The sequence below is a fragment of the Leuresthes tenuis genome, unplaced genomic scaffold (genome assembly GCF_036924035.1).
Source record: "Leuresthes tenuis unplaced genomic scaffold, fLeuTen1.0.hap1 SCAF_2, whole genome shotgun sequence".
In the NCBI taxonomy this organism is placed as follows: Eukaryota; Metazoa; Chordata; class Actinopteri; order Atheriniformes; family Atherinopsidae; genus Leuresthes; species Leuresthes tenuis.
This window is the reverse complement of record NW_027325356.1, coordinates 34776069-34848157: the sequence shown is the minus strand read 5'-3', so window position 1 is coordinate 34848157 and position 72089 is coordinate 34776069.

Here is a 72089-nt window from a genome sequence, read left to right as displayed (position 1 = left end):
AATGACAAGCACAACTCTAAAAACAGTATACTGCTCTGATTCAGATCAGAGAGGCCATTGCTCAAAATAGTTCCTCTCCAGGGGCCTCGTGTATAAAGACTTTCCTACTGAAACATGGCGTACGCTCAAACTCAGAAACCCTCCTACACACAAAAATATCCAGATTTATGAATCTGTGCACATGTATGAATCCAAGCACATTTTCTTTGTACATCCCAATCAACGTGGAATTGAGCACACATGTTGGAGTACTCGACCCCTCCCTGTCCATACCCATACTTAAATATGCAAATCATATTTAAATGAGCCCTGCACGCAATTCCATTCTCTGCACGATCAGAAGGCATGCAAAAATGTGCTATTTGGCATGCTGTCCTCTGGCATAAGCAGCAAACGTAAGAGGAGTGGGTGGGAGAGGCTGTCAATGCTGTAGGGACTGAGAACCGAACACAAGCAGAGGTGAAGAAGAAGTGGTCCAACATTGAGCTGGATATGAAGCGGACACTGGCCGCCCACAGCCAAAGTGTGGCCAAAACAGGCGAGGGGACAGGGGGAGAGGGGCCCACCCTGTTTGAACAGAGAGTCGGCACAACTATGGGTGACAGTGCTCTTGCAGGGGTGGTGGGAGCACATGTGGGTGACTCTGATTACCCCCAAGGTAAATACCTATGATTTTGTGTAACAACAAATGTGTTCATACAGCAACCTAGTGCAGAAGTGCACCGGGGAAAAGGTGAGGCTGATTAAAACATTTCACACTTTACGCACAGGGTTATTAACATTTGCACACAGAGACAATCAGGGACTTGTTAGAAAGATTTTAAGCTGTAGTTTAACCAACAAAACTTTAACCTTAACCACCGACTAGTAATGATAATGTGAAGACAGGATATAAATTGAGGAGTGCATGCTCAATGCACGTCACAGGGAATAATATTAGGACAGTTACACAAATAAAGTTACTGGAGTCTTTTCAGAGAATATGTGGGACAGCCCAATAATGAAGAATTACAGTAGTACAGTCTTGAAGTAACAAATGCATGGACTAGTTTCTCTGCATCACCCTGAGGCAGGATGTTCCTGATTTGAGCAATATTATGAAGGTGAAAGAAGGCAGTCCTAGTTTTATATGTGCGTCAAATCAATTCTGGTCAAAAATAACTCCAAGCTTCCTCACTGTAGAACCAGAAGCCAAGGAAATACCATCTAGAGTAACTACATAACAAGACAATTTCTCTATGAAGCGCTCAGGTCCAAAGAGAACAACTTCAGTTTTGTCTGAATTTAGAAGAAGACAGTTCTGAGTCATCGAGGTCTTTATGTCTTTAAGACATGCTTGTAGTCTGACCAACCTATTGGTTTCATCTGGTTTCATAGTACAGCTGAGTATCATCAGCATAACAATGGAAATTTATGCCACGCTGTCTAATCATGTTACCTAAGCATGTATAAAGTAAAAAGAATTGGTCCAAGCACAGAACCCTGAGGAGCTCCATGACTTACTCTGATGTGTGTAGAAGATTCTTCATTTACAAGAACAAACTGGAATCTATCAGATAAATATGACTTAAACCAGCCTAATGCAGTTCATTTAACCCCAAGAACATGTTCAAGTCTCTGTAACAAAATGCTGTGATCGATCGTATCAAATGCAGCACTGAGATCCAATAGGACAAGCACAGACACAGAGGCTAAGAGGAGATCATTGGTAACTTTAACCTGTGCTGTGTCTGTGCTGTGATGCATTCTGAATCTTCAAACAGATTATTTCTATGTAAATGATCTCAAAGTTGAACTACAACTATTTTTTCAAGAACTTTAGACAAAAAAGGGAGATCGGATATAGGTTGATAATTAGCCAACACTTCTGAATCAAGAGTAGGTTTGTTAAGTAAAGGTTTTACAGCAATTACAGCAACCTTAAAAGTCTGATGTAGATATCCTGTCAAGAAAGACAGATTGATCAAATCCAATATGAAAGTGTCAATTAAGGGGAAAACCTCCTTGAACAGTCTGGTTGGGATTGGGTCTATAATACAAGTTGATGGTTTAGGAGAGACAATTGCTGTTGTTAGCTCAGAGAGATCAACTGAGCAGAAGCCATCTAAATACAAACCAGGTTCTAAAGATACTTCTAAAGCTGCTCGACTTGATGATACATCAGTGATAATTGTGGGAAGGATTCCATCAATCTTCTCTATGAAAGAAACAATTTTATTGATAAAGAATCTCATGAAATCATCACTGCTGAGAGTTAAAGGAATACATGGCTCAACAGAGCTCGGACTCTTTGTCAGCCTGGCAACAGTGCTGAAAAGAAACCTGGGATTGTTCTTATTCTCTTCTATCAATGATGAATAAAAAGCAGTTCCAGCTTTATGAAGGGCTTTCTTATATGTTATTAAACTATCTTTCCAGACTAATTGAGACTCTTCTAAATTAGAGGAACGCCACTGTCTCTCCAGCTGTCTTGCAGTCTGCTTTAAAGCACGCAGCTGTGAATTATACCAAGGAGCCAACCTCTTCTGACTGATTACCTTCCTTTTCAGAGGGGCAACGTTGTCCAGTGTTGTACAAATTGAAAATATAATGCTGTCAACAAGAGAGTCAAGTTCTACTGGAGTAAATTTTAAGTAGTCGTCCTCTGTCATATCTGCACATGTCAGTGAAGAAAAGGATGATGCAATCAAATCTTTATAACTGGTTACAGCATTTTCTGATGTAAAATTCTTCTCAGAAGCCGTATACTCAAGTAATGTAAATTCAAAAGTTATTAAAAAAATGCTCAGACAAGGCAGGGTTATGAGGGAACACTGTTAACTGTTCACTCTCAATGCCATAGGTCAGCACAAGGTCAAGGGTATGATTAAGACAGTGAGTAGGTCTGTGAACACTTTGAGAAAATCCAATAGAGTCTAATATAGAATTAAATTGAATATTTAGGCTGTTATTTTCAACATCTACATGAAAATTTAAGTCATCCACTACAATGACTTTATCTGTACTCAGCACTAAATGGGATAAAAACTCTGAGAATTCAGAAAGAAACGCAGAATAAGGGCAAGGTGGACAACACACAACAACAAACACAAGAAGTTTTTATGATTTCCACTTTGGGTGAGAAAAACTGAGAATCAGAGATTCAAAAGAGCTAAAACTAATCTTGGGTCTAGGACTAATTAGTAACCCTGATCTGAAGATAGCTGCCACTCCTCCTCCTCCTCTGCCTGTGGTTTGAGGAACGTGAACATTTAAATAGAGGGAGTTGATTAATTACTGTTAGGTACCTCGGACTCAGGACACAGATGCAGGGTCTTTTCGTATTCAAAGAGGTTTATTTTCAACAAAGCACAGCAGAGCAGGGCGAGGATCTTCAAGCAGAGCAAATGAAAGGCTGTAAAAATCATAAGCGCTCTCCTCAGTGTGTATGGCGGAGGACGAGTGCAGTTATGAAAGTTAACAAACATAAATCTCTCCACGCTGAGAGGAAAACAGAAATGCTATGAACAATTTAAATAAAAAAAGACACACTCTCCTAATGAGGCGAATTTAACAAAGGACGCACTCTTACAAAACAGAGGCTCTATGAAACTTTAACTATAAACTTAAAGCTCTCGTTTAACGGAGGCGACTATGAAAGGTTGCAACGAAAAATCTCTCCTTGAAAACGGAGGAACAAACAAGGCTATGAAACTTACCGTATTGAATAAATAAACTATGACTAAGAACAAGAATAAATTACAAAACAAGATAGCACTACAGAAGGCTCGTTTCACTGCAGGCTCGTGGACACTATGGCTCAAGGTAAGGCTGGTAATGAGGCTCATGGGGAGAGACAACATACTGGCACAAGACAAGGGAAATGCAGACTATTTGAAAACATGAGGGATCAAGGGGAACACGTGAAAACATGAGGGAATCAGGGAAGACAATGAGACGCCTGACACGGGAGGAAGAGCAAGATACCTGAAACGAGAGGGGAAAGTCAGTGATTTTTCAAAATAAAACAGGAAATGACGAGGCAAGACATGAAACAGAACGTAAATCGTGACAATTACTGCTAACATGAGCCTCCTGCTGCAGCCAGGTTTCTGTAAGACAAAATATATTAATATGATAAGTGACGGTTTGTGGTGACATTGAATGGGTGGGCTAATGTATTATAAAAGCCAAGTAGTTGTATTTCAACATAAAAGCTGTCCTGTTAGAATGTAAGTTTAAACTATCACAACAGCATGGGTCTTTTCAACAAACCACCAAAACACTATTTAGAAGAATGCACTGATGAAAAATATACCATCTATCTATCTCTCTGTAAATACACATACTTTCATACCATACAAGGTTTTAAAAAAAGGTCAACCCAGACTTGTGCTAAAAAATTGGTTTCAACTCTAGACTATTGCAATTTGCTTTGGAACACAATAATCCAAACATCAGCACAAAACTAAAATAGTAACTCCAGAAAAATTAACGTTAAGAGAGCCTTAAAAGAAATACTCCACAAAATGTGCCATCTGTGTGACATGAATGGGGGTGGTCTATCTTATTTGAAGAGAACCTCAGCACAATGATTTCTCTGGGATGCAAACAGGTTGATCACCATTTCGTTAAAGTCAGGGGATTTCTGAATTAAATAGAAAGCACAGCCAGTCTTTCCTGTCCCAGACTACTTTTCAGAAAAGACTTGATCCTCTTCAGGGTCAGAAAAGTGACTTTTTAGCTAGGCGAGCCGTTAGCCAGTCCTTTCTCTCAAACTAAGTTACACAAAAGCTACGATTTTGGCCCTTTTCTTTCTGTGTAATTTGGATATCCTTTGGATGATTTGCCCATACTTTTTTCACCTCAATTTTTTCTCCGAAGGATATTGTAGAAAACGGATTTGAAAGTAAATAATCCACTTCGTTAACGTTTATGCCTGCTATTGTCAAAGTTTCGCCCCACACACACACACACACACACATACGCATACACACACACACACAAGCACGTGTGCACAACTCCCATGAAGTAGAGTCGTCTGTGATTGGCCCAAATTTTCTGGCTTTGGGCTGTACAGATTTAGCCCAAACAACCCGCAAATAGAGGGGGCGGTACTTGCAACCTGAAACTCAAATGTTGAAGAAAAGTCAAGTGTAACTGAGTTGCTTCACTTGGGCTGTAGATCATTAGCCCGTGTTCACTGATTTCATGGGTTTCAGTTCAGATTTTGCTCCGCCTCTGATCAAAAATTTAAAAACAATTTGTTTAAAGTTTTTATTGAATTATTTTTATATTATATTCTCATTTTTATCAAATAATGTAGGGAGGGCTGAGCCCTGTTTGCCCAATTATACCAGCCGTTCCTGAATATGATGATCACAAATCAAATAATTCACTAACAGACTTTGAAAGGAGATATCTAATATTCAACAAACCACATTTAATAGTTTGATGTTTTTGTTCAGTTAAAGTTTTTGTTTTAATTTTTTTTTGCACAAGAGGATTTGCTCCTTTTGTTTTTTTTTATTGGGGGGGCAGCATCAGGTGGGAAGCCGCAGAGAAGTGTGTTAGACTATAACTCTGCATCTTGGTCTCAACCCTGGGTTGTCATGTTTTTGGATGACTAATAAATTCATCCATATTTCAAGAAATGAGAGCCGCTCCTTCTAAAGTGGGATGTATGCCGTCTCTCCTCAGACCAGGTTTTCTCCAGAAAGATTGCCAATTATCGATGTCGCCCAAGTTGTTAGCTGGACACCATCGAGACAACCAGCGATTGAATGAGGACATACGGCTAAACATGTCATCACTGGTCAGATTTGGCAGGGATCCAGAGAAAACTACGGAGTCCGACATTGTTTTGGCAAAATTACACACCGATGCAACATTAATTTTAGTGACCTCCGATTGGCGTAACCGGGTGTCATTACCGCCAACGTGAATAACTATTTTACTGTATTTACGCTTATCCTTAGCCAGCAGTTTTAAATATGGTTCTATGTCGCCCCCTCTGGCCCCTGGAATGCATTTGACTATGGTCGCTGGTGTCGCTAATGCCACGTTTCTGACTATAGAGCTGCCAATTACCAGGGTTTTGTTCTCAGCGGGTGTGTCGCTGAGTGGGGAAAATCTGTTTGAAACGTGGACAGGTTGATGGTGAACCACGGGCTTGGCTTTAGGACTATGACTCCTCTTCCTGACAGTCACCTAGCCACTCTTAAGTCGGCTGCTCTGGATCTGCTCAGGGATGATTAATGGAGCTTACTAGGCTAGTTGGCTCTGCACCAACTAAAGGGGCCTGGCTCGCTATCGGGTGGTTTTCAAAAGTGCAGAGCCAAGCTTCCAATTCAGATAACCTCGCCTCCAAAACTACAAAAAGACTACATTTGTTACATATACCATTACCACTAAAGGAGGCAGAGGAGTAACTAAACATCTGACACACGGAGCAGGTGAAAGCAGGAGATGGAAGAAGAGAAGTGGTAGCCATGCTAAGCTATAAAACCCGACACACTGCTAAAAAGTGAAAAATAAAGACTAAAGATCTGTAAGAGTGAGCATTAGAATATAACAAGTATGCGATAGAGTTAACTATGCAATATGTGTAAATTATAGGGAGAAATAATGTGATTATTAGTAGTTCAAGAGGAGCAAGAAATGTCACAGTGCACACACAAAGCAACAGGAAGTGATGCAATATGTCTTTCCTCAAAGACAAAGCAAAAAAGACTTCTTCATTTGTATGCGTGCACAATGAGAAATTTCTTGATAAAATAAAAGGTTTAGGTCAGAGATACTTTCTTTGTTAGTTGTATCGATAAACAAAGTACATGAAGCTGAAAATAACTGCCACCTTTATTCTGGATCACCCTAAAAAATTCTTAATTTTTGGTTGACAGCGACTTTGATAAACATTCATTTTCATAGTTTGACAATTCCTTTTGTCTCAATATTGTAATAAATCATAAAATACCATTTTAGCATTAGCACAGATATTTGTTAAAGACTTGTGGAAAGGGTACGCTGACAATGTTTCTGAATAATCTCAGCAGCATGGTAGTAATGTTTCTTCTAACTGGGTTGAATGTGTAATATTTTCCACAACAAGTTACACTTAACAGCCTGTCACATTTAACAGAAAAGAATTTCTCAGAATTAATTTTCAGGAATTGTATGGAGATCTTTCAAATTTGTCTTTGATTAAATTTTCCTTTATCATCACCACACAATGCATTGCCAAAATTTGAAGCATTTCCCCATGGTGGATCTATTTATATAAACAGCTTGTTCCAAGCTAATACTAATATCAGTTCCAACCACTGTCCAAGACTAAAGTAGCTGTCACATTTCTCAGTTAGTAATTACATTGTCTGATGTACGGATGCAATTAAGAATGTCATTGTGCGCACACCCTGATAATGTCGCAGAAAAACAACTCACCAGCACAGAAGAGTTTGTTGTCAGCTCAATAACTTCAAGGTTCCCCAGTGGTGGTCTGAAAAAGTGTACCTGACTCCTAATTCCAATGGGGCCAGTAAAGATGTAGTTAATTTTTTAAAAACTGCTTCTGTATTTTGGATTAATTGTAATTTTAGTGAATCACCAGGTAAAGCAGCTTTACAAGTTTATCATTATATTTTGATCATAAAGTGAAAAAAAAAAAAAGCCAGCCCTCATTTGTACAAAACTGTCATTTTAATGTTGTAATTCTTGACAGAAACAGAAATTCAGGTTATCAGGCCACTGATGTTGATGATCTGAAGCACGTTCAACCTACAACCCTTAACTTTTCTTTTTTTGTATATTTATTTATTTAAAAAAAACAGTAGGGTCAAAGCACAAACCTCTTCATTCAATTTCAAATCAGTTTCTTTTTATGGATGGAAGAAGAGGTATACATTTCCTAACCAAAAAACATCCACATACATGCACATGTACTGTGAGTCCCAAAGCAGAGCCGTATCTCGTAAAGCAAGTGGTGATGAGCTGATTGATCCCCAGCAAAAATGGGCGATATTCTACCAACATCGATATCAATAAAGCCTGTTTCTCCAGGTCTGCTTTTGTTTCTCTTCAGAAGAGAACAAAAACAAATCTATAGACAATTGATGGTGTCTGGGAGAAGGGCTTTATTGGAGTATATCAAATCAACAATTGGAAAAAAGAAAGTTTGGCCTGTGAATTAAACGGTTTCTGCTCCAAGTTCCAAAGCAGAATGAAAAAGACAAAAGGGTAGCCTTGGAAAGGTCCTATAGGTATTGATAGATGAAGGGGATTCAAGTGAAATCCATCATTGCCTTAGGGCTAATTGGTTTAATAATATTAGCTAAAACAAAAGTGAATATAGAACAGCTGCTGTATTTATTAGATCTTGGTGACACTAGAAATATCTTTCTATTGTATGTAACTTTAAGCCTTCAGGAACTCAGGTAATCTTTTTGCCAATTACCTATTCACTTAGCTATTGACATTTTAGTGCTGGCCAGAGTTGGCTATATTTTGAATTCTAATGTTAATCAGTTAAGATGTTTGCATGAAAGTTAAGAATTTGCAGGGCTGTACTAGATACTGCTGTCAAATTTCTCAGGGGGGGCAATAGTAGCGATAATGACTAAAGTGACCCGTTCAATGGGTACATAAATAGCAAGTCAGCTGTCACAATCTTTTCTGGTCAACTGACATTACCAGCACTGAATATAAGCACTAGATTGCAGGATAAAGATTTTCCCTTTAGCTGCATTTGCCACATACTAGTAGGTAATCCGTTTACCTTCAAATACCTTTGAACTTGGAGAAAGATATCTGCTTCTCCATTAAGACAGGGATTAGATACAAGTTGAAAACATTAGAAGTATTTATTTACAGTTCTTGACTTTATATTAGCATTAATTTCAGATTACAAATAGTAACAATTTCTGTTGTTAATCAAAGACACCACCAGACTATTTACATAAAAAAAGCAGAATTAAGAAATCACAGATTAATCATGAACACAGATGAACATATCGATTTATTGCCTGAAAAACGTTTGAATGGAAAAAAATATATAAAAAGTAATATCACCAGTAAAAATATTATGTGCATGTGAGTGGCTGAGTGTGGTTGTGTGTGTGTGTGTGTGAGAGAGAGAGAGAGAGAGTCACTATTTAAACTCTATTACTTGTACTGAAATTTTGCCCGTTTCTCTTAGAAAGATTAAGATTAAGAGATTAAGATCAGATTTATTGTCATGTACAGGGAAATACACAAAATTTGTCCTCCGCTTTTAACCCATCCAGGTTGGCACCTGTTGAACACACACGTGCACATGCACAGGGTCACACACATAGAGACAGATGCCATACAATGGAGTGGTGGGCAGCCAATCACAGCGCCCTGGGAGTATGGGGGTACTATGCCTTGCTCAAGGGCACCTTGGCCGTGGCAAGGAGGTGGACTGACATCCCTTCAGCTGTCAGTTTCACCATTCCTTGAGTGGCAAGAGTGGGAATCGAACCCGAACTCTAACAACCCACTCTAACCACTGAGCCACGGCCACCCTAAAGAAGGAAAGTGATCAATAACCCTTTCATTAAAATCAACCATTTTCCTGACTAGTTCCTTCTCCATGGATAGCATGGCCAGTGCATTCAGATGTTCCTGGCCCACTGCATTGCGCAGGAATGTCTTGATCCTCAACGAAGGTGGACGCACAGTCTTCATCCTGCAGCATCCTCAGGAAGCCAGACGCTTCTCTCACTGCAGTGCTGTCAGATGAACCCAATGTTCTGATGGTTTCAAAAACACTGCATGAGGTCATCTAGGTTCTCATACACAGTGTTGACGACCCCGCCATTGCAGTTCCACCTTGTGGATGAACCTCTTGGCAACCTTCGTCCATCCATCTGATCGAGTATGCTGGTGTGTTTAGGGGACCGGGTAAAAAAAAACTGGAAATACCACCCAAGTCAGAACACATCTCACTGCCGGAATATGAAAAGTTGCCTGCTGCATAATGAAATTAAGCTGGTGTGCATAGCAATACACATAATGGACATTTGTTAAATGCTCACACATCATTTGCTGCACACCAGCCCACTTTCCCCTCATCATACTGATTCCATCATAAGCTTTCACGATGAGTTTCTCTTTGTAATTGTCGAAAAAAGACTGTTCAGTCTGTCCAGAGGAACACTGGCAATTGACTCAGATGTTGTAGCCACAACAGGCAGAAACTCTCGCTTTCATCTTTGCCTTGCATAGCTAGCTCAAACATGCGGCAGAACTTGACACAGTCGATGGGGCGGGCTAGGATGTGACAGTTCTTGCTGACCTCAGTGTTATGACAACAAACCGCTAGCTCTCATCCAGCTGTGTTGCGATGTTCTCCCGCCCAAGCACTGAAAACTTGAGACAAGTTGGGTCTTAGATGACTCATGTTTCTTGACCTTTTCTGACCAAGATGGTGCATGTTGGTGACTCCCGTAGTTGTCCAAGCTGTGGCATCTGCCATGCTGCCATCAGGGTGAATCAGTGTGCAGGGGTAGCAGAATAAAGCATTGGCCTGCTAGTCAAGTTTTCAGATCATACCAGCTCCGTGAAAAAATGTTATATGATTTCCCTCCTTTAGTAGAAATTTGTTTGATATTTAAATTTGGTCTGGGATAAGGTGACCAGACGTCCCCGATTTCCGGGGACAATCCCCGTTTTGGGTGACCTGTCCCCAGTCAAAGCTGTCCCCGAAAATGCCCCCGATTTTGACACTGAATGGGTGAAAATGCGCGCAGACTCAAAGTAACACAGCTGAGTGAAGCTGACATCCCACCCACGTAAAAAATTCCAGCAAATAGATTGAATGGTTAGTGCTCCGTTTGTGCAGGTTTGTGCCGTTAAAATTATCGTTTGTGCTGCTTTGGTTTCTGAGATATTATGAATTATAATTTCGGCAGATGACGTCACTATCCCCCCGTGTTGCTCCAAAACAAACCAGAGTGGTCTACTTTTTTGGTGCTTCATTTGTGCAGGTTTGTGCCGTTAAAACCGTCATTGTGCTGCTTTTGTTTATGAGTAATATAATTTGCTTTCAGACCATCACTGACGAGCTAAATTGATGACATCAATGGTCTGCGCTGGACATCACAAAGCAAGAAGTTATTAATTTCGTATTTTTCTTTTATCATGCAAGTTAAATTCTGTTATCCGCTGTTGTAAAATGTGTGCCTTCTTATGTTGTTTTTCAATTAATTTCTTAATAAAGATTATGACAAAGATTTTTTTCTCATGTCAAGAAATGTGCTTTAGATGGCAATGTCAACTAAGTCACCAATATATTTACAATGTCATTAGGATTGGCTCCACCCATGCACTGACACCCCAGTAATAAACAGTATTACTCTATTAGCTTAGCATTTTTCCAACCCTCTGTGAAATTTGATTTGAAAGGTAAGCAAATGAGTAATGCTAAGGTGTTAGATAAAACACTGACTCAGCCCCAGATTAGCAGAGCCATTAGCATGGTCGTATACCTTACATATATATTTCTGTAAATGCACAACTTCTATTTGAAGTCCAGACTTTTTAAACATGCTGAAACAAAGATTCAGCAAGTCTTCTTCTTGCAGATTTTATATTTATATTCAGTCATGGATGCTTAGGCACGTCAGCAGACCCCACAGGGCTAAGACATGTTTAAAGTTGAACAAGTACTTCAATTGGAAATTCACAATACAAGTAGTAATAATGCAATATTGAAAAATATAATTTTTTAAAAATACTACCATTAAAATCCAGCATAAATGGGACACAGATTAAGGAGAGAACACTAATTTAAACAGAAGTTTTGAGTTGTGATGGACACTACTGGAATATCAATGTTTTGTGGCTTCTGGGACATTATATAGGCCAGAATGATATTTTGATTGATGCTCATCAAAGCCTTTTTATTATTTAACTAGATGCCTCGACAGCCATCCATAGACAGGGATTCCCTTTTTGCCGTTCTTTGCACTTGTAAAGAGGCTATCTTTCTAAATGGCAAAATAACCACTCCAGCTACCACTATTTGTGTTATACCAAAGGCCTTATACACTTTTGTAAAATTAAACTGGCACAACATCTGGTCATGTTTGGAGATCAATGAACAGGAAAGTGATCCTGACAGCAGTGTGAGCATAGAGTTCGACTCTGGCTCCATTTCTCCTGGACAAGACGATTGCTCAGGTTTTCTGAAGTTCCCTTTGAAGAATGGATCAAATTTGTACCAGAAAAAGTGGAATATAATGACAAGTTGTCATCTTCTGGCAAAAGAGAATATACAATTTTGAAGCCTGGCACTTGGAGTCATGTAATTAACCATCTGATTTGGAAAAATATCAAAAGCACATGTACATTTGTGTTCCAAAGAGCAAAGGTTTATCCAACTGTCACTAGCAAATACATAGATATTAAAGGCTAAAGAGTGTCAAGGCCATGTTAAAATGACACGTGACAAAGAGTCAGCAGTCAACAGCCCAATGTTGCTCCAGTGTTCAATTGAAGACACTGATATCTCCCTGCACACTGGGAAATCCAAGAGGTTCATGTCTTGAAACCTTCGTGCACAGATTTCAAAAGCTGTGTGAGGGCAGGATGGAGCCAGCTGTATGGAGGTCAGCGAAGGCGTCAGATTTGATGGATATTGGAGATCCTGAGCCAAGTCACCTTCCAAATTTGGCCACCCTACGAAAAGCCAAGCAAGAGAGAAGAGATTCAGAATTAGGTGACAAAAATCCTGTTCTGTCTTTTCAGTTATTAAAATACAGCACACCTCACAGTGGTAGTATAAGAGACATTGGTCTGGACAAGTTCTTCTGTCACTATTGGAGTCCAGCTCAGCTTCATGTGTATAAGGCATTGTCCAAAACATGTCCCTCAGTTGTTTGCTTTGATGCAACTGGCTCAGTTGTGAGAAGACTGGTGAGACCAAATGGTACATCTGGCCACATCTTCCTATATCAAGGCATTCTGACAGGGGACAACTGCTCAGTTCCAGTTGTGCAAATTAATGCAATTGCAACGTGGCTGACAGAATGGCTTCGTACAGGTGCTGCTGCACCAAAGGAAGCCGTGAGTGACTTTTCCCTGGCTATTCTTGGTGCTCTGGTGAAGGCCTTCACTCTTTACCCCGATCTGAAGACATACATCAACGAATGCTTCTGCGTGCTACTGGGGAACCAGTCTGCAAAACTTCCTCCTTGTTTTATCAGGGTTGATGTTGCACACTGCATAAAGATGATCTGTTAGTGGGATTGCCTGAAAAACAAAACACACCGTATCAAAAACTTCTTTGTCAGGGCAATAACAAAGCTGCTTCAATCACTGTCCTTGGACCATGCAAAAAATCGAATACATTCCATCACTGTTGTGGTCCTCAGTGAAGGAGAGAGTGATGATAGTTCTGGAGTCCCTCTCGAATCAGAGAGGTGCAAAAAATATCTAAAAACCCAGATCACAGAAGACTCGATCATCATTACAGCTGACCACACAAAGGAAATGCATCAAATGGATCCTGCTGATGAGATCCAGACTGACCTATGAGACTGGGTGTCAAACATATGCGAGGAGAGAAGGTCACTCGCTGCAGCCAATGGGAATAGGGATAACATCCATATCCTCCCTGAGATTGTTCCACACATAATAAGACTTGCCAGTTACTTACCACTTTGGACAGGAGTAATGGCCCCCCTCTTCAAAAGCAGCAACCTAACAGCAAGCTCAGCCACTGTTGAAGCTAAATTCAAAAATGTAAAACATGGCCTTTTTAAACATGAGAACTTACCGATTCCAGTTGATCGCTTTATTTCTCGTCATCTTTCCTTCATTGAAGGAAAAATGAGAATCTGTTCTGCAAAAAACGATGAGGAAACATTTGGATCAGCAAACGTTACAGAAACCAGATCTGCATCCATGACTCCCCACAGCGCTGAAGCCAAGAGAAAAATGTATTCTCATCATTTTGTGGAATCTGATGACACCACAAACATTCCTCCAACGGATGAAGACGTGGTTGAAAACTGGAGAGGACTAATTCTTCCACCCAAAAAAAGGAAGAGGACTTCATATCTCACTTCCTGCACTGAATTGCTCCATGCAGATCTATATTTTGGGGCAAAAAGAGTGAAAGTGGAACTACTAAAAAATGGAAACCTGCATCAACCTATTAGAGTTGGGAAATCAATAATCTCTGTGCTGAACACGTGTGCATTTGATGTTTTTTGTCAGTGCTTTCTGTGATAGCTCAGCATTTCAAAATGTTGTCAGGGATGACAGTGACAACCCAGTCTTGCAGCTGGTGAAAGCCATTTACTACAGATGGTATGACCCCAAAAATATATTCACAGAGGGCAGAGCTGCTTAGTGCGATGTTTGAAAAGATCCAGTTGAGGTCTGGTGCCCATCAAATCAATGCCCAGTGCAATATTTTCACTGTAATTGTAAAAACGATGAGAAATGTATTCACAGTACTGCCAGCTAAACAAAGGAACAACAAGGGAAGTACCGTTTGTTTCTCCTGACATTTCTGTCCTGATGGACTATAGCATGGCTCCGTTGGACGCTTCAGTAGAAAATTGACTCGTCCTTTCAGACTCTCCCTGCCTTTGCCCACTACAGAATGAATCAGAATGTCCAGCTGAATTCAAAACAGGAGCTAGCACCTCAGGAAAAGTGCTCTGTACAGGAACTGTCACTCACAGCTACAGGATTAGAGAAATAGCAGGGATTGACACTGACCTTGCAAGCGCAACTCAATATCCTTTGAGTGAATTTCCCTCCATTGTGGCTCTCCAAGGAAAGACATTGAATTTGAGAGGAGTCATCTCTTTCAAGGGAAGCTTGACCAATTGGTGTCTGGGACATTACACCGCATACTGCCGGAGAGCTCCAGGTATGTGGGAACTTTATGATGACCAGGCAAATGTAGTGAAGACAGTGTCTGAAAAGACAAAAATACATCCACATGCAGCATTATATATAGCAGATTGAGGATTGTTGCTGTGAAAGTTTGGGGAGAAAGTTTTGAGAACTGCAGATCAAAGGCAAGATTGAGCTGTGTGAAAAAAAGGCATTTTTGGATATCAGAATGTTCAATAGTTAACATAAAGTTAATTTTCCAATCACAAGTTTTTATTCTCCTTTGAAAGTATCATGTATATTACATTTTCAAACAGTAACTTTGTTATGTGTGAGCTTAGAAGTCATAGTTCATTACTTTTCATTACTCAATTAATTAGAATAGAAAAATTTTATTGCCCTTCTGTTTTTCAGAGGAGAGGAGAAATAAGAGACTAACTTGCACAAACGAAAAAGTAGACCACTCTGGTTTGTTTTGGAGAAACATGGGGGGATGGTGACCTTTGGACGACCTAAAAAATTATTCTTAATATATCAGAAACGAAAGCAGCACAAATGACAATTTTAACAGCATAAACCTGCAGAAACGAAGCACTAGTAGACCACTCTGGCTTGTTTTGAAGAAACATGGGGGGGTGCTGACCTTTGGATGACCTAAAAAATCATTCTTAATATATCAGCAACGAAAGCAGCACAAACAACAATTTTAATGACACAAACCTGCACAAACGGGGCACTAACCATTCAATCTATTTGCTGGATAGAGGGTGGGGTGTCAGCTTCACTCAGCTAAGACCAGTTATTACGGTAGCCATTTAACGCATCGCCTGAGACGACGTCATAGGATGTACAGACGCAGCAGCGTCAACAACAACAATCTAAAGGCGGCAAAAAGGAAAGAAAAGGAGACCAGCAGCCGCGATAAATGGTATGTTGTGTATTAACTTATTAATTTTGTGTGAACTGGCAGTAGACTGGGCTGTGAGTGCACTCGTGTGTGTGTGAAGTGATGTAACATTAAAGTAAGTATGATTGTTTTTCTGAATTGAAGACCTAACGTAACGTTATAAAAGTCAGTGAACGTTAACATTATGAAACTGTTTTCATATATGTCATTAGTGAAGCTCTAACGTTAACATTAGCATGAGATTACCACGTGATGACATGTTTTTCTCATGTTCTCCTCTGCTCTTATTCTACCCAGGCTTCTTTCACCTTGGTAATATTGCTAAAATCAGGAACATCCTGTCTCAGGGTGATGCAGAGAAAGTAGTTCATGCATTTGTTACTTCAAGATTGGACTACTGTAATTCCTTATTATTGGGCTGTCCCACATATTCTCTGAAAAGCCTCCAGCTGATCCAAAATGCTGCAGCCAGAGTTCTGATGAGAACTAACAGGAGAGATCATGTTTCTCCAGTTTTAGCTTCTCTTCATTGGCTCCCTGTTAAATTCAGAATAGAATTTAAGATTCTTCTTCTCACATATAAAGTTCTTAATGACCGAGCTCCATCATATCTTAAAGATTTAATTGTAAGGTATTTTCCTAACAGAGCACTTCGCTCCCAAACTGCAGGTTTACTTGTTGTTTCCAGAGTTTCTAAAAGTAGAATGGGAGGCAGAGCCTTCAGTTATCAGGCCCCTCTCTTGTGGAATAAGCTGCCAGTAAATGTCCGGGAAGCAGACACCCTTTCCACTTTTAAGATTAGGCTTAAAACTTTCCTTTTTGATAAAGCTTATAGTTAGGGATGGCTCAGGTAATCCTGAAACATCCCATAGTTAAGCTGCTATAGGCTTAGACTGCTGGGGGACCTTATCTGTCACACCTTTCCTCACTTTGCTCTCTTTTTCCCCCTGTTTATTTTCACAATTGATTTTATGTACATGTGACATTATTGTGGTTATTAACGTATGTTTCCCTGTTCCAACAGATGTCCTTTGAATGGCGTTATGGTGTTTTTTCCCCCCTCTTTTCCCTCTTTTCTGTCTTCTCAAACCCCAGCTGGTCGAGGCGGATGGCCACCCTTCCTGAGTCTGGTTCTGCCAGAGGTTTCTTCCTGTTAAAAGGGAGTCGTTCCTTTCCACAGTTGCCTCAGGCACGCTCAGGACGGGAGATTGGACTTAAGACAAGTTTCGGTGCAATCTGTTGATTTCCTTAGCTAGGATATTAATTTTTTGAATTGGCTCTATATGAATTAATTGGATTATGATTACAATGAATTGAATTCCAATTGGCTTGAATTGGACTATATTACTTAAGTGCCTTGAGATGACAATTGTTGTAATCTGGCGCTATATAAATAAAATTGAATTGAATTGAATTGAATTGAGGTGGACGAATAAGGAGATAACTTTAATGTCACAAATTTTTTTGATTGCCACCTTTTGTGTAATAAAAGCTGGTTAAGATACATAAAAAAGTACTTGTCCTGTTTTTTTAATTTCATAATGATGATATTTGATGATTTTTCACCACTGCAATGAAAATGTCCCTGATTTTCATTTCAGAAATCTGCTCACCTTAGTCTGGGAGGTCCTGATTGTTTGGTTGCCAATTTATCTTCATTGCTATGCCGACTGAAGGGGAGTTCTTTCAATTAAACAGTTACTCTGTACACTCACCATGCTGACCTTGAAGGACTAGCGCGTGGTGGTTACGCTAGCTATCTTCACGTTATGTATGATGAAAACACATTGGGGTGAGCTCTCGTGGAACTCGTAGAGATTGTATTGTAATTTGAAAAAAACTGTTTTTTTGTGAGTCTATTGGAGCAGTTGGGGCGATTTTCAGCCTTACTGAAATTGTCCCAAAGGGGCAGTACCTCATGGAGCACGGCCTTACGCTGATTGGACAGTGATTTACAGAGCAGCTGAAACTGTCTATACTGTCACAACCAATACTGTGAAAAAATGTGACAGAAAAAAAAAATTCCTATTTTTTCCCTTTGGTGGTTCGTTGCCTGATCGCCTTCATGGACAAACCGCAAACCGCCCCTGCGGGGAAAATAAAACAAGAGCACAACCTTTACGAACTTGGAACGCTGATCACTGGGGAAAACAGTGAAGGAGTTGTGAAGCTGAATTCAAACAAAAATCGAACATGCCGTTACAGAAATCTATTTAATCGTTTTAAACTTGTAACTTTGAACGCAAACAGTTTTCTTGCTCACTATTCACAGAAAAAACCCACCATGCACAGTATTTTCAGTAAACCAGCTGCAGTAATGTCAGACAGCATTTAGTAGCAAAGGAATTTTCAGTAAGTAGTGTATTTTCTGCTCACAATATTTTATACTCACTTGAACTTGAAATTGACAAAAATGTACCTGTCCATGAATAAGACCCACTGTTCAATGTATAATCAGATTTTTCTATCATTATTCTGAATTGGAATGTTCAGTCTATATCGAATTATAGGTCTCAGCTTGAATGTAGGTAGTATGAGATCTCATGCCACCTTAACAAAGCTAAACTTTTGGTGGGCCATCAGCATCTGACAACTCAGACTGTGTGGAGTTCACCAGCGGTTTAAGGAGCTGTATATTCCAATTACCTCGTAGGATCCCCAAGCTATGGATAGTATACAGAGGGAGTCAAATTCAATTACAGTCTGTGTCCGCAGTGGATTTGTGTGTTTTCTATGTCCTCATGCATAAAGCATATACTGCTGTTCCCATGTGCACTTGTGTCAGTGTGTGTGTTTGTAAGGAGGGTTTGACAGCAATATTGTCTTTGAGTATTAATGTTTATGTGCATGCATTTGATGGCTCCTAATTACAATAACATTATTTACAATAAAAACAATGCCACTTATATGTGTGAGATTTTGGCTTGACAAACTTTGAAATGATGGTCAGCAAGTTGTCCTCAATAACTCTAGCTTAAAGCAAGTAAAAATACGATAATTTATTTAAGTTGAAAAAAAGGCTTATTTGTGTTCGTAAGTCATTATCACATTCATTTTAATTTCCTAATTTTCATTTATATATAAGCTGATTTTTTGTTATGACTTTACATACCAAAAATTGTTTGTGTTATTTTTTTTCCAAAAATATTTATTCCTTGAAGAAAACAAAGTCATGCATAAATCTGCAGCTCATACTGCAATTATACAGTGACAGTGATTGGAAAAAATAAAATTATCTAGAGGCTGGCCTACTAAGGGCCTCTTCAATCAGTCAATCCTGTGTGGATATATGGAAAAAGGGGGTCATACAAGAATAGAATAGGCAAAAGATAAGAAAATATTTATAGTATTTTTATAAATGAGTACATAACTTTCAATAATTATGAGCTACAAATATAATTGTTTCACAACTTGTTATAGGTGAATATGGCTGAAGCAGACAAAACAGAGCACTCGCTGGTTAAAAGAAGAGACTAGTTTTGAGAGACACAGTTTAAGTCACAAAGCCAAAATAGCTGAATTTGAACTAGAATATTTGAAAAGCTGCAGGAGATGTTGAGTAGTAAGTGAGAAGTGCTTAGAGTGACACTCCTTTCAGCAAAACCTATAAATCTCTACTTTAAAAAGCATTTTCCAGTATAATTCTATGAGACTTTAGAATTACCTCACAGCAAATTGTGCTCTATCTAAGATTGTAGAGAAGATTCTGAATATTTATTTAACATAAAGTTAGGGCTGACACAATACAAATATTTCAAACTCAGTACCGACACCAAGGAAAATTTTCTATACTTACCATTTTCATACCATAGAAAGAAATAAATGACAAAGCAATTAGTTTAGAACGTTTTCAATAAACTGGGCTACAGTCTTGTCTTTCTTAGTTGTCGTTTTTTTCAAGGCTGTTCAAGTTTTTTACTTTATCAGCGCATCCATATTGGTTGCAACTCAACGTTTTTATTATTTCACAGAAACGGCACTGGTGAAAGTTACCAATGAGTTCTTGGCCTCTGATGGTGGACTTAACTGAATATTCTATTACAGATGCTTGAAAATACTATTGGGGTTAAAGGGGTCGCATTAGGCTGGTTTAAATCATATTTATTTGGTAGATTCCAGTTTGCTCAAGTAAACTGAGAATCTTCCTCATAAATTTCCAAAGCTATGCGGATAATTCTCTCCCCTTCTTCGTTAGACTTTGACCATGTCTTAGAGACATAAAGACCTGGAACAGAATTCTCTGCTTCTAAATTCAGACAAAACTCAGTTGTTGTCTCTGGATATCAGTGCTTCAGAAAGACATTGTCTAGATAAATAGTAACCTTAGATGGTATTACCTTTGCCTCCGGTTCTGCTGTAAGAAACCTTGGTGTTATGTTTAACCGAGATTTCCCTAGACTAAGGTATGAAACTGGTCTTCTTTCACCTTCGTAATATTGCTAAAATCAGGAACATCCTGTCTCAGGGTGATGCAGAGAAAGTAGTTCATGCATTTGTTACTTCAAGATTGGACTACTGTAATTCCTTATTATTGGGCTGTCCCACATATTCTCTGACAAGCCTCCAGCTGATCCAAAATGCTGCAGCCAGAGTTCTGATGAGAACTAACAGGAGAGATCATGTTTCTCCAGTTTTAGCTTCTCTTCATTGGCTCCCTGTTAAATTCAGAATAGAATTTAAGATTCTTCTTCTCACATATAAAGCTCTTAATGACCGAGCTCCATCATATCTTAAAGATCTCATTGTAAGATATTTTCCTAACAGAGCACTTCGCTCCCAAACTGCAGGTTTACTTGTTGTTCCCAGAGTGTCTAAAAGTAGAATGGGAGGCAGAGCTCTCAGTTATCAGGCCCCTCTCTTGTGGAATAAGCTGCCAGTAAATGTCCGGGAAGCAGACACCCTTTCCACTTTTAAGATTAGGCTTAAAACTTTCCTTTTTGATAAAGCTTATAGTTAGGGATGGCTCAGGTAATCCTGAAACCTCCCATAGTTAAGCTGCTATAGGCTTAGACTGCTGGGGGACCTCATCTGTCACACCTTTCCTCACTTTGCTCTCTTTTTCCCCTTGTTTAATTTCTCAATTGATTTTATGTACATGTGACATTATTGTGGTTATTAACTTTTGTTTCCCTGTTCCAACAGATTTGCCATCCTTTGAATGGCGTTATGGTGTTTTTCCCCCCTCTTTTCCCTCTTTTCTGTCTTCTCAAACCCCAGCTGGTCGAGGCGGATGGCCACCCTTCCTGAGTCCTGAGGTTTCTTCCTGTTAAAAGGGAGTCGTTCCTTTCCACAGTCGCCACAGGCACGCTCAGGACGGGAGACTGGACTGAAGACAAGTTTCGGTGCAATCTGTTGGTTTCCTTAGCTTGGATATTAATTTTTTTAATTGGCTCTATATGAATCAATTGGATTATGATTACAATGAATTGAATTCCAATTGGCTTGAATTGGACTATATTACTTAAGTGCCTTGAGATGACAATTGTTGTAATCTGGCGCTATATAAATAAAATTGAATTGAATTGAATTGAATCGGTCTCTAGGATTTTCTTCGTTCACTTTTGTAAATTTGAGAGCAACATCCTGTCATGTATGGTGAGGTAAGGTGCGTGGCGTGATGAAAGTTAGGACCCGGATGCAGATATTTCAAAGTAAAAACTTGATTTATTTAAAAAAAATAAAAAATAAAAACACGGCTGAGCTGGATTACAAAAACTTAACTGTGGACTATGAAAAAAAAAACTTAACTTGGATTAAATAAAACAAAGAAACTTGACTGCAACTCTCACTATGACTATGCATGACATGACATAATATGAACGAGAAAACCAAAGACAAAACTGTGACCTTGGAGGCACGAGGGAAGAGGAACCCGCGGTAGCCACCCGTACAGACCCCCATCCAAAGATCTCCTCCAGGGTTGCACGGTTGACCCTCTCGGTATCCTCCCAGATGTGTGATGTATCTGTTACCAACAGATGAACAGGCTTCTCATAAAAAAAGTCAAGGAGTTCATTTCAGACCTTTAGCCTTCACATAGGGTTGTTTTTTTCCCAACCTCAAAAACTCACATATATACATACATACAGTATATGTACGTATACTGGTTATACATACAGTATGCTGGATGAAATAGGATTTAATTTTTTAAGTAACAATGCAAAAAAATTAGAACATGATTATTAGCAGTTTAATGATTCCTATAATATTTCTGTGTCTGAAAATGTTGCTAAAATAATTTGTTCTACACCTGTGTGATGCTCACTTTATGTAGCACGCTAAACAAAGCAGTGACAAAACTTACTTTGAAGGACATAACAGGTGTTGGCAAAAAGCATCAAGCTCACTTAGATGTTGATTTGCAAAATTTTGACTGAATTTTGTGATGAGCTTGCAGGAAGGTATACTTTTGATGAGACCTAAGAGTAATGAATGCGCTAGTTTTACCCGATAGTAAAACAGTGCAACACCACTACAGAATTTGCTAAATTTTCCTGATGACAAAATATTATCGATTGTATCTTGTGCCAAAGTTTTTCCTGTAGGAGTTCTCACACCTTCTTAGTTCTGCCCTCAGTTCACGCTGCACCCTTTTCAACTCATTCTTGTCACCAGATCTGAAGGCTCTCTTCTTTTTATTCAGAAGAGCCTTGAAGTGATTGGTGATCCAAGGCTTGTTGTTGGGGAAACAGTGTACAGTCCGGGTCGGGATAGTGGTATCCTCACAGAAGTTGATGTAGTCAGTGATGCAGTCTGTAAGGTTGTTGATATTGTCCCCATGTGGTTCACAGAGCATAGTCCAGTCCATGGTTTCAAAGCAGTCCTGCAGGGCTTCACTGGCCTCCTGAGTCCATCTTCTCACAGTCCTTGTGGAGACAGACTACCTTGAGACTAAGGAACATACTTTGGGGTTAACAGGACCAGGTTGTGGTCTGATCTTCCAAGTGGAGGCAGTGCTGTGGCTCTGTATGCATCTGCAAAATTAGCATACAAAAGTTCTAGTGTCCTGTTCTCCCGAGTGGGACAATCAAAAAACTGGTGCAAAGTTGGGAGAGTTGAGTCCAGTCGTACATGGTTGAAATCACCAGTTATGGCCACAAATCCTTCCAGGTTTTGAGATTGTAGCCTAGCAACGGTGGTGTGTACAGTGTCACATGCTGCTGCTCTAGAGGCTTATGGTGGGATGTAAACAACAGTCAGGATAGCGGAGGGAAATTCCCGACGCAAATAATAAGGTTGCATACTCACAGCTAAAAGTTCAATGTCAGGGCTGCAGAGAATCTCCTTCACGGTGATATGTCTGGGATTGCACCATCTCTTATGATAAATACCGCAATCCCTCTGAATTTCTTCTTGCCACTTAACGTTGCGTCTGTGTCCGCCCAAATAATCCAAAAGCCAGGTAAGGATATGTCCGAGATGTCCACTTGTAGCCATGTCTCCGTAAAACACTTGACACTGCACACCCAACACTCCCTCTCTACCCGTAGAAGTGCACACAGCTCGTCTGTTTTATTTGCTAAGGAGTTGACAATCCCCATGATAACTTAAGGAACTGATGGTTTGTACATCCTCCGCTTCTCCTTGAGCTTCTCATTCACCCTTGTGTCGGCTCGACATCCTCAGCGTCTCCTATTGATTTTGTTTAATAGAGGACAGAAAAGAGGGGACAACAAACACCATAACACCATTCAAAGTAGTGATCGTGATCACGATTTTGGTGGCCACAATTAAATTAACCTGATCGTCAACGATATTTACATTCAAAATGCGAGCTCTGCTTCCTGCATATCTAACGGTTACATGCTGCCATTCCGACATCTCGCCATTCCGACATTGGCCTCCAATTGTCGGAATGGCGACACTTAATTTTTTATTAAACGTCCCGCCATTCCGACACTTTTTTCCTCCTATGGTCGGAATGGCGGTATGTTTTTTTTTTTTTTTTTTTTTAACATACCGCCATTCTGACAGTTCCTTTTAATAGCCTATGTTTTACACTAATGAAGGCTGATATGCCGGCGCAAATACGCGCGCAAACAAACTTTAATAATCTATTATCAAAATCCCCTGAAATGTCAAATATAAAAATACAGATATTAATGTAACTCTGGCGAGACTGAAACTGATTAAGCAGAAATACAGTGTCAGTGAGCTGCCAGCTGGAGCGGAGCTCTCCACAGAGCCCATGCGTGTTTTGCACGCTGTCATCATATGCAAAAGTAATAATTGCAATTACAGATCACGGCTACTGCACAGGACACAGTTGCGAGCACTCTGCCATGCCTTGCCAATAGGAGAGGAGAGAAATGACAGCATAGAACGTATAAAACACAACAAAATGCAGAAAAACGTTTATTCATGTTATTCACGTGATTTATGAGTACTCGCTCCAATTATGGGAAGCGCGGATGGACTTTGCGCATTTGGCACAAACACACAGCCGTTGCGCAAGGCTTTATACAGCCTGTTGATATCTTAAGGACCTAACTGGTCACACCTGGGAGTAAATGTCATGTAGAGATTGTTTTTACATGACATTACAGCTGAACATATAGCTTTCATCCACAAACCAACGTGGGAGAGCCCGAAGACGCATGTGCCAGACGCACATAGGCATGCGTAAAACCAATTTTGACCACTTCATGCTGTTTATTTGCTTTCTTTTAGTTAACTTTCGTTTCTTTTGGATTCTTGTGCGTGTTATGGAGCCGTTTCGGTCCATATTTGTAAGCCTTTTTTTCCTGGATTAAATTTTCGGAAGTTGAAACAAGTGGCATTGGAGTGTGTGATTGAAAACCACCGCGGTCTGCTTCTCCTCCTCCAGTTGCCGAGACTTTGTGTCTTTAATAACGCTCATCTGTAAACATGTGTTAAACATATAAAATACATGAACAGAAAGAAGGGACTCGCCTGTTGAGTAACGCACATTTCCTTATACTGAAAGCCTTGTCGGAATGGTGGGACGTTTGCATGTCGGAATGGTGGGATGTCGGAATGGTGGGACGTTTGCATGTCGGAATGGTGGGATGTCGGAATGGTGGGACGTTTGCATGTCGGAATGGTGGGATGTCGGAATGGTGGGATGTCGGAATAGCGGGATGTCGGAATGGTGGTATTTCGGAATGGGTGTTGCCACCCATATCTAACCACACATGTTCACAACCAGTAATTTACCAACCACCAGGGGCTGAAAACATGGTTAAGGCTTCATGAAGCTGCCTAAATAACAAGCGCACAGTGTAAGACAGCCTGAGTAAGACTGATGAGAGCAAGTCATGTCGAAGGCCGAGAAGAATACAGTAGCATCTGGGAATCGCGAGGAGCTTGTGCCTTGAAACTTGAAACTTGCTTCGAATTCAGGGCAAGTGACGTTAAACAAGAACAAGTTATTTGCAAAGAGTGTAACAAAGTAGTGTCTACCCCCCATAGTAATCACTAATTTGTTCAATCACCTGAAAATACACCACAAACCTAAATATGAGGAATGCATGACGGTCCGTCCATATCCAGCGCCAACCCAGACAAACATTACTGCAACCCTGCACCGGGCAGTACCCTATCCATCTAACTCCCAAAGACGCAGAAATAACAGACGCAATATCTTTTTATTTGACCAGACATGTCCGATCAATACAGTTAGTACTTTAAAATTTTTAATTATCGGGTTTTTGTTTTTATTCTAATTTAAAGTTTAATTTTTCACTAAAAATTGTTGGCAAATTGTTGGTTTATAAATGGTGCAATAAAAATACATGTTTTTCCAGACATGATGAATGATCATGATTAATAATCGTGTTTATTAATAATATTGATCAGAATAATCGTGATTATGATTTTGGTCATAATCGTGCAGCCCTAATTCAAAGGATACCTGTTGGATCAGGGAAACAAAAGTTAATAACCACAATAATGTCATGAAATTAAACAGGGGGAAAAAGAGAGCAAGGTGAGGAAAGGTGTGACAGATGAGATCCCCCAGCAGTCTAAGCCTATAGCAGCTTAACTATGGGATGTTTCAGGATTACCTGAGCCATCCCTAACTATAAGCTTTATCAAAAAGGAAAGTTTTAAGCCTAATCTTAAAAGTGGAAAGGGTGTCTGCTTCCCGGACGTTTATTGTCAGCTTATTCCACAAGAGAGGGACATGATAACTGAAGGCTCTGCCTCCCATTCTACTTTTAGACACTCTGGGAACAACAAGTAAACCTGCAGTTTGGGAGCGAAGTGCTCTGTTAGGAAAATATCTTACAATGAGATCTTTAAGATATGATGGAGATCGATCATTAAGAGCTTTATATGTGAGGAGAAGAATCTTAAATTCTATTCTGAATTTAATAGGGAGCATGGTTCCTCACTGTAGAACTAGAAGTCAAGGAAATACCATCTAGAGTAACTATATAACGAGACAATTTCTCCCTGAAGCGCTCAGGTCCAAAGAGAACAACTTCAGTTTTGTCTGAATTTAGAAGAAGACAGTTCTGAGTCATCTAGGTCTTTGTGTCTTTAAGACAGGCTTGTAGTCTGACCAACCTATTGGTTTAATCTGGTTTCATAGATAAGTACAGCTGAAGATCATCAGCATAACAATGGAAATTTATGCCATGCTTTCTAATAATGTTACCTAATGGAAGCATGTATAAAGTAAAAAGAATTGGTCCAAGCATATAACCCTGAGGAACTCCATGACTTACCCCGATGTGTGAGGAAGATTCTTCATTTACAAGAACAAACTGTAATCTATCAGATAAATATGACTTAAACCAGCCTAATGCAGTTAATTTAATCCCAATAACATGATCAAGTTTCTGTAACAGAATGCTGTGATCGATCATATCAAATGCAGCACTGAGATCCAATAGGACAAGCACAAACACAAGTCCGCTATCAGAGGCTAAGAGGAGATCATTGATAACTTTAAACAGTGCTGTTTCTGTGCTATGATGCACTCTGAATCCTGACTGAAACTCTTCAAACATGTTATTTCTATGTAAATGATCACAAAGTTGAACTGCAACTATTTTTTGAAGAACTTTAGACAAAAAAGGATATAGGTCGATAATTAGCCAACACTTCTGAATCAAGAGTAGGTTTGTTAAGTAAACGTTTAATTACAGAAACCTTAAACATCTGAGGTACATATTCTGTCAACAATGACAAAGTGATCAAATCCAATATGGAATTGTCAATTAAGTGGAAAACCTCTTTGAACAGTCTGGTTGGGATTGGGTCTAAAATACAAGTTGATGGTTTAGAAGAGAGTGTTGCTGTTGTTAGCTCAGAGAGATCAACTGGGCAAAAGCCATCTAAATACAAATCAATTCTAAAGATACTTCTAAAGCTGCTCGACTTAATGATACATCAGTGATAATAAAGGGAAGGATTCCATCAACTAATTGAGACTCGCCACTGTCTCTCCAGCTTTCTTGCAGTCTGATTTAAAGCACACAGCTGTGAATTATACCAAGGAGCCAACCTCTTCTGACAGATTACCTTCCTTTTCACTGAGGGGCAACGTTGTCCAGTGTTGTACGCATTGAAACTATAGTGTTGTCAACAAGAGAGTCAAGTTCTACTGGAGTAAAATTTATGTAGCCGTCCTCTGTCATATCTGACATGGCAGTGAAGAAAATGATGATCAAATCAACTCTTTAAATCTGGTTACAGCATTCTCTGATAGACACCTTCTATATGTAAAATTCTTCTCAGAAGCCGTATAGTCAAGTAATGTAAATTCAAAAGTTATTAAAAAGTTGGTCTGTGAACACTTTGAGAAAATCCAATAGAGTCTAATATAGAATTAAAGTTAATATTTAGGCTGTCATTTTCAACATCTACATGAATGTTAAAGTCACCCACTACAATGACGTTATCTGTACTCAGCACTAACTGGGATAAAAACTCAGACAGAAACTCAGAATAAGGGCCAGGTGGATGATACACAACAACAAACACAAGAGGTTTTTGTGATTTCCAATTTGAGTGGGAAAAACTGAGAATCAGAGATTCAAAAGAGCTAAAACTAATCTTGGGTCTAGGACTGATTAGTAACCCTGATCTGAAGATAGCTGCCACTCCTCCTCCTCTGCCTGTGGTTCGAGGAACGGGAACATTTAAATAGTCAGAGGGAGTTGATTCATTACTGCTAATACGAGCCTCCTGCTACAGCCAGGTTTCTGTAAGACAAAATATATCAATATGATGATCACAAATGAAATCATTCACTAACAGAGACTTCGAAAGGAGAGATCTAATATTCAACAAACCACTTTTAATAGTTTGATGTTTTTGTTCAGTTAAAGTTTTTGTTTTACTTTTTTTTTTTTTTGCTCCTTTTGTGTTTTTTGATTGGGGGGGCAGCATCAGGTGGAAAGCCGCAGAGAAGTGTGTTAGACTACAACTCTGCATCCTGGTCTCAACCCTGGGTTGTCATGTTTTTGGATTAGAGTTTTTGGATTAATAAATTCGTCCATATTTCTAGAAATGAGAGCTGCTCCTTCCAAAGTGGAATTGATGCCGTCTCTCCTCATAAGACCAGGTTTTCTCCAGAAAGATTGCCAATTATCTATGTAGCCCACGTTGTTTGCTGGACACCATCTAGACAACCAGCGAATGAATGAGGACATACGGCGAAACATATCATCACTGGTCAGATTTGGCAGGGGTCCAGAGAAAACTATGGAGTCCGACATTATTTTGGCAAAATTACACACCGATGCATTCACAGGCTTCAATATATCTACGTATATCTGTTGGTCACAATGTGGCACATTCTCACACCTTAAAGTTCATGATCCATCTCTGGGCGATTTATTTTATTCGGATAGATTGGACTGCTTGGAGAGTTGTGGAGGTGCGGGTGCTTTACTTTCAGTCTCCATGCAGAGCAGTAGGCCATTTCAGGTGACTACTTCTTGAAGCTCATTGAGAGAATGCCAAGAGTGTGCAAAGCAGTAATCAGAGCAATGGGTGGCTATTTTGAAAAAAATAGAATATAAAACATGTTTTCAGTTATTTCACCTTTTTTTGTTAAGTACATAACTCCACATGTGTTCATTCATAGTTTTGATGCCTTCATTGAGAATCTACAATGTAAATAGTCATGAAAATAAAGAATACGCATTGAATGAGAAGGTGTGTCTAAACTTTAGGCCTGTACTGTATATATACAGAAAATGGGAAATTATAGTTGTTCTTGTTCAGCTTCCTCTCGTTCAAACACAATTAATTTAAGCCCCTTTTCCGACTGCCCAAAAAACAGTTTAAACCATTTAAATTTTAAATAATGATGGTGAGTTATTAGGTGAGTATAGTTTCTTAAGTTGAAAGTGCTTAAATATTCAGTAAATTGTTGCAATTGTACACTAATATCAAATAATATACAGCCTTTTTACACAAAATAATGCCATTAAAACCAACTAATAACAGCACATTAAATACGGCAAAATCTTGTTAAAATTACAACTACAAACTGTATTTTAATCATGGCAAATAACCGTATTTTTATGAGACAGTGTTTTTTTACGATTATTTTTTTTACGGTGCTTGTTACTGATCTGCTGCTAATTTATCTAATTAGTCGCAAAAGATTCCTGCAGCTGTGTCTTTTTAGTTAACTTTATTGTCAAGCCATGTTGCCCACATCCCAAACCTCACTTGCCTGTGTTCTTACTCTTGTTACTTGAATACCATGTTACCACCTGTTTCCTGTAGTTGTTAATCACCAGTATCCACTCACCAAATCCCTCACTCCACTACATATGCTCCTTGGTTTTCCTTTTAATCTGCAAGATCCTTATCATAGCTACTCTGTCAGCCAATCCTGTGGTTTCTTATCTGCTCCATTTTTTGTTTGTTTTGTGATTAAGTTCCCTGAGTTTCCTGCCATAGTTGCCATGGTTGAAAGTTAGTCCTTCCTATCATGGACTGTGATATATCCCCCATGTTGCTTTTTCCTTTTCTTCCTGTCATTACTTGGTTTCAGCTGCTTTATGCTGGGCTTACACCAAACGATTTTCACAGTCCCAGACTAAAAACTGGCAGTCTTTAGGAGTCTAACTGCAGTCTTGGCGCACTCCCGTCATCTCGATCACTAAGTTTAAGGTGGTAATCTGCGACCGCGTTTCATACCAATCTTTCCCTTGTCTTGGGCTTGGGATCATATCAAACGTGTTTAATATTGTCGCAGTGACGTAACACAATCAACGACCAATAGATGAACACTGACAAAATCGGAAACAGGAAAGCAGAAAGTCAGTAATTGTCATGGACCGTGAAAGCACAGGAGGCAGATGCAGGGTTGTATCAATAATAGTATCTTATTTATACAATAATTACTGATAGTCTCTTTTGCAGAGCAAAACAATGGGCTATAACTTCCTAACACACTCTCCTCAATATCTATGAAGAGGAGAGTGTGACTATAAAACTTATCAAACAAAAATTCTCTCCATGCTAGGAGGAAAAAACAAAAGCTATAGAAATTTAATTTTAATTTAAACCGTCTGAGGCGCTATAGAAATTTAACAAAACAAAAACAGAAAGATGGAGTTACTATGGAGTTACTATAAACTTTAAGGATATAAATGAAAAACACTCCACTAACAGAGATACTATGAGCATGAAAAATGCCAACAAAAAACCACTTGGGTTAAATCTATGACTATCGAAAAGGTACAACAGAAAATCACTCTGAAAAAAGGATTGCATCAATAAACAAGCTCTATGGGTTACTCAAGACTGTGGAGGCTAGAGTGAGAATGCTTAGGAAGACAAATTCAACACACTATGCAACGAGACAAGGGAAGACGCAGACTGAATACACATGAGGACCCAAGGGAAGCAGGTGAAAACATGTAGGATGATCAAGGTAGACACTCAGACACGACACGGGTGGAAGAGCAAGTTATCTGAAACGAGAGGAATGGTTAATACTTCAAAATAAAATAGGAAGTGACAAGACAAGGTACAAAAAACTAAGAATGTTTACGAGACCTGACAATAACAAACATGATGGCGGACGTTGAAGAGCGAGCGACAAGCAGTTCATAGCCAAGGCCATGCCCATATTCTGTGGCGTTCTTCTTTTTGTTGGATTTTTCTCTACATTCCACTGCACAGATGAGCAGCAGTAGCTAAAAGCTGCTTCTCCTTCATTTTTGTAAAACGTCTGCTGATGGGGAAAAAATTGAAAAAAATCTAAAAAATCTAGTTGTAGTCTTGTAAATAGTGACCCTGCAAGATTCATAGTCTTTGTAAAATCTTTAGTCTGAGTCTAGTCTGGGACTAAAAACTCTAAACACTAGTCTAAGTCTTTTCAAAGTCTTCTGGTGTGTAGCATTAGGCATTCACTTAGTGATAATTTGTTGTTTTGTCCTGGAGAGAAACTCTGATGCTCACTCGCCCCAACTCCCCCTCCATGTAGTTAATATACAGTGCCAGGCTGCTGGATTTAGAGTTCATTGTGAGGAGCTTTCTTGTCTTGATTTCAGTGACTTCTATCTCCTCCTTTTGCAAGGTTATAATACCAGCAGGATATCTGTTAGCTGAAAGGGCATATGTGTTGATGGACGATAACCAAAAAGAGTAAAGCAGATCTGAGCTGCTTTATTATTTTTGGTTCCTTTGGTTCCTTCCTTGTGTCCTCGTCATTGGTGCCACTTGTCTGTGGAATGCCAAAATATTTCTAGTTGATTTTAAGATCTGCAATGTCGCTTTCTAGTGGTTCAACTCTTTTAGTTGTGATTATCTTGCCTCTCTTTTCTATTATTTGACTTTATTTTTCTAGTCTTAATGACATTCTGATTTCTTTGTTGTATGTCATGGTGAGATTTATCACAGAGTCAGTGTCTCACTCAGCCATGGCATAAAGCTTGATGTCATCTATGTGGAGAAGGGGACTGATGATGCCTATTTCTGAACTGGTATTCATAGCCACTCTTTGTAATGATGTGGCTAAGGGTGTTCTGACCTATGCAGAACAACAGCAGGAACAAACATCTTCTTGGTAGTATCTGTGCCTGAGGGTATCTTGTGTAACTAGTTTTGAAATTACCTCTCGCGTTGTCTTCCATGGTCCCACTGAATTCTTGATCAGGCTGTGCCTTTTTATAAAATAAAAATGAAAATCAGCTGACAAACATTTAGAAAGTGTAGCAGCGAGACGTATGGTAGAATTCTTCAGACATGTCTGTTTTGTTTGCCAGTGATATCACTTTTCCCTTGTGTAGGATTACTCCCCTGGTGCTTTCCTTTAAGATTATGTAAAGGCAACCTGACTAGGTCAGATTTAATACTATATATGTATCACATTTAACATTGGACAAGTCTGAACTGCTGTAGTCACATTTAAAGACAGACATGACCATTAGCAGTAGGATTATTTGGTGTTTAATCAGCTGTTTAGAGGAATCCCAATGATTCATACATTCATGTTTTATATCTACTTCATTGTATCCAGAGGTTTTGTGTTTGTAGGTGTGTGCGTGTGTGCTGTCATCAGGCAAGAAGCGGGATACACCCTGAAACAGAGTCAATCAGGGAGTGAGTAATAACTCAATTTGGATAAATAATTGGATAAATAACCAACCTCATGGTTGACATTAATTCTTACTGCAAAATGACAAATTGTCATAAGAAAATAGACACTTTAGGACTCAGAGGTTTCTGTGGTGATTTTGCTTTCACCTCTGATTATCAGTGGTGATGGTTGAAGACTGTTTCCCTAGGTAAAGTAAAATATCACATTTTTCTCAAGTTGATAACTGTATTACTCAAACTCTGCACCTTTGGAATGCTAATAAAAAGTGTCATGGTGATACGACGATAGTTGTGAGAAAACTGTGACTCTATAAAGATTATTGTACTGTATCTTACCTTATGTACTGTTATAATTGGCTTTGTTCTTAGTCATTATGTAGTCATATTCTGTATTTTATGTTCCTAGTTTGTACTTTTCCACTCTGCTCATACTCCACAATAGATGACCTTAAACGGTCCAAGACTTTAACATAGCATAACTAGACTAAATAATTGGGTCAGATGAAGCTTTCTCTGTCTTGTCAGACAGACTGATCAAAAGTGGTTGGTATTATTTGACACCTTTACTAGATGGCAGAAAAAAGCAGAAATACTTCTGGCAAATTGTCAGTGTTTTTGAGGAGAAGTTAAATGATCTATTCAGACACAGGCCTCTGCACAATTACTACATCAAATGCCAGTCAAGACGTTGTCTTCTCCAGGGACACATCCTTCTACACGAGAAGATAAGACACCTCTTCCCAACATCATGCATGCTCAATAATAGAAGCATGCCATTTAGCAAAAGAAAAAACTGACCATTTATACAGATTCAGCATACACACCTTAGGCTGTAAATGTGGACATGTGTAATTGGAAAAGAAAAGCTTAGATATCCTGAGCTATGTCATAAATGCTCTCACCCTAAGATGATCTCATCCCAACCCTGCTTCCTTCTTCTCTCATTCAGCCCTGAGAGTGAGGACAGTCTAAACAATATGTTTATCTACAGATTCTGAGTCATCATTGGCCTGTACATAAAGAGTACTAGAGTTACACATAGTTATTTTTAGATGAGTTTACTATGATAATGGAAGTTTTTACTAGAACAATTATTATCAATTCAATAATTCATTTATTTTAAAATATATTTGATTGAGAGAAATACCAAAGTAAATGGACAATCTGAAAACAGCTTTTCAATGCAAGTATCACAGTGAAGAGATAAGAAGCAATAAAATGTTCAAAATAAATCCAGGACGAGCAAAATGTTTAAAACTAGACAATAGAGCAAGTTTGTTGTTGAATTAAGATTTAACAGCTCTCTTGAAGAGTTAAAGTCTGATAAACAAGCAGATCATTTACAATCTTTGATCCTTTAATTAAAAAAAACTGCCTGAACAAAAGGTGTTCTACAAATTAAGACTTTATGATTTCCACCTGAAGTTTTAGAGATCATATTAACATTACTTTTAAAATTTAGTTGATCTCAATACTTCTCCTCTGCTTCTATTCACTAATTCTGAGTTAATATTTACCATCAGTATTTATATTTGATCTCATTAAACCATTTAACTATTTAACTGCAGCAGATTTATGAAACAGTTGATCTGTTCTCTTAACAGAGCAGCAAAATGCTTTACAGAAAGGTTTAAAGTTAGTTAGAGTATTAGGAAATGAACAAAAACACAGCAATAAAAGGCGCAATGGGAGTCAGATATCACCAATGGCTTTCTTAAAGAGGAAAACTCTAAAAGAAATTTAAAGACAGCTGCAGTGAGTCTGAGTCATAACAAGTGAAGTCAAGGTTTGTTTGCATGGCACATTTAAAAACAGCCACAGTTATCAGAGAGCTGTACAACTGAACAATACATCAATACTATTAGCAGATTCTTACCCTGCAGATAAATATTAATTAATTAAACAGTAAACATTGAATAAAATAGTGAAATAAAAACAAAAACAGTGTTTACAGTTAAAGAGATGTTGCTCAACCATATTAACAAACTGAGAAAAGGAGTGAATTTTAGAAAATTTGAAAGGTTTGATTGGAAAAGGTACATTTATAAGAAGCATTTTTGTGACCTCAGCCAGCACCCCCATTAAACACCTAAATCATCTCAAGAAGCAGCTGCTCCATCTGAAAAATAAGCTGTACTCGGGGTACCACAAGTGATAAGATCAGACAATGGTAGTGACTTCTCTAATGAACTAAGAGAAGTGGAAAAGATTTTTGCAATTAGACATAAGCTTGGTGCAGTCTATCACCCAGCTTCACCAGGACTACAGTATGAAAACGTGTGTGAATATGTTAAACAACTGAATAACACGCTGATGAGTATATCCCAACAGGTTACAGAACTACCCACCAAGAAACAGGACCACAATACTTCACCTGTTGAAGTAGGAAACTGGGTTCTAAGGAAAGTCAGCAAATTTAACTGATCCTCTCCTCTGTGGACAGGACCATACAAGGCAGCAGAAGCTACATCACATTGTGTAAAGGTATGGTTGACAAAGGACAGACTGACTAACTGGATCCACAAGACTCATTGTACTCATGCTCAAGATGCTCAAGAGGTTCGGACTGACTTAGGAACCTCACCAACTGACAAAGACTAGATCACTGGGACTAAAGCTCTGTCAGAGACTGAACAGATCACTGATGATGAAACTTGTAAGAAAAATGCCATTATGGAGACTAGACTGTAGTACCACAGTAGCAGTAACAATAAAAGTTACAATAACTCTGCTCATTTTCATATCCCTCCTGGGGTGGGAGAGTGAAACATTAATAGCTCAAGTAACAAAGACCTACAACAGTAATCTTGATGCACCCTCTCTTCCCACCACTCCACACCAGGTGACTAAAAGATCTCTGGAAAATGGCAACAACCCACTTCAATTGTAGTTTATTGAGAAACAAGACGGTATGGTACAATTCGATCTGTGCTCAGTCATGACATGTGGGTTGAGCAAAAAAGGATATGAATGGGATGACTGAAATGTTCTGTGAGAGCAGTTTTAATCAGGTGTTCTGGCTCATTAGAGAAGTTCCATGGGAGATGACCCAAATTGTTTAATGTGCACTCAATCAATCAATCAATCAATCAATCAATCAGACTTTACTTATACATACAAAAAATATAGCAATAAGTGCTTTACAAGATAGAAGCAAATAAAAGAAAGCAGTGAAACCCAAGGTCAAATACAGACACACACACACACACACATTCATCTATACGTACACACACATATACATATACATCCACACATACTGGAAGGAAGAAGTAAAGCTTAAGTAAAACAGGATATACTGAAGGCAGAGTTACTCTAAGTAAGGTAAAGCAGAGCTTTGAACTGCACGATTAAAGTCCTAATTCATGTCAAAGAAAAACAAGAAGGATCCTGAACAATTTAGCTAACAGTCCAAAAATGCTAAGAGCAAAGAAAAATATTACAAAACAATATTAAGAATGAAAGTGAGAATAGCATACCTGATATGGGCCTTTAGGTCAAAGCATGCATGAAAGGTAACCAAACCAAAGATCTGATGTCTAGACAACACAAGCACGATAAGGCACTGCTAAGGAAAAGTTAGCAGCACAAGGCTCGTCTTAAAGAATTAATAAATGATGAATTAAGATAAATGAAAAAAATAAATAAACCTTTGTCTTTGATTCTAATTTGTATGGAAAGATGTGATTGTATCACATGATGTTATTAGAAACTCTGAGGTCACTGTTGGTAACCAGAGAAATAAAAAGATACCTTCGATCAAACTCATTTTGACAAGTGACCTCTGACCTCTTATCGATCAATCAAATTAATATGACAGGTGACCTTTGTTTGACATCCGTTTGCTGACATCTGGGGATATGACTTTTGACCTCTTATCGATCGATCAAGCTATTTTGACGTGTGACCTTTGTTTGACATAGATTAGCCATCTGTTGAAGAGATCTTTGACATCTAAGGAAGGGGGTGTTTATGGCTAGGGTTAAGAATGATTACAGCTAAAGTCAGGAGGTTGTGAGAAATATATTAGTTGAATGTTTAAATAAGAGAAAGGGTTAATAGAAAAGGTTAAGTTGTAGAAGCGGTCAGCATTTTAACAGCTTCAAAGACCGGTCCCTGTAAGGTAAAGATGGGAAAATAATTAGATGTGTGGGGTGGGGTATTGTTCGACCCCAGGTTTGAGGGCCAATGGGTGGACAGGGGAGGGGTTTCGAGTAAAGGATAAAAACCCTGAGACAGTCAGTGTGTAGAGAACGACTTTGGGTGAAAGATAGCTGATTCAAGATGCCGAGGACAAGAAGCAGAGTGAGTGTAGAGGATAAATCTACGCAGGCCCCGGAGAGGACGTGTGCTCTGCGGTCTCTCATTTGTGAGACTCCGGTAACGATATTTGAAGATCAGCCCTTGGTACCAAATGCTCCCAAGAAAAGGATGGTGTTTCTGTGCAGAACGCAGCAACCGCCGCCCGTGTCTCTACGGGAAGAATGGTCACTGGAGCCTTATGGACTGCGGGGAAGATGGGGCAATGTGTTCATGTATGAAACAGGTGACCTCTGTCTGTATCAGCTTGACGAGGGTGGTGAGAAGCCGGGACCTCTGACCACTGTGGGTATGCTAACTTCCAACGACTGGGGAGTGTTGAAACTAGCGATACCGCGTCATAGAGAAGGAGGCAAGGGCTCGGCTGAGGAGGTGTTAACAGTGAAAGAAGAACCCGAAGAAATCCCGGCAACGTCTGCAGCCAAACGGCCGAGACTGGAGAGTCCGAGACTGAGGAATCCTCTGGATGATGCTGAGCTGGCCAAAACAAGGATGGTTTTCACTGCTGTGTGGCAATCGAAAACAGGCGTTACAGGCCGTTGGTTCTTCCGTGCAAACCACCGGAAATCTAATGAGAATGAAGACGGGGATCTTTTTGTTCTTGAGTGCTATAACTCTGACTGTGGTGTGTTTAGGACGCTGTTAGCAATACCTCATGCAGCCTGGGTGGAGAAGATGAATGACATAGCGGATCGAGTTTCCACGCTGTTCCGCAGTTGCCAGAACTGGGGTGAGATTCTAGCAGTCAAGAAAACCCTGGCTGTGTAGACCTCCCTCCGCTGAGAACCCTCCTCCTCAACCTCAATAACCACACCCCCTTCAGGTTTATAAGGACACACTCCAGCACAGGTCATACACCGATCAACACGAGGAAAAGGATGAGAACTAGCGTCCAGAAGACATTGTGCGAGGAGATCGCTGACCGCGATCTGGAGAATGCTTCTCCGTCGCTATTGATGCATACAGGGAGTCCTTCGGCAACATCCACATCACCGCAGTTTGGATCACCAGACAGCGACAGATACTACCTGGAGCCGTATCACCCTCCTTCACCAGCGACTTCGTCTGAGTCTTTCTTCTCCTCCAACTCCTCCTCTTCTCTCGAGATCGAGTTCTCAAATTCGGCGCCTGATGACCGCTGCTTAACGCTCTACCCGATAGGATCCACCGTGGCCGTAACAATGGAGGAAGCTAAATCTAACGAAATGGAGGACTCTCAGCTTCCACCAGGCCAGGGGTCCCCTGCAGACAGTCAGGATGGGGAAGGAGAGGGCTCGGACGAATTTGATGGATGGGTCCCCTCAGGTTTTATCAAAGTTGTGAAAACTGCAGTGATACACCTCTTGAATGAGACCATCAAGAAATTTATGATTGAATCATGCTACGGGTGTAGTGTCGATCACCCTAGTTTACGCCAACATCAGTGCAAGGATGTCCTTGAGGACGACTTTTTTCACGACCATTACTACACTCTGATGCGAAGACTTTATAATCAGCGATTCATTGCTTCCATTCAACATCTTCTAACTGCGCGTAGCATTTGTGAAGATGATGCCAGAGTCAGGGCTGTGGCAGAAGCTTACTTGTACGAACTAACTCTGGTGAAACAAATCAACACTTCTATACACGATATGTACGAGCAGTTGATTGGAGAAGATGTAAAGAAATTGCAGCAGCTTCAAACCATGACAAAGTTCTGGGAGGGTTAAAAGAGGGGTGTTACATTCCTTCTTTCCATCAGCCGGATGTGTTTAGACTAATATTGTATTCGTGTGATGTTTTTATAACATTTAACTTTTCTTAAATCCTATATTACTAGCATTCCTGCTTTTTTGTGATCATTTGTATGTGTGTGTGTGTATTATTACACATTAGAGAAAAAATAAAAGGTTGAAATATACTTGCGTTTTGTGTTTTCTGTCATTACAAGCCAGAGTTTGTATAAGGTGAGATGGCTGAAACGAGGTTAATGAAAAAGCTTTTCTACGATCCTATCCACCCTGGTAGTTTTGGGGGAGTAGAGAGGTTGCGTAAAGCTGTACAGGACGAAACGGGTAAGAAAGTCGCGTGCGAAAAAGTGCAAGACTTCTTATCAGAGCAAGATGCATATACTCTACATAAACCTGCAAGAATACATTTTCCGAGAAACAGAGTTTTTGTCACCAGCCCCTTAAAACAATTCCAAGCAGATCTCTGCGACATGCAGGCCTTGGCTGAGTACAATGACGGGTATAATTATCTATTAACCGTCATTGACGTGTTTTCAAAAAAGGCTTACGTTCGCACTATGAAGAGAAAAACAGCCGCAGAGGTCGTAAAGGCTTTTGAATCTGTTTTTAGAGAAAGCGAGACCCCTAAAAAACTTCAAACTGATGCGGGGAAAGAATTTTTTAACAAAAAATTTAAGGCATTATTAGAGAACCACAGAGTTGTGCATTTTGCTACTCCGAGCGAGGTAAAGGCATCTGTGATTGAGAGGTTTAACCGCACGTTAAAAACCAGGATGTGGAGATATTTTACTGCTAATAACACACGTCGATACCTCGACGTCCTGCAGGATCTCGTGGAAAGTTACAACCACAGTTACCACACGAGCATCAAAATGAAGCCTGTAGAGGTGACTCTAGAAAACACCTTTAAAGTTTTTCAGAACCTGTACGGCTCTGCACGCGATCGACGCTGCAAGGACTCAAGGATGAAGTTTAAAAAAGGAGATCTTGTAAGAATATCTAAACTGCGAGGCGTGTTTGACAAGAAATATGAACAAAGTTTTACAGATGAAGTGTTTACAGTGACCGAGCAGCTTGCACGATCTCCCCCTGTGTACAAACTCAAAGATTTTGATGGAGAAGCTATTGAAGGTTCATTTTACGCGGAGGAGATTCAAAAAGTTAAACTGAATAAAGACAAGATGTATCAAGTGGAGAAGATATTAAAACGACGCAACATCAGGGGTGTAAAACAGGTTTTTGTCCGTTGGAAAAACTGGCCTGAGAAATTCAACAGCTGGGTCAGAGCCAGTGACCTTCACGAGGTATAAAGGGGGCCATCGCTACTCCTAGCCCGCTACATTACACCATGAACCGAACGGTAGAGGATGAGGGGTTTTATATCACCCTGCCCTCCAACGCTAGTCTCAACGTCTTTAAGAATAATACCAGTTCCAGTTTCCACGTGGATTTAGCCCAGCATATCGATTTGGAAGGTTCGTGGCAGGTTGCCTTGACGGAGATTTCTTATCCGTACACATGGCATAACGCCCCCAAGGACCAGGCTTTTTTTGAATGGAGGAAAGCCGGGCTGGAAAATTTCTACCGCCACAATATAGGATGGGGACATTTCAAGGATTTGAATCAGCTCAAAGCCGAGATTGAGGGTCACCTTAGAAAAATAGGTTCTGATATTTATTTAGTCGTGAACACGGTGGAAAATAGACTTGTGTATCAGGCAGGTGGCCAGTACCACCTGCGTTGTTATCCACCACTGAGCTACATGCTAGGTGTGGAGCCTGACAAATGGATCGTATTTGATAAAAGGAGTGCCCCTTACCCGATGGATTTAAAAGCAGGTTTCTACCAACTTTACTGTTACAGCGATGTGGTTGCTCCTCAGATAGTCGGCGATGCTTATGCCCCGCTCTTGCGAACAGCTAGAGTAGAGGGTAAGTTTGGCGATATAATTACGCATACTTTTAACCCGGTCAACTATCTACCTGTAGCAAAGAGGCATATTGAAAACATTCACATAGAGATTAAAACGGATCAAAACACTCCGGTAAATTTTACTTATGGGAAAACCGTTGTGAGACTACACTTCCGACCCGTGATATCACAACGCGTAATGAAATGATGGTCATTCACTCTAATATCACAGAGAGAGTAAGAGGTAATATATATATATATAAACGGGTTGATCACAGACTCATTAGTCACTATCAAACAAACGTTCAGTCAGAGGTCACCTCAGTGTCTGTGTCTGTGTCAGGAGGAGGACAACAAAACAAAGCAACATGGTTCAGATAAACATGAGGGATGATCCTCACAGCTTCGTAAACTATTACCAGAACCAGGTCGGAGGTACCCTGCCTGGTTTTTATGGAGCACCTGTAATGTACGGTCGTGGAATAGGTTCTATATTTTCTAAATTATTTCGCTTCGTAGCCCCCCTTGTTAAAAAAAGTTTTGCTATAGCTAAGCCTCATCTGAAAACAGCAGCTACAAACATTGCGTCAGATGTCATAGGCAAAACCATGAGAAGGATCTCTGGTCCTGCAGAGACGGGAGGACAAGAAGGATCGGGTATCATGGTTCTGTCACGAAGACCAAGAAAGCGGCCGCCGGGTGAACGTGTGAGGAGGTCACAAATAGTGAGGCCGCTCAAAAGAAAGAAGTCAGTTGGAAGGATCAAGCCTAAAGGGAGGAAGTCAGCACGGAGCAGGGATATATTTCACTGAATCATAAATAGAGAGAGAAAGGGAGTGAAACATGGCTCTTTTGCATCACAAATCCCCTGAGTGCACCCTCGCAGAACTGGACTTATTTTCAGTCCCTATGACCCAGCTTTCTATTGAGGATAAGATCTACACGGAAATTATGCCTCTATCCGCTATTACTGAGAATGGTCCGATTGAGTTTTTTATACCGGGAGATGGTGAAAAGTATCTGGATCTCAACGATACCTTGTTACATCTACGCGTGAAGATCACCAATGCAGACGGCACAAACTTGGCGAACGACGCACCTGTGGGTCTCATCAATTATCCTCTCAATACACTATTCAGTCAATGCGATGTTACTCTGGGTGATAGATTAATTTCACAGTCTAGTGCCTCCCACCCATATAGAGCTATGATCGAGACCCTGCTAAACTTTTCTGAAGACACGTTAAAGAGTCAGTTCAGCGCTGGTCTTTATTGTAAAGACACAGCCGGCGCCATAGACTCTATAGTAACCAATAATGGGCCAAACAGAGGGCTAAACCAGAGGGCTCTCTGTACAGCTAATTCCAGAGAAGTACACCTATTGGGCCCCCACCATGGGGATATCTTTTTCTGCGAAAGGCTCCTGCTGAACTCTGTGGATATGAGAGTTAAACTAACCAGAGCCAGTGAAGCCTTCTATCTCATGGGAACCAGAGACTCGACTTACCGATTAATGATATTAGGAGCCTCTCTTTTTATCAAAAAAGTTTCCGTCTCCCCCGCTGTTCGTTTAGGCCACACATCGGCCTTAATGAGAGGAAACGCTCTCTACCCACTGTCACGAGTGAATGTAAAAACATACTCCATCCCTGAAAATTCGAGGATATGCAATCAGGAGAATCTTTTTTTGGGAGCGATGCCTAAATATATTGTTTTAGGTATGGTTCACCACGAGGCATTCACGGGAAGAAGGGACTTGTCACCCTTCAACTTTAAACATATGGATATAGAGTATCTAGCTCTTTGTCAGGATGGTAAACAAGTTCCCGCCAAGGCGTTCCAGCCTCAGTTCAACCAAGGCATTTCAGTCCGGGAATTTTACAATTTGTTGACAGCGACAGGTCGTCATTTAAAAGATCTCCCTCTAAGTATCACACGTGAAGAATTTAACAACGGTTACTCGCTGTTTATCTTTAATCTCAATCCTGGTGAGGATAGCGACGCCTTGTAACCTGTTTCTAATGGGAATTTAAGACTGGAGGCGAGGTTTAGAGTTCCGCTACCTCACACCACAACCCTCATTGTCTACGCATGTTATGATTCCATTTTGGAGATCAACTCAAGAAGACAGGTGCTGGTGGACTATTATTAAAAGAGTAAGCATGAATAACCACCAACTGGAGAGCCTGTTGCACCATCTACTGGGAGACCTATTTTGTGGCGTGTGGGCTAGTGACCAACTCCCCTTGCTCACACAAACGTTTACAAAGCCGGCTTACTTCATTGTGAACACACATCCTTCTCACATGCCTGGGGAGCACTGGCTAGCTCTGACTCTGGAGGAGAACGGTCAAGCCACCTTTTTCGACTCTTACGGGCTACCGCCAGATTTTTCTCACTACCCCTCAGACATTGTGTCATTTCTGAAAGACCGATCCCTGAAGATAACGTACCATAATTGCCAACTTCAGAACACCTTGTCCACCGTGTGCGGTCAGCAGTGCGTTTATTACCTCTGCCACCGGGCGTGCGGAATGTCTCTGCAACAAGTATTATCCTCCTACAGTGACGATGTTCTTAAAAATGATGTGATGGTATCTAACTTTGTGAAAAAATATCAGAGATGCATCAGAAAGCACAGTGCTACCTCATTTCATCACGGAGCCTGTTCTTTACAGATGTTCAAAGAGTGCTATAAATTGTGAATGCATGAAAGTGATGACTCTGTAGACTGAAAATTGGAATAAATAAAAATTTTTTATTGAGAACAAATGACGGTATCATTTTATTCATTTCTTACAGAAATTTATGGTGAAAAGGTAACCCAGCGCGGAGGTTTTATCTTTTTATGCAGACTATGTTACTCTGCAGCCTCGTCTCGCTCAGCATGTCCAGATCTTAAAAAATGTGGGGAGAGGGTTATCTTCTTCTTCGGTTTTACAGATGGTATTTTCTCTATTCCGCTCGACTCTGTTTTGAGACGACGATATTGTTCACGGGCTTGCGGATTATTCACAGAGGATAAAGGTATGTTCAGTTCATTCAGAACATTGAGAAAACTTGTCCAGCCTGCTGGTTGCATGGTTTGGGCTTTTCTTTTAAAAGGGAGCAGAAGGTTTTTAAGTAAATCAACCAAATGTGATCCTCTCACAACCTGCCCCTGATAAACAAATTCTCCTCTGGTGGTCCAGCCATTTCTCTCAGATAATTTCCTCAAGATGTATTCACCATTTCTGCAATCGCGCTTTGGAAGGATTTTTAATACCTCACTCGCCGTTGCATCCAATTCTAGCTGATCTGGCTCGTGAACACGGTCCGTCTCACGGGAATCTGATTCAGGTATTGGATCATTAAGACTGTTTCGCTGAAGAGTCACAGTCATCCGCGGCTCCTCCATCTGACCTTGCTTGATTAGGGTGAGGTATCTTTGCAGCAGGGCGTTGTATTTCTTAATTTTTTCATAAGAGGTCATTCCTGACTCGTCGAGTATCGCTCTCATTTTATTATCCAAATCATCCTCCGCCGTCTCTCTGATAGAAGTCTCTGACTGACTCAAGTGTTTGAACTGATGAGGTGAGATGAGAAACATCTTTTGTGCCGTCCTGAGCGACATCTTATCTTCTAACGATTCCGGCCACTAGATCCCCAATTACGGGTGCAAGAGCTGTTAGGATGGGGAGAATAAACCCTCCTCCTTGACTTTTGAGAGCCAGCTGCTTACGTTTTAAACCGGTTCTCTTATCAGCCAGCAGTCTGATAACTTTCTTTTGCTTTTTCAAACTCCGATACTGGGGAGGGGATAGCTTAATGTTACCCTTTAAAATATTCAGAGCAATCTCACACAAAGCTTTAAGAAAGTCGGGTGAACAATGGCCGAGAATGTCCTTACGTTTCTGAGGTGTGGCGTGGTACAGAGCTCGGAGTAACGGAGCATTCCTCTTTATACGGGCTGACATGATAAATTACTATGCTTTCGGAACATAGACAACTGGCCACTGACTAGGAAGTAAACCCGTTCTCAGTCTGTATTGTTCTGGGCATGAGTGGGTCAGGTCGACGATTAAATACCCGTGCGGCTCTCTGGTGGCGTCCTCAAAGCTCTCCAGAAAAATAGCTTTCTCTGAGGGGGAGATTTGACGGGCTAGTATATTCACCTGCAATCTATCTCTGGGATTCTTAAACAGCACCAGGTAGTTACTGTTCAGGCTGATGGTGCGACTGTATTTCCCTTGATGAAATACATTTTGAGTCAACATCATGACACTCATATTTCTGTGATGTCTGTACTGTGTGAAAATTTTTACCACTTCAGGATGGTCTGAAGCCTGAAAAATGACATCGTCCAGAATAACCAAGTGCTTACAATCAGGAAGGAACAGATTTTCATCTTCAAAAGAATGAGGCAATCCTTCCACAAATTTGATGTTTTTATTCAACCGCTGCAGTTCAGCATACAATGGTTGGAAAGAGGTATAAATCCAAACAATATTATCCGGTACAACATCCATCACATGGTTACACTTTTTTAAAACACTTTTAACAAAAAATGATTTTCCACATCCGCTGGGCCCCACAATCAGACATGAAAAAGGAGTCTTTAGTCTGGGGTCAAAATCAATCTCCTTCATATCAGAAAATTGCGTCATTTTTATTTATTTATTTTTTTCCCCCCCTCTTAACCACCTTAATACCTTAATAACCGAAAGGCAGAGTTGTACCGTCAGGAAAAAGGCGTCTCTTGTCATACACCACTCGGAACTTTATCTGGAATGTCACATTTTTTTAACAGAAACCCCTTTTTATCTCTTCTGATGGTACGCTGAGGGGTCTCGATCACCGTTTCTCTGGAGTCAGCCAAGTATCCCTCCACTAACTCTTTGACGCTGTCAAAGTTGACCTTCTCGCTGCATTCATGCATCTGAGTGATTTCTTTAACGCGCATCGATACTTTTTTCTGATTTCTGGTCTGGTAGGCGTAACTCTTGGGTCCTGCTGCAACAAATTCCTGAATTGTGTCACCCCCCAGCTCGTCGGTCAAATCCCCCAGATAGTTTCCCAGTTTCAGAGGAGTCTCACCTTTTTTCACCACATAGATCAGACTTTCTGTGTCTATGTAGAGAATTTTGTCCTGCATTACTTCCAGACAGCTGTAAAGTTTTAAACGTGCATATGCGGTGGTAAATGCTGCAATGAATACATTGTTTACCTTGTTGGGTGGAGCGATGCACCGTTTGTTGTAAGTCCACTGCAACATGCACATGTCAGGGTTTAGAAAGTGGAAGTAGGCTATCTTGTATTTACCCGAGAACATGAAATTAAAAAATTCATTCGGGTCTGTGACGATGGTGGTCTGATGGAGGTCGCTCCTCTGCGCAAATTTCCCCCAGAAACTGTTCAGACACAGTTTAGCCACCTGTCTTTTAGCAGGGTTCACCTCTATTTTGCTGGTATCCAACTGAATACCTTGATGGAGTTTGTAATCTCTGACGTACCTCTGTTTACTCTCCTCATCAATTGCGTCTGCGGGATATCCTGAAGCCTTTTGTTTACCCTTAAGAAATGTGTGTATGTAGTCTACAAAGATTGAGCTACTGGTCCTGTCAAAGTGCCACACCTCAGTGATTTTAGAAAGACGATAACCAAGCTTTAACGCCTTGCTAAACTCTACACTCACCCACACACCTGTTAGTGCTCTCTCCTCATCGCTGTGGTTGCATGCACCTGCCTGGTTATTCATTTCAGCACAGGTGCGACAGAGAGTGAATACAAGTTTTCCGTGAGATGACTTGTAAGGTAAAACTGGGAAAAACAGCCCGCGCGGAGGATAAACAACAGCTCTTATGAAACCAAAGTAGCTGTCAGGGTCATCAAAATCTTTGCAGATGATTCTGGGACGGCCGAGAGGGTAAGGAAAGCTGCAATTTACATAGGGGTAAAGAGATGTAAAGTCAGCGTAGTGCACAGTTTCATCTACCCCCGAACTGTACCTCAACCAGAGTGCGCAGGTCCGACCACCGTACAGTGCCTGTCTGGGAGAGAGAGGTTCAGGGGCGTTAAAGCTCTTGAGAAATTCAATCACCTCCGGATGGGACTTTTTCATCTCAGTCCACTCGTGCTCCCACATGATATGCAGACGAAGACCGTACACTGACTGAAGCACTCTCTCTCTCTCATGGGTCTCTGCATAGAACTTTTCAAACGGCTCATTCCTCAGCGGACATGTGTCCTGAGGCAGATAGCAGATGGGGCAGCCGTGAAAGAAACAGCCGTAAAACTCAAAAGCTACCCTCACACCGTCAATTTCCGCATACCCATCTACGTGATAAGGACCGATTCCTTTTTCCCCTGTGTTTAACGCGTGGCTAATCTCAATCACTCTGCTAAACGCTAACCACTCCAGCCACTGGATGGATGCATTTGAGAAGGTCTTACTCTGCTGACTGTAATCAACGGGTGAAGGTATGGCCAGGGTTTTAGGCTGCAGAAAGTTGGCGGTAAAAACCTTCATACAGGCAGATGCGATCGTGATGCATTTCAGGGGGTCCACGCGCGTCTCGTTAAAGAATTGCTCGCAGAATTTGACACACCCCTTGAACAGTATATCTACATCATTTTTGCAGTAAAGCATGGTCTGTTCACGAAAGTTAAAGGTGCCTTTACAAACTCCATCGTACCATCTGTAGAACTCTCCCTGCTCACTGGGGCTCATGAGTTCTACAGAGTAGTAACTCGGTGAAGGAAAAGGCCCCACATATTTCAAATTCTGCTCTGAAGAGAATCTGTGGGGAATGAAACCTTTGGTATGATCACTGAAACCTAATGCTTTCGGCATCATACTCAGTTTCATAGCCAGGAAGGACAGACTATCGATGAATCTCAAACCATAATCACAGTCTGTAAAACAGAGAATTTTACTCCCCTGTGTGATGAGAGAGGGCTTGATACCTAGTTGCACCATGACGTTAAGGATTAGATAACTATCATAACCTCGTCCGTTGTGAGCAATAAACGTGTATCCACGGTAGCGTGGTCTCCTGAAACGGAGGAGGAATTTCTTGACACAATCCAATCCGTAGGCAGACCACTCGACACCTTTCAGCGTTTTTGCACAGACCAGAAAGGGGATATGCACATCGTTCTGACCGACTAAAGATTCAAAATCATAAAAGATCAGTTTTTCGTCAAGCCGTTCGTCGGCGCTGCTAGGCTGAATGTAACACTGATGTCCACCGAGAGTTGGTGTAGAACCGAGGGTCAGTTTCTCACCACAGATTGTACATTTTAAACCTTCACACACGTGGGGGTTTTTTACCTTAGTCATCGCAACGCGATAAAATCTCTTACACGTCGGACACCTTTTAATCAGATCACAATCACTCACTTGCATTCTGGCTCGGGGTCTCTCACGAGGTTCTTTGTGTCTGTTGAAGCACGACGAGTTACGACAGCTTCTGTTGCAATCGCCACAAAATACAGGACTGAGCTCTTGATTTGTACATGACGAGTCGCAACACACAGGACAGTAACCAGGACAGTAGTGTGAGTGTGGCTCATTGTAACTGGTGTAGCAGTGCTCGCAAATGTACCTCGACCCTAAAAATCCTTTGAGGTTTTTTATTCCATAGTAATGGTTTTGGAGTAATAACAGAAAGAGAGGGCTTGATCAATCTCTGAAATCAGTCTCAAATTTACACAGAGCTCGATCACCCTTGGTTCTGTGAAACACCACAATTTTTCTGTTTAGGATTTTTTTTAATTTTCCAACATCACCGAAAGACACAGGCGTCTGATCAGTCAGCCCTGCCTGACGCTGCCACTCTCTCGCCTGGGCCGAAGCCTGACTATCGGTAAATTTAGAACCGGAGACGTGCGCGAGACTGATGGCGAAACAGAGCTGATTGTCACAGTTATCTGTAATGTACAAGTGACGTTTTTTCTTATGGATTAATTCGCATTCTAAGGTTTTTGAAGCCTTCCGTTTGGCGCCCCCTGTAGGGTTTCTTACTACCTGGAGGACTAACTCCATGTTAGTATCAGAGGCAATCTCTGCGTTCGATTGAGTTAACTCGTCTAAAAAGTCCAGAAAGGCTTTCAGGATTACATCAGACTCATTTGTGACAGAAACGGTAATGTGTTGAGAAATACTCTCACCTACTAATTCTAGCTGGACGACATCATTACATCTGGCCTGTGATCGCGCTGTTTCTGCCACTTCAATAAGATTGCTCATAACAGCTGAAGTGAACTCAGCGATGTTGGGCATTCTATCAGGGCACGGACGCGGTATTGTGACGGGACGTCTTATTTCAAGACAATTGTAACGTTCACGCTCAATCGGTGGAGGTGTAGATCTCCCATTCGTTTCAGGGACGGCTGCGTTCTCCTGATTCAACCCCCTACCATTCTGCCAAGTTTGTTCTGCTGCAGCTGGAGAAGGTAAAGAATTAAGATTTGGTGAGACTGTGTCTTGAGAAGCACTAATCGCTGAGGCTGTCTCTAGTGATGTGACACAAGGATCTGGATTTGATGACTCATTTTGAAAACTCAGGGCGGGTGGCGGAGGCCCGTTTAAATTCAGGACTGATGATTCTAATTCGTGTAACACATCAATTTCATCATTTTCATCTTCTTCAATATTCATAGGAGATGACTGATAATCGACATTAAGGAGCGCATACTCCAGTGGTGTAAAGTAATCCCACACATGAACCGGTATGGGTATGTTTTCCAAATTTCCCACAGCCTCGGATATTACAGCCGGCACAGCTCTGCCTGCTTGATTATCCATCTTTACACAGAATTGAGAATGGCTAAGAGGGGTTAAGATATCTACTTATATATATATATACACACATTTACTTTACTTCGAAATCACGTTCAAGTCACGGTTAATTCTCTGTATAAGAATCTCGCTACTTCTCATGAATGCCCGAGCTCTTGATCTTTCACGTCGGATGGTAGCGTTTCTTTTCCTCCACAGACGAGGGTCGGGTCGGCTTGGAGGATTTATCCGTTCTATTGACAGATCGGCCTCTGTGGATGAAGGAGAAATAACCATAAAAGTATTTTGAATATACCTGGTTCAGTGATTGTGAATTTTTAAAAAAAAAATTTAAATAAAAAATTTAAAAAAAAATTAAAATTAAAAATTAAAAAAATAAATAGATAAATAAAAATTAAAGAAATTACAAAGAAAAAAAATTAATAATAATAATTTAAAATAATAATAATAATAATAATAATAATAATAATAATAATAATAATAAGAAGAAGAAGAAGAACAACAATAATAATAATAATAATAGGTTGTACCTTTCATTAGCCCTTCGACAAGCGACAGTCTGTTGCGCACTCTATTGCACCGTCGATTCTTCACCACGGACCTCACGGGAACTATAACATCAGATTTTGTCAAATTGAAACACAGTTTAATAGCATAAAATAGATAAATAAAAAAAAAAACCTTGCTTAAGTATACACTATGTGAAATTTGCATAGATGTTACCATGTAATGCTCCCGTTGAATGCAGCACGGATAAGTGGACAGAGCAGTAATAATATATCAACCGGCTTGTTTTACAGGCACCCCACATGAGTTCTACTGAAAAAAGGTTGCGCTCTTTTAACCCCTCCCACCCTCACTCTCTCCCTATGCGTCACATCCGTGTTGATGACGTATGACGCTTACGCGCTCACGTGAGAAAACAAAAACAATGTGTGATGAGTTTTTTTTAAAAACTTACCCCGCTGATCAGGCTGTTTAGCGAGGGGTCCTTCCACCCCGCGAGCAACGCCCGGCACCTCTAATAGCTGCACCGATATGCAGCCTAGTAAACCGACAGCCCGTGCCCCTTCTCCTTCAACCGTATCGGTATTGTAGCCGCTCACAGGCGACTCGGGTCGCTGTGTTTTTCGTGGGGTGTAAGGTATAGTCGGTGGTGTGTGTAGAACCGATGTTTCCTGCCGTCCATCCTCTGTACTAACACTCGGACACTCAGTTGAAAACTGATTGTGCTGTACAGGGAGCAGTCTTCGTCGTAGCCGGGATTTATTCAGGGAAAGTCCGTTTCCCCTCCCGGTGCGATTAAAGTCAATTCACCCTCGAACACGGCTGGGTTCTGCTTTTTTCGGCCTTGCTCCACACTGTTTAGTAAATCTGTAAACAGTTACATCTGATGTTATTTCATTGAAACATTTCACTTGTTAAAGGTTATTAAAGTTAAAGAAACATTACCATAATCGGCTTGCGTCAATATGAAGTCATCCAGATCCTCTGCGTCCAACTCTGGAAATTAGCACTCTGTCATGGTGTGGTAATATAATTATACACGCATTCATATGTTTATCATCAGATCTTTTTTACTCACCGTTGAATACTAAGAGTGCCAAAGAACCGCAAGAACCGGTTGGCTGTGTATGGATGTCAGCTCTTGTTTTCCGTCCTAAAAAAGTTGTTTGTTGTTGTTTTTGTTGTTTTTTTAAGAAGACTTTTTGCGTACCTGTGTCCATGGTTCCTATCCTGCCGGTTGAGCCCCTGACGTAAATGCCTGAACCATTTTATATAGTCTTACACCCCCCTCCATAGAAATAAGGGAGTGTTTTAAAAATTTCTTGAAGTGCTAATTTCAACCCATTTGCTCTTCACACTTAGTTTACATCCACCCTACGGTTAGTAATAGATTGATTCTGTTTACTTGTGAAGTAAGACGTTGTCTCTTTCCCACACAGCACGGTGCATTCTAGTGAACATCATATATGTTCATTTGTTTACTTGCGAACTAAGACAATGACACATACTGTTTACCACACTGTACTTTGGATTCTTATTGACCCCGGGCCATTTGCTCCTACAGCCCAGTGTCACAGCATGATGCATTCTTGCGACCCCCTGCAGTTGACTCTCATAGTATGAGTTGATCAGTCAGAGCGAGAACTAGATGTAAACTTTATGGGCAACCTGTTCTATTAGTGAATTCTCTGTAGATTAGCCCATGATACCATATACAACATGTATGCAAACTAAGAGGGAAACCTTTTTTATGTAATTTAAACCTACCTCTATTTGCTATAAACAACCCATCCTCCGTTCAGTGTCACAGTATGGTGCAGCCAGAGAGAGCCAGATGTCTGTTATCACCCCCACCCCACCCAGATCCATGGAGTGCTAGCAACACCTGGTAAAAGGAGGACTTTCCGGCACCCTGAGCCTTGCTCGTACGAGACTTAAAATGTTATCTCATTCCCACACAGCATGGTGCATCATAGTGAACATCATATATGTTCATTTGTTTACTTGCGAACTAAGACAACGACACATACTGTTTACCACACTGTACTTTGGATTCTTATTGACCCCGGGCCATTTGCTCCTACAGCCCAGTGTCACAGCATGATGCATTCTTGCGACCCCCCACACATCTAATTATTTTCCCATCTTTACCTTACAGGGACCGGTCTTTGAAGCTGTTAAAATGCTGACCGCTTCTACAACTTAACCTTTTCTATTAACCCTTTCTCTTATTTAAACATTCAACTAATATATTTCTCACAACCTCCTGACTTTAGCTGTAATAATTCTTAACCCTAGCCATAAACACCCCCTTCCAGAGATCTCTTCAACAGATGGCTAATCTATGTCAAACAAAGGTCACACGTCAAAATAGCTTGATCGATCGATAAGAGGTCAAAAATCATATCCCCAGATGTCAGCAAACGGATGTCAAACAAAGGTCACCTGTCATATTAATTTGATTGATCAATAAGAGGTCAGAGGTCACCTGTCAAAATGAGTTTGAGCGAAGGTATCCTTTTATTTCTCTGTAACCACATGAAGCGTTTCTAATTCAAATGGAGCAGAAAAAAATTAATCCTGATCCTGAACTGTCTGTGGATGGCTCAGCATCACGAAACACTGGTAAGAATTAAAGAAAAGTTAGTATTAAGTAACCATTTAGAATTAAGTGGATTATGCTGAAATGTGATCTACACACTCTGAGCTGAATTAAGAGAGGACAGACAACATTTATCCCAAACAGATAAATCAGTTACTCATTCAGAAGATATGGCTGCTTTCTTGATGCTGTGCTGCTCCCAAAATAAAATCTAACCACAAACATTTCTGTTCTGCAGCAGAGAGCAACACAGGAGCAGAAAGTGCAGTGGAAGAGTTCGGCAATTATCGGGGGGGTGGAGATACAACAATTAGGTTTACCAAAATTTCTGTCTTTGTCTTTGTCTTCTTTTGTCTTTGTTCTATGTTGTCTTGTGTTTTGTCTTTGTGGTGGTGTGTTCTCTAAATGGTTTGAAGATTTTCCATAGAAAAAGTGTTGATGGTACTGGATTTCTCATTAATGCTGTACAGCAGGTTGGTGAGTAGTTTGGTATGGTCCTAAAACATGTTTTTATTTTATTTTCAGTTTGTTTATTTGATTTTGAGGGGTTCATATGAAAACTTAATTGGTCGACTAATGAATACTGGGATTGGACCTGTTAAAAGGCAATTCCTGAATATAGAACATTGTGAAAATTACATGTTGAATTGTTGTGCTGCTCGGTTCTCTCTCCTGCTAACATTAATCCACAGGTTAAATTAACCGCATCAACAGCAGAACCACTTTTGGCCTCACAGCCAAGTGACTGACAAGGCGTACGTCTGAAATTCTGGAAGGCATGCCCCTCATGCCAAGATGATGGTTGAACAATCTTCAACCACTGTCAACAAAATATATCTGAATTCTCTCCTGAATTGTCCCAAAGAAAAAGATTAGTTTGGGATAAAGCGTGGTAAAGACCCCTTCATGGAAGTGAAGTGCTCTCCTTCCGAGTTAGCACCGGATCAGACTGCTGAACTAAGGTTCAGCCAGAAGGAGAACCAAACACCAAGCAGTGACAGGATTGGACCAGAAGAGACTGATCTGCATGACACCACTCTGCACATAAAAAATTTCACTTAAAAGAAATGGTCAGTTGTTACACATCATTGTATCATTACTCATTATCATTTCTCAACATGGTCATATGTTCATATTCACATATCATGGTTAAATGTGTGTATTGTGTAGTGTTTTGTGTTGTTCCTCAATGTTCATAATCATGTTAGGTTGTTTATTGTATATTGTTTGGTTTCCAAAATGCTTTTTGTTTAATCATTTGGTTAATTCCTCTTTCATTTGATATTTTCGCTGAATCATTTTAAGTTTATCAGTTACCAATCATGCATATGTCCATTGCCATTTCAATATTTTAGAAATTTTTTGGTAGCTTAGTTAATTACTGTTATGAGTTGTGATGGTACTTATGGGTGATCGGAGCCTTGCCGCTGCTCAAACCACATACAGTTTTTGGCCAGAATGAACTAAAATTCTACACAGAGATTGGGTTCGGGGCCCACATACACAAAAAATAATTTTAAGAAATATTAAAACATTTATACATATAGTCCTTGCATACACGTAGAGGTGTGATACTTACAGCTTCAGTTGAGTAATGAAGGTTGAACTATTCTAGGAAAGAGGTTCTGTTCCCAGCATCACGATAAACACTCCTGATACAGAAGGTTCCGCTAAGGCATTACAATTGTTTTACTATTTATACATGCATATGCAATGAAGTTGTGCTTGCTGCTGATAATCGCAAAGAAGAACAGCTTACACATAACAGCTCACATATTGAAGTTATATCTAAAGGGGAATTACAAGAATCTCCTGTCTGATTGTGCTGCACCTCAAGGTAGGTGGCCACCTGCAGTTTGGGGGCCTGCTAAATTGGCTGCCACTAACAGGTGTTACACAATACAGAATATAACATTCCTACCTCATTTAGTTGACATGACAAAATCGTGTCAAAAGGGGGAAATGTTATAATTGGCTTTGTTCTTAGACATTATGTATTCATATTCTGTATTTTACTAAATAACCTATGTTCCTAGTTTGTACTTTTCCACTCTGCTCATATTCCACAATAGATGACCTTAAATGGTCCAAGACTTGAACATAGCATAACTAGACTAAATAACTGGGTCAGATGAAGCTTTCTCTTTCTTGTCAGACAGATTGATACATGCCTAAAACAACACACACACACACACACACACACACACACACACACACACACACATTGTTTATCACATCCAAAGAACACGACAAGGACAGTTGTTGGCCTGCTCATACCACTAAAAACTGGCCAATTTTACTCTGTCGAGTGTGAGTACAACCTCTGTGAGATAAAGCTGAACATAAATATGAAATGTTTCCAGATATCAGGGCTCGGCCTGACGGATTTCCTGCGAGAGCTCAGTCACTCAGAGTCCAACACTGCCATATACTTTACATGTGATCACTAATAAATTCTTTGTTTAACTTAAGATTTCTTCAGCTTGTTCTTGGGCTTCCAGTGAAAGAAGTGGGCTATCCCTAACAAATGTGAAATATCAAGCACATACTGTAGCTTTTTCCATTACTTTAATAGGCATGTCTGTATGAAGCATAAGGAACATTAACACAAAAATGACAAATTTCTCAATGATGAAATGCTGTCACTTGAACACATTCGTGAAGCAATTAATGTTTCGTTCCTCATGTCTAAAAATGGCTTTAGGCACACAGAAACTAAGAATAATAGATAGACACACACAATAGATTCAAATTCAAACCCTTGGTAGGTAGGTGAGTGAGTGAATACATATTTTAACAAATGTAAAATACACATGATGAATCTTTTTACCAGTACTGTTCCTGACAATTTCAGAATTTTAGCAAAAAGTCATAGAAAGTTACAAAGAGAGAATTGAAGGTGAAGGCAGATAAAGAGAGAGTGCGATAGGAAAAGGGATGAATAAGAAAGCGACTTGCATGTACTGAGGTAGGGCGAGGCATGCTGAGAAATGAGCACTGCCGCTCCCAGAACAATCAGGGTCTCTATTTCGCAGTGTGTTTCTACCTGATGTATAGTGTGAGCTGTGGGAGATGCTGTAATAACAACATCCGGGCCTCTCATTGGCAAGCATTAGCAACAAATATATCCAATAGGCCTATAGACATCCTGTAAGGCTAAAGAAAGAAAAGTGTGATCTTTGCTATAAAGGTAATAAAGGTCCAAGGTAATGTAAGAAATAGAAAAAAAAGCCTTTCTGTCAGCCTGCCCTTCCCAGGCTTTGGAAATTGATTTATGCCACAACTTAATCTCACAGGGCCCCTTAATTTTATTTTATTTTATATTAAGGTGGGTATGGGAGTTTAGAATCCAGTTTTCATTTTCCAGTTAACGACAACTGTTATAAACAGTTGTCGTGCTGCAAAACAAATGCAGGCCTAAATGCTTGACTCTCACCATGATGGAATCCAGTGGCATAATTTGGGTCCTGTCTGCAAACCAATACAAAGATATTCTGATTAATCACTTTCTGTTCACTAACTTTTCTGTTCTGACTGGAGTAGCTGCTTCACAAGAAATCACATAATGGCTTGAAGATGAAAATGATGGGTAAAATACTTTGTCCCATGTAGTCACCATATTACAAGCCAGCTGAAAACCTATAGGTGATTTTTTACTTCTAGATATCGCTTTCCGTCATTGTCATTAAACTGGAAATCCCAAAGCGCAGACTTTAGTCTGCACTGAAACACTAACACACCAGTATCTGCCTCCCATTGTTGTGTAAAGAAGCCTAATTATTGAGCTGTGTCCCTGTCAGCACCCCACCCCCACAAACAGGATATTCTCCTGGCCAGCAACTCTGATGTGCCCTCCTATAAGAATCACTGGCCATAAAAGGCACATACCAAAGACACATAACCAAAATATTAGCCATTTTTCCACTATAAGATTTGTATTTTTTATTTGTATTTGACAAGGGCATAAGACAAATTGTGTTACCTAAGAAACTTTTAAGTTGACTATGTGGGTTTGATTATAGCTTATGTGCCTTTTTGTAAGACTCAATGGGCATCATCTTCCGACGGACTCACCAAGGGGGCCAAGGGGGTCGGGTGCAATGTGCGCTGGGTAGCGGCCAAAGGCGGAGACGTGGAATGTCACCTCTCTGTTGGGGAAGGAGCCAGAGGTGGTGCGCGAGACTGAGCGGTTCCGACTAGATATGGTCGGACTCACCTCGACGCACAGCTTGGGCTCTGGAACCAGTCCTCTTGAGAGAGGTTGGACTCTCTTCCACTCTGGAGTTGCCTGTGGTGAGCGGCGCAGAGCAGGTGTGGGCATACTTATTGCCCCTCGGCTGTGTGCCTGTACATTGGGGCTTATCCCGGTGGATGAGAGGGTAGCCTCCCTCCGCCTTGGGGTGGGGGGACGGGTCCCGACTGTTGTTTGTGTTTATGCACCAAACAGCAGTTCAGAGTACCCACCCTTTTTGGAGTCCCTGCAGGAGGCACAAGACAATGCTCCTGCAGGAGACTCCTTCATTATGCTGGGGGACTTCAATGCTCACGTGGGCAATGACAGTGAGACCTGGAAGGGTGTGATTGGGAGGAATCCCGTGTCAGAAGGACCTTTACTCTCACCTCCAGCAGAGCTTCAACCATATCCCAGGGGAGGTGGGGGACATTGAGTCCGAATGGGCCATGTTCCGTACCTCCATTGTCGAGACAGCTGACCGGAGCTGTGGCCATAAGGTGGTCGGTGCCTGTCGTGGCAGCAACCCCCGAACCCGCTGGTGGACACCAGCTGTGAAAGAAGCTGTCAAGCTGAAGAAGGAGTCCTATCGGGTCAGTGGGACTCTGGAAGCAGCTGATGGGTACCGACAGGCCAAGCTGATCACAGCCTCGGCGGTTGCTGAGGCGAAAACTCGGGCCTGGGAGGAGTGCGGTGAGGCCATGGAGAACGACTTCCGGACGGCCTCGAAGAGATTCTGGTCCACCATCCAGCGTCTCGGGGGGGAAGCGGCTCACTTTCAACACTGTGTATGGTGGGAATGGGGCTCTGCTGACCTCAACTAGGGATGTTGTGAGTTGGTGGGGGGAATACTTCGAGGACCTCCTCAATCCTACCGACATGCGTTCAGAGGAAGCAGAGTCGGAGAGCTCGGAGACAGGGCCTCCCATTCCTGGGGCTGAGGTTGCCAAAGTGGATGCAGGGGTGGATGAAGTCCGTCCTGAATTTCTCAGGGCACTGGATGTTGTAGGGCTGTCTTGGCTGACACGCCTCTGCAGCAATGTGTGGACAACGGGGACAGTGCCTCTGGACTGGCAGATCGGGGTGGTCGTCCCCCTCTTTGAAAAGGGGGACCGGAGGGTGTTTTTCCAACTACAGGGGGATTACTCTCCTCATCCTCCCTGGTAAGGTTTATTCGGGGGGTACTGGAGAGGAGGATGTGTCGGATAGTTGAATCTCAGATTAAGGAGGTGCAGTGTGGTTTTGGTCCTGACCGTGGAACAGTGGACCAGCTCTTTACCCTCGGCAGGATCCTGGAGGGCACATGGGAGTATGCTCAACCACTCTACATGTGTTTTGTGGACTTGGAGAAAGCGTTCCACCGTGTCCCTCGGGAGTCCTGTGGGGTGTATGGAGTGCCGGACCCCTTGACAGGGGCTGTTCGGTCTCTGAGTTTGGTCCGCACTGCTAGCAGTAAGTCGGATGCTTTTTCGGTGAGGGTTGGACTCCGTCAGGGCTGCCCTTTGTCACCGCGCCTAGAAATTCTGTCCATAAAAATTATGAACAGAATTTCTAGGCACAGCCAGGGCGTTGAGGGGGCCCGAATTGGGGACCTCAGAATTGAGTCTCTTTTTGCGGATGATGTGGTTCTGTTAGCGTCGCCGGGCCGTGACCTTCAGCTTTCACTGGAGTAATTTGGAGCCGAGTGTGAAGCGGCTGGGATGAGAATCAGCACCTCCAAATCTGAGACCATGGTCCTCAGCCAGAAAAGGGTGGAATGCTCTCTTCGGGTCAGGAATAAGATCCTTCCCCAAGTGGAGGAGTTCAAGTATTTCGGGGTCTTGTTCATGAGTGAGGGATGAATGGAAATGAGATTGACGGGCGGATCGGTGTGGCGTCCTTAGTGTTGCGGGCTCTGCACCAACTCGTTGTGAAGAAGGAGCTGAGCCAGAAGGCAAAGCTCTCGATTTACTGGTCAATCTACATTCCTACCCTCACCTATGGTCACAAGTTGTGGGTAGTGACCAAAAGAACGAGATCGCAAATACAAGCGGACGAAATGGGCTTCCTCCGTAGGGTGTCTGGGCTCTCCCTTAGAGATAAGGTTAGAAGCTCAGTCATCCGGGAGGGGCTCGGAGTAGAACCGCATTGAGAGGAGCCAGATGAGGTGGCTGGGGTATCTGGTTAGGATGCCTCCTAGACACCTCGCCTCCTTGGTGAGGTGTTCCAGGCAGGTCTCACTGGGAGGAGACCCTGGGAAAGACCTAGGACACGTTGGCTGGCCTAGGAACGCCTCGGAGTCCCCCGGGAAGAGCTGGAGAAAGTGGCCGGGGACAGGGACGTCTGGGTTTCTCTACTCAAGCTGCTGCTCCCAACCCCCGGAGAAGCAGTAGATAATGGATGGATGGATGGATGGATGAATGGATGGGCATAATACAATTTAGATTCAATGAAGGAAGGGAAGGGCAGGGAGTGAATGTTGTAGGCAAGAAACAACCATAAATAGGGAATGCCTGGCACGCAGACCCAGACTTCACAATGTCACATCCAAGGAAACCAAGAAGGATCAGTGCTCAGGAGGCTATAGCAATTCTACACAACATATCGGACTGTGAATCTCATGGTGGAGATGTGGACCTCGCATTTCAGAATGAAAACGTTGTCACTCGTTCATCAAGTGATGAGGATGTGACTGCTCCAGGCTCAAGGAGACGTGTGGTCAAATATGTGATTGAGCAGGACAGTTCAGACACAGAGGCCACGTCAGATTAAGAGGACACAAGCCGGAAAAGCAGTTATGAGAGGCAAAATAATCTCCTTTTCATCAAATAAGAGAAAGAGGGAAAGTTCAAGGATATCAGATTTAGAACTCAGGATTAAATAATTAGAAATTGTCTACAGTACCTCCAAAGAGGAACACATACTGAATGAACTAAGAAAAGCTAAACTTGAATTAAACAAAGTTATTGATAAACAAACACAGTTTCTGATACAAAGACTTCGCTTGGAGAACTTTGAGCACAGCAATAAATCTGGAAGGTTCCTAGCAAACCAACTAAAGAGAAACAAAGAGAAAACAACAATCACTTCTGTTAAAGACTCAAAAGGAAATGTCACCCATGACCCCAATGTAATCAACAATACTTTTAGGGACTTCTATAAAACCTTATATTCATCACAAAATGATCCATCAGACAGTAACATAGATCAGTTTCTTAGTAATATCAACCTTCCAAAATTACAAACCGAACAGGCAATTACTCTGGATTCACCTCTTTCAATAGGAGAACTCCATGAAGCCCTTCAACATATGCCTAGTAACAAAGCCCCGGGACCAGATGGTTTTCCAGCAGAGTTCTACAAAGAATTTTGGACTGTTTTGGCACCTGCATTTCACAAAATGGTATTACAAGTTAAGCAGAATGGCAGAGTATCCCCACACATGAACTCTGCTAACATTATCTTGCTACAGAAACCAGGAAAAGACCCCATACTTCCATCTAGCTACCGCCCAATATCTCTAATAAATGCAGACCTCAAAATAATGTGTAAAGCCCTTGCTAAAAGAATAGAAAAAATAACTCCACTTATAATACATCCTGACCAGACAGGTTTTATAAAAGGTAGACAAGCATCCACTAACACTCGCAGGCTAATTAATCTCATAGACTATTCTACCATCAACAACCTGGAAACCACAATAGTCTCTCTAGATGCAGAAAAAGCATTTGATCGAGTGAACTGGAAATTTTTATTCGCAGCATTAAACAAATTTGGGTTTGGGTCATACTTCATCAACTGGATAAGGATATTATATAGCTCCCCAAATGCATGTGTCAGGACAAATGATAACATTTCTCCAAGCTTCAGTCTGCAGAGAGGTACAAGACAGGGTTGCCCACTTTCTCCCTCACTTTTTGCTATTTTCATCGAACCTTTAGCAGCTGCTATCAGACAAGATAGAAATATTAAAGGCATCCAACCTCAAAATATTGAGCATAAAATAAGTCTTTATGCTGATGATGTTTTACTTTTCCTTCAGAACTCTCAAACGTCTCTCACTCACACGATCACACTCATAAATAAATTCTCAGCACTTTCTGACTACTCTATCAATTGGTCTAAGACCACAGTTCTGCCCATTAACTGCAGAGTCCAGAATATACCTGCAATCACTTTACAGTCAGGAAATATTAGATATTTAGGCATAAACATTTCCTCCAGGCTCTCAGAGCTAACAAAGCTAAATTATGTGCAATTATTAAAGACAGTAGAGGATGATCTCTCTCGTTGGAAGTCCTTACCTATATCACTTTTGGGGAGAGTTACAACCATTAAAATGATGATACTACCAAAAGTTAATTATTTGTTCTCAATGATCCCCATAAAACCATCTGCTACTTGGTTTAAGTCACTAGATTCATGCATCTCCAAATTTCTGTGGAAAAACAAACCACCACGTATTAGTTTAAAAACCCTACAGAAGACCAAGGACTGTGGTGGATTAGATTTACCTAATTTTCAGCACTATTCCTTAGCCAATAGGTTACAGTATATTTCAAAATGGTTTGAACCTAGCCCAATAGATGAACCATGGATAAATATAGAACAAGCATTGTGTGATAATCTGGAAATCTCTGACCTGCCACTTATTAGTCAAAACGTAAAAAATCAGAAATGTTTCAAAAGCATTAACATCAGCACCTCTCTGACAGCCTGGTGGGAATTTCTTAAAATTACAAAGTCTTCACTTCTCCTGTGTTACACCTATCTGGAACAATCCTGACATACTGCAAAACAAAAAAATGCTAAACTTTATTCTGTGGAAGATCAAAGGAATCAAACATCTGGAACATATAATCCAAAATGGAAATTTTATTTCATTTGATGAGCTCATATCACAACACGAGATAGGCAGCAATAAATTCCTAGAATATCAACAACTTAAGTCTATAATAACAAAGAAATATATACTCCACCAGCCAGACTTGCAACTCCCGACTAGGGTAGCAGAATTTCTAAGCATCTGCACCCCAAATCTACTATCAAAAATATATAAATTACTGTTTAAGATAGATGACACAATGTCTCTTCCATCCTCAAAATGGGAGGCAGATTTATCCATCAGTTCTAGTCATAGCTTCTGGCCACAAATATGTTTGAACACCTTCAGAATGACTCGGAATCCTAATTTACAGCTCATACAATACAAAATCATTCATAGAACACACTATACAGGACAAAGGATGTTCGGGATGGGTCTAACACACTCAAACATCTGCTCACATTGCACAGATAACACACCTGATGATTATGCACACGCTTTGTGGTCCTGTGCGCCGGTCCAGAGGTTCTGGCTTGAAGTCTGTGAGGACCTATCAACATGGCTAAAATATCCCTGCATGCCCCACACTGTGCATACTGGGTGACTTAGACAACATCAACATGGAAATTAACTCAGCACACATGGTCCTCACAGTGTTATGTATCGCAAAGAAAACTATTCTCATGAACTGGAAAGCGAAGAACAATCTGTGTATTAACCAGTTTAGAAATTTTCTTTTAGATTATTTTAGTATGGAAACAATGTCTGCCTCCTCAAAACATCAATTGGCTGAATTTCATTCTCTCTGGTCCCCTCTGATTAACTTTATCACATAGTAGTGGTGGTGGGTTGCTGTCCCGTCGCTCTGAGCGGTTGGGTGTGTGCTGGGGGGGCTGAATGGCTTCGGGCGTCTGGTGGTCTCTCGGGTTGTGGGGACCGGGTTGGTCATTGCTGGGTGGGGGGTGCTTTTCCCCTGTTGGGGGGGGCCTGGGTGATGGTGGGTCTCAGGCCCGGGCTGCTGCGACTGGTGTGACCGGGTGGTTTGTTTGTTTGTTTTTTGTTGTTGTTTGTTTGTTTTTTGTAGAGGTCCTCCGGGGTGGGGTTGGGTTGAGTGGGGTGGGGCGGGATGGGTACCTTCTGGGGGTACAGTAGCTCCCGGAATATGGTCACTGCAGGCCCCGAGCCTGGTGGACATCAGCCCCTCCTGCCCTGTGTTGGCTCCCAGGTAGCGGGGATGCCTATTGCAGCCAGTCCCTGGCTGCCCTCTCCAGGGGAGAGTAGCTCCCACAGGGCCGCGCTCCCAGTTCTACAAGTTTGGCTGCCCCTCAATTTTAATCGCTCACTATTAGAAAATATTGAAGAGCCAGAAGGGTGAGGGGAGGGGTCTTCTTCCCACACCCCTGCTTCCTGGTTGCTGCTCGGGGCGGGAGGGGCCAAGAAGATTAATTAATTGTTCTGCTGGTTCAGGGTCTGTGGTGGCTGGGGGGCTGCTGGCCCCCTGGTGTGCCCGCTGCACTACACCCCAGCGGAGTCGAGGGAGGGAGGACGTGTGGATGTGTGGATGTATGGGACGTGAAAGTGTGTGTGTGGTAATGATTGGGCCTGGATCTGGGACTTGTTGTCGCCTGGCCTGCCTGTGCTTCTCCCGATGGGGGGGCGGCGTTGCCTCTCCCAGCTGCATGCGACTTCACCCACCTGTGGGCACGTCTTGACTCCCAGGGCACTTGGCCAGGGGCGCTGGGACAGGCGCTGACCAACTGTGTGGCTGTCTGGGGCGCTTGGCCCTCCTGGGTATTGGGTGGGGCCTCTGCCGGGGGGTTTGGGGGCGCTCGGGCTCCTGGGGCCCGGGTCTGGTGCACGGCCCATGTCTGGGCGGCTGGGGCCTGGCGGGGTCGGTGGGCTGTTGCCCCTGGCTCCCGGAGGGCCTCTGCCCTATGCTTATGGGGGCTCTGTCCGGGGGCTTCCTCTGCAGTCTTCTGGGTGGATGCGTGGTTGTCCCTGCGGTGGGCTTCCTGGATTCTGTGCTCTGTGGGGGCTGCTGGTGGCCTGGGTCTTGTGGCCCTCTCTGCCTGCTTCTGATTGCTTGGGGGAGCTGTGGATTGTGGCCCTGTACGCTTATACACTCATAACTAAGCACGGTTATCATGTAGGTCCTGTGCCATGGGTGTTGCATGTTCTCACACACACACACACACACATTCATTAGTCCAGTAGCATGGTCGCTAAGCAGTTGATGTATTATCATGTCGTCTCAGGTCATCTATATCCACAGCTGTGTTGTATGCGATTGCCGCTTCTTGTGCTTGTTTTTGTTTGTTTGTGTGTTTATTTTTTCTCTGCTTGTCTGCTCTCAGGTGCTCCTGGTGGCGCTAAGGCTGGATTCCCCTCAGAGGCCATGGATTGTTGTCTGTTTTGTTTTTTCCAGGTGTAGCAGCTGGTTGTCTGGTTTTTGTTTCTATTTTTGTTCTGTTTCCTCTTCTTTCCTCTTCTTCTTTCCTTGTCCCCCGGTCCGGTTCAGTTCTATTACATGTCATATATTGTAAACAGAAATAAATAAATGGGCATCAAGGGGAGCTTTACTTTTATAAAACTTCCCTTGGCAAAGCAAATCTGTTTGGCATCAAAGGTATTCAGACTACAATTCTGCTGCCATAATGCTGAACAGGACAAGGGAAAAAAAAGAAAGATTAAGAGGAAGACACAACGCATGGCAACCCCCCTAGTAATAAAAAAGAAAAAGTTGCAGATGTGAGCATAACACCTGGATCCACAGAGAAGACGAAAGATGGCACTGTGTGTATCCAACAGCTATCACAGTGTTGAGAGTTTTTGTGTTTAGAGAAAAAAACGGTATGAGCAACAGGATCACCATAAACGTGCAACACAAAAAATTGCTTCCAATCTGAACGATTCAGTGACACTTTGACTGTTTATTTTACTTTTATAAAACTTCCCTTGGCAAAGCAAATCTGTTTGGCATCAAAGGTATTCAGACTACAATTCTGCTGCCATAATGCTGAACAGGACAAGGGAAAAAAAAAGAAAGATTAAGAGGAAGACACAACGCATGGCAACCCCCCTAGTAATAAAAAAGAAAAAGTTGCAGATGTGAGCATAACACCTGGATCCACAGAGAAGACGAAAGATGGCACTATGTGTTTCCACCACAAAGTTGGAGACTTATCTGCTCATTCAAACAGCAGTTTGGCCTTTGTCATTATAGGCAGAAACCTCAGTGGGGGGTGGAGTGGCTGTTCACAATACAATGGAGATAGTTAGCACCTTGAGAGGAATACACAATTTTTGCAGAGGGGAGGGGGCATGCAACAGAAGGAAAAATCTCTGGGCCGTCTAGTGTAAAACCATCGATTGAGAGAATCGTTCGGACAAATGGTGTACAGACCCTCCAGTAGAGATCTGTTGCCGTGTCGAATCAAACCCAAGGTATAAAAATGGAATTTTTGTTCTTTTAATTAACCTGTTTTGTTAATTTATTCATAAGGAGTTTCTAAGTTTGAATGGAATTCTTACATTGTTGAATTGAATAAATAAACGAACAATGATTTTAGATGTGAAAACTACTGTTGTGATGCAGGAAAACATCAAGAATCCATTTTGTCTTTACACCATTACAGTATCCATCTATTTAATGCAAATGAAGGGCAAGTTGCTTTGTACTCAGGTATGTTTCATTATACAAAACCTGTCACAGAGCCCAGACAGGAGGGAAAAAGAGAGATAGTCATATGTGAGATTTCCTGTGAAAAAGTAGAATTGATTTACAAAGAAAACAAGCAGTGACATTCTGTTTACAGACCAATCAAACCAAATTCATTTGAATGCATCCTGAAAGATGGGTTCTACTTGACTTGTGACAAGTCATAAGCCTTTACTGGAAGCCATTTTAAGTGCCAAGGTAAATAATTCTAGCACACACCAAAAAACATTTTGAAAACATATTTAAATATAGAACATAGTTTGGGGGCAAGCAGCATCTCAGAGTTGGCAAACTAAAGTTGAATTGCTGAAAAAATGTATCCAACAGCTATCACAGTGTTGAGAGTTTTTGTGTTTAGAGAAAAAAGCGGTATGAGCGACAGGATCACCATAAACGTGCAACACAAAAAATTGCTTCCAATCTGAACGATTCAGTGACACTTTGACTGTTTATTCTAAGTATTTTATGAGTATAAGCATGTAGTGTCTGTGTGCCTTTCGCCTTCACTATGTGTGTATCTGTGGCCGTGGGGGGGGGGGTCATGCTGCAAAGGGAGCATAGAAGGCGATAAATACTCTGTGAGTGGCAAGTGTACATGGATAGTTTCACATCAACTGCCAATATGTTGTGAGGTGGCAGTAACAGGCAGGGGTCTCGGGGGAGGGCGGTAGCAGAGCAGGCCAGCAACAGACGGAGAGGAAAACAATTTCTGGTGCCAATAACCCCAAGCGGCACAGATGAAAAATGTTTTAATATTTGCAGCTGCTTTATGGCAGCCTGGTTGACAGTGATGGAGTCAATGTCAGCTTTTTCCTTTTAAATGTCATACTCTGTCTTGAGCTGTCACAGCAGCGCCTGTGTGTGCGTGCGCAAAATTGATCTTTTCCTCTTGTAAAGTACCCAAATGTGAGAGCGCCTCACCCCATTCCCTTCACCATTCTACCCTTAAACCACCCCTTTGTGCCTCTGTTTCTCCTCTCCCTCCTCCGTTCTCCTCCTCCCTCTATCCTCTCGATGTCCATAAAGACACTGCGCTCAGCTGTCTGATGAAACTCCCCAAACCCGGCAGCCATCATTTAGATAATCACTTCCCCCTCTTTGCATTTTATTTGGATTTGATTGCAGCGAGATGGAAACCATCAATTACATTGTGTCCCTGATGCCTTTGCTGAAATCAAACATGCATCCAGAAACACAGAATCAGCAAATGGAAAGATGTGTTCAAGATCCTCAACTATATCACTTCACTAAGACTACAATGCAATATACTACACACTAAATCAGAGGTTTGTATGTTTGTTATTTTTACTTGAATGAATAATTTAAAATATTATTTATTGTAATCATTACATGTTAATATGATAAGACATTTTAATACATATTCTATAATGTGTTCAGATGATTAATATTGCATGTAAAAAGCCTTAAAATATGTCAAGTCTAAGCCATCAGGAAAAATCTTCATATCTCTACTTATATCTACTTACATACCAGTTCTTTTTTTTGTCCCTTGTCCCTTGTCCTGTCCAGCATTATGGCAGCAGAATTGTAATCTGAATACCATTTATGCCAAACACATTTGCTTTGCCAAGGCTTTATGAATATAAAGCTCCCCTTGATGCCCACCAACTGCTTATCTATTTTTGTTACAATACTTAACATGTAATAGTGCCGAACCTAATCGGGGGACAGAGAAAGAGGAAGAGCAAAGAAAAAGAAATGGAACATAAATAGAAAGAAACAATCAGAGAAAGCAACGAAAAAACAGCTGCTACACCGGTAAAAACAAAACAGAAGACAATCCACGGCCTCTGTGGGGAATCCAGCCTTAGAGCCATCAGGAGTACCTGTAAGCAGACAAGCAGAGAAAAAACAAACAAACAAACAAACACACAAACAAACAAAAAAAGCACAAATAGCAGCAATCACATACAACGCAACTGTGGATATGAATGACTTCAAACCACAGGACAACACAACAACTGCTTAGCGAGCATGCTACTGGGCTAATGAATGTGTGTGTGTGTGTGTGTGTGTATGTGCATGAACATGTGATACACATTGCACAGGACCCACATCATAACCATGCTTAGTTATGAGTATATAAGTGTATAGGGCCACAATCCACCACTCAGTGCTACCACCCCCCAAGACCTAATGTGTGTGTGTGTCTGATAAGTAGTAATGTCTAAGGTGTAATTAAAAAAGGGGCGGGGGGGCTGCAGAGTGTAGTAAAGAGCACCACCTATGTGGTAGTTTGTACCTACAACAGGCACAGCAGCCTGGGTCTGAGACCCACCATCACCCAGGCCCACCCAAGCAGGGGAAAAGCACCGCCACACTCCACTGCACGTCACAATACCCTAAAAAAAACCAAAAAAACTGCACACACATCAGAGGTCCCAGAGCAACCAGCCCGACACCAGGACCCACACCAACCCACCCACACTGTGGCGTGCCCAGGGCAACCCAAACCCCCCAGGCACAGCTAGGGAACCCCTGGGGCGCAAGGCAGCGCCAGACACCAGGGCCCAGGCCCAGCACCACCACCCATGCCAGAGCGACCCCAGCCACCCGACCCAGAGCCAGCAGCCACCACCCCAGAGCCCCCAAGTGACCCCGCCCCATGCTGCAAGACAGCTCTACCCGCAACCCCCCAAAACTGCCAACCAAGCCAGACACATAGTCCCCCCCAATAATGATTCACCCGGCCCCCACAACCTGAGAGATCACCAGACGCCCGAAGCCACACAGCACCCCCAGCACACACCCAACCGCCCAGAGTGGTGGGACAGCAACCCACCACCACCACTATGTAATAAAGCTAATCAGCGGGAACCAGAGAGAATAAAATTCAGCCAATTGATGTTTTGAGGAGGCAGACATTGTTTCCATGCTAATATAATCTAAAAGAAAATATCTAAACTAGTTAATACACAGATTGTTATTCACTTTCCAGTTCATGGGAATAGTTTTCTTTGTAATACGTAGCACTGTGAGGACCATGTGTGCTGAGTTCATTTCCATGTTGATGTCGTCTAAGTCACCCAGTATGCACAGTGTTGAGCATGCAGGAAGAGTAAACTTAAGCCATGCTGATAGGTCCTCACAGACCTCAAGCCAGAACTTCTGTACAGGCGCACAAAACCACAAAGCGTGTGCATAATCATCAGGTGTGTTATCTGTGTAATGTGAGCATACATTCGAGTGTGTAAGACCCATCCTGAACATCCTTTGTCCTGTGAAATGTGTTCTGTGAAGAATTTTGTATTGTATGAGCTGCAAGTTAGGATTTCGAGTCATTCTGAAGCTGTTTAAACATATTTGTGGCCAGAAGTTATGATTAGAATTAGAACTGAAGGATAGATCTGCTTTCCATTTTGAGGATGGTAGAGAATTTGTGTCATCTATAATTTATATATATTTGATAGCACTTTTGGGGTGCAGATGCTTAAAAATTCTGCGACCCTAATGGGGAGTTGTAAGTCTGGTTGGTGGAGGATATAGTTCTTAGTTATCATAGACTTAAGTTGTTGATATTGTAGAAATGTATTGCTTTCTATCTCATGTTGTGATACGAGCATATCAAATTAAATAAAAATTCCATTTTGGATTATATGTTCCAGATGTTTTATTCCTTTGTTCTTCCATAGAGTAAAGTTTAGCATTCTTTTGTTTTGCATAGTGTCAGGGTTGTTCCAGATGGGTGTAACACAGGAGAAGTGAAGACTTTGTAATTTTAAGAAATTCCCACCAGGCTGTCATAGAGTTGCTGATGTTAATGCTTTTGAAACATTTGTGATGTTTTATGTTTGAACTAATAAGTGTCAGGTCCAAGATTTCCAGATTATCACACAATGATTGTTCTATATTTATCCATGGTTCATCTAGTGTTCTAGGTTTAAGCCATTTCGATATATGTTGTAACCTATTGGCTAAGAAATAGTATTGAAAATTGGGTAAATCTAATCCACCACTGTCCTTGGTCTTTTGTAGAGTTTTTAAACTAATGTAATTTTAAACTGTGGTTTGTTTTTCCACAGAAATTTGGAGATATATGAATCTCGTGACTTAAACCAAAATGGTTTTATGGGGATCATTGAAAACAAGTAGTTAACTTTTGGTAGTACCGTCATTTTAATGGTTGCAACCCTCCCCATAAGTGATATGGGTAATGACTTCCAACGAGTAAGATCGTCCTCTACTGTCTTGAACAGTTGAACATAATTTAGCTTTGTTAGCTCTGAGCCTGGAGGAAATGTTTATGCCTAAATATGTAATATTTCTGTAAAGACTGTAAAGTGATTACACGTATATTCTGAAAACTACAGTTAATGGGCAGAACTGTGGACTTAGACCAGTTGATAGAGTAGTCAGAAAGTGCTGAGAATTTATTTATGAGTGTGCTCATGTGAGTGAGAGATGTCTGTGAGTTCTGAAGGAAAAGTAATACACCATCAGCATAAAGACTTATTTTATGCTCAATATTTTTGTGTTCGATACATTTAATATTTCTATCTTGTCTGATTGCAGCTGCTAAAGGTTCGATGAAAATAGCAAAAAGTGAGGGGAAAAGTGGGCAACCCTGTCTTGTACCTCTCTGCAGACTGAAGCTTGGAGAAATGTTATCATTTGTCCTGACACATGCATTTGGGGAGAAATATGATATCCTTATCCAGTTGATGAAGTATGACCCAAACCCAAATTTGTCGAATGCTGAAAAAAAAGTTCTTGATGGTAGATTAGTCTATGAGATTAATTAGCCTGCGTGTGTTAGTGGTTGAGTGTCTACCTTTATAAAACCTGTCTAGTCAGAATGTATAATAAGGGAATTTATTTTTTCTTTTCTTTTGGCAAGGGCTTTACAAATTATTTTGAGGTCTATATTTATTAGCGATATTGGGCAGTAGCTGGATCGAAGTACGGGTTCTTTTCCTGGTAACAGAAGTGATTGTTGTTTTCTCTTTGTTTCTCTTTAATTGATTTGCTAGGAACTTTCCAGATTTATTGCCATGCTCAAAATTCTTCAAGCAAAGTCTTTTTATCAGGAACTGTGTTTGTTTATCCATCCATTTTCTATACCGTCAATCCGTCGGTCGGGTAGCGGGTGGGCTGGAGCCTATCCCAGCAGTCATCGGGCGAAAGGCGGGGTACACCCTGGACAGGTCCTCTGTTTGTTCATCAATAATTTAATTCAGTTCAAGTTTAGCTTTTCTTAATTCATTCAGTAAGTGTTCCTCTTTGGAGGCACTGTAGGCAACTTCTAATGATTTAATCCTGAGTTCTATTTCTGATATTCTTGAACTTTCCCTCTTTTTCTTAATTGATGAGAAAGAGATTATTTTGCCTGTCGTAACAGCTTTGCTCGCTTCCCAGAGAGGACAAGCTGACATTCCAGGGAGGTCATTATTTTCTAGATATACAGACCATTCCCTTTTGACGTAATAAATAAAATCAGGGTCTTTTAGTAACAATGTGTTAATTCTCCAATTTCTAGCTGGTGGTGTAATTCTGTTATTCTTCAGTGTGATGGAAACTGGAGCGTGGTCACGGATAGTGATGGGGTGAATTTTGGTGTCTGAAATATCACTCATCAAAGAACTGCTAACTAAGAAATAATCTATTCTTGAATGAGTGGTGTACTGGTGAGAAGAAAGTGTATTCTCTGAGAGTGGGGTGGTGGGAGCGCCAAGCATCACAAAGACCAAAATCATTCATATATTGTTTAACAATATTTTTGGACTGCCAGTTCCGCTAACTTCCTGTAGTTCTGTGTTTGTTCACTCCTGAGTAAGATACCATGTTTAAGTCCCCTCCTATGATGAGTGTGTTATCTGAGTGATCAGGGAGTGAAGTGAAAAAGGAGTGAAAAAATGAGGAAAAAAATTGCGTGCCCCAATGAGCCTGGGAGCTGGTCCAGGGCTTTAAGCCTTCCTCTGCCTTCGGGTGGGGAGATGGGTTCTGACTGTTGTTTGTGCTTATGCACCAAACAGCAGTTCAAAGTACCCACGCTTTTTGGAGTCCCTGGAGGAGACACTGGAAAGTGCTCCTGCAGAAGACTCCCACGTTCTGCTGGGAGACTTCAGTGCTCACTTGGGCAATGACAGTGAGACCTAGAAGGGGGTGATTGGGAGGAATGATAACAAAAAATAAATGCATTTTAACCTTTTAAGTGCCAATTGAAACAATAAAGTCAATAAAGTATTTGTAGAAGTCCTCTGGGGTGAGGTGAGGTGGGGTGGGGTGGGATGTGTGGGTGCTCTCTGGGTTGGGGCGGGTGGTCGCACAGTAGCTCCCCAATTACCGTCGCTGCAGGCCCCAAGGCTGGTGGACATAAGGCCCTCCTGCCCTGTGGCAGGTCACAGGAAACGGGGGTGCCTGTTGCAGCCAGTCTTTGGCTGCCCTCTCTGGGGGAGCTTCTCTCCCCAGTCTATATCCCATACCCCTCTCCCTTCTGGCTCCTGTACACAGCACATACTCACACAGGTAGGGTTTTGGTGGCGTGTGTGTTCTGTGGGGTGAAGTGGATGGGGCCACGTAGGTGGTCCCCTTTGCTGCACTCTGCAGTTCCCCGCCCCTGTTTTAATTACACCTTAGACATTACTACTTATCAAACACACACACACACATTAGGTCTTGGGGAGTGGTAGCACTGAGTGGCATCTGGTGGGCGGGCTCTTTGGGTATGTAGGCTGCCCAGAGGGCCGCGCTCCCAGTTCTACAAGGTTAGCTGCCCATCAATTTTAATCGCTCCCTATTGGAAAATATTGAAGAGCCAGAGGGGCGAGTGGAGGGGTCTTCCCACACCCCTGTTGCCTGGTTGCTGCCCGGGGCAAGAGGGGCCAGGATGTGGAGTTGTTCTGCTGGTTTGGGGTCTGTGGTGACTGGGGAGCTGCTGGCCCCCTGGTGTGCCCACTGCGCCATACCCCAGCGGAGTTGAGGGAGGGGGGACAAGTGCGGATGTATGTGATGTGCAAGTGTGTGTGGTGACTGGGCCTGGGTCTGGGACTTGCTGTCATCTGGCCTGTTTGTGCTGTTCCCGATGGGGGTGGGGCGATGCCTCTCCCCACTGCTTGCGGCTTCACCCACCTGTGGGCACGTCTTGACTCCCGGGGCACTTAGCCAGGGGAGCTGGGGCAGGCGCTGGCCCACTGTGCTTGGCTGTCTGGGGCGCTTGGCCCTCTTGGGTATT